A 72,089-nucleotide genomic window follows, 5' to 3' on the forward strand; every position below is an offset into this window, starting at 1 on the left:
GCCTCCTGCAGACATTTGAGAACATCATTGCAGATACAACAATGGATGACGATACACTGGATTGTGCCAAAGGCTTTGTGAGGAAACTGGAGGGTTTTGAGTTTGTGTTCATGTTGTACACATATGAACAAATCTTCTCTGAGACTGATGTGGTCTTTGATATTGTCCAGCAGAGGGCGATGGATGTTCTTTACTGCAAGAACAGAATTGAATCTCTTCTTGCATTTGTCAAAGAGAAGCGGTCAGAGGGGGCTTTCCAAGCCATTTATGCCAAAACAGCAGATCTCACATCAGACCCACGAGATGAGCCCATGAGAAAGCGCCGTCTGACCCAATTGCAGGATCCCCAAGTGCGATACAGAAATCTGTACATGGCCATCCTTGATAAAATCTTGGAGCAGATTCCTCTATGTTTTTCAAATTTGGAAAGCATGCTCTTCTTAGAATTAGTCAATCCCGGGGAATTTGATGACATGAGACAGGTATTTCCAGAGGAGGCCTCCCAAAGTGTCCTGAAAAGTTATGGCCATCACTTTGATTCAGGAAGACTGAGGTCAGAACTTCAAGTCCTGTATTCAAATCAGGACTTGCAGGGTAACAGGGGAAAGCTGTGTGATTACTTGGTGTTCCTTAAAGACATGGAGTTGGACAGTGCAATGCCTCAGCTTTACAAACTGTTCTCATTAGTGGCAACACTTGGAGCTACATCTGCAGGTGTAGAAAGGAGCTTCTCCTGTTTAAAGCGACTCAAGTCCTACACCCGAAACACATTGGGCCAAGGCCGTTTAAGCAGCCTAGCTCTGCTGGCCATTGAGAGGACACTGGTCAAGTCACTTGAAAAGACTCCTAGTTGGTAGCACGTCCTGATTTTGCCAAGTCCGATGTGTTCCTAGGTCAACATATTTTGTTGACCCTGGAACAACATTTTACTCCAAAAATATATTCTTAACCATATCCCTACACCTAAACCTAACCTTATCCATGAGTAATCCCTAAAATCAGAGGAAATGATAGATGAATGACACTGATGTACAAGCACCAAACACTGATTTTAAGCATAAACTTCACAAAATCTATAAACTGGTTCTTCAAATATGATTGGTTAATCACAATGTTGGTCCAGGGTCAACAACGATGTTGTCCCAGGAACATGTCTCACTTGGTAAAATCAGGTTAGGCTAGTTGGTACGACAGGGTCACAGACCATTTTCTTGAAAAGGAACGTAGGGCAGAATTTACTTTTAAATAAATAGAAAATTTTATGATGTAGGCCGAAAATGAGCTTCCCCTCTCTGACAGACCAGTAGCCGCCACTGGTGTGTGTGTGTGTGTGTGTGTGTGTATATATATATATATATATATATATATATATATATATATATATGCTAAATCATGAACACAATGACGGGGTGAAATGGGCTGTGATACATGGGGAACCAGGTAAAATCTTGCCTAGGGCAGCAAATTGGTCAGGGCCGGCCATGAGTTTACTAAAATGTACAAATATAAAGTACTATGTTTTGTTTTGTTTTTCTCACAGACAGCAGCACTACAAAACTATGGTATTTTACAACATGATGCATTGTTGTAGATTAAACTACCCAACAGTGTATTAGTAGGCAACTTTAAATTTAATAACATTGAACATATTTAGAAATTAAGCAAATTATTTTTCAGAACAATACTGTACGTACCTTTACTTTTACTCTCAATACCTTAAGTATATTAGAGTATGCAAGATAATACTTCTACTTAAAGGATAGTTCAGCGAAAATTACAATTCTGTGATCCTTTGCTCACCCTTAATTTTTTCCAGGTTTGTAATTTTCCTTTTTGGGTAAACTATCCCTTCTAGCTAAGGTTTTAAACATGACTAGTAGATTTTAGCCAATATGGTATTGGTAGTTATTAAAAATAGTTTACTTAAGTATCTCAATATTTCTTCATGGAGCTAAACAATTTCTCTTTTCCTTCTTTCCCTAAATCAGACTAGACCCCTGTGCACGATAGAGCTAAATGTGGCAGTGCTGCTGGATCTTCTGAGAAGTGAACGCCAAACGTGATGGGTTCCACAATCCAGACCCTGGTGTTTCTCTTCTATCTGCTGCCAGTGGTACATCATAAAGATGGTCTCCAGAGTGTTTGACATGTGCCTCATTCCACTGTCACTGCATTGTCCTCCAAGTCCCTGCTTCACCAAGAGAATCACCTCCTGAAGACCCCAGAACACATGGAAGCAGCGCTGGGCTCAGACTGATGTTGTTTTTCTGATTTTAAACCTAAACTATGCTGTAATTGGTTGTAAAAAGTACTTTCAATTATAGAGCAATTTGTTTTAATGTGTAAAAAAAAAAAATTTACAGGATGAAAAAATAAAAGAATGTTTTGAGAAAAAATTTATAAGCTGCATTAAACAAATTAACAACGTACATAAGTACTTATTTTATTTACACATGAATATAAAATAATATACAAAATGTGCTTATTTACAAACAAATTACACACAAAAATGATGAATAATGTATGCAACTTGCACCACAAAAATAAACTACAGAAATTAGGTTGTTTCATTGACAATATATTTAAAAAAGATACTGAAAAACTGTAATGTACCCATTCTTCCCCCACTGTTTTCTCTTGACTAATGAAGAATATATTTGTTAAGCATTCTCTCAAGAAGAGAAAGCTTGTGCCCCCCCCCCCCCCCCCCTCTCTCTCTCTCTATCGAGTCCTCCCTGAGCATAAATATATATGAGATAAATATGACATACAAAATACTGAAGTGCTAATGTTTGGTTAAAACATTTGTAGACATCTCTTGCATGACAGCACTTCAAAAACACAACATAGGGAAAGACAATTGCCTTATGCTATATATAATCTTGACTTGACTATCTTATTGTTTTTGGGCTTTATGTAAAAAAAAAAAAAAAACTGGCTTTTAACACTTTGGCTAGATATTTTGGTAAATGAAAACAATACTTATATTTCAATGTGAAGTCCCCCACAGAACTCTCACTTGCCTTGTTATTTGAATATAAACACCGTCGTTGTATGCAAGCAAGTGATTCTGGGATATGGTAGGGTGCGAAGTGTCCATCAGATGTACACTTCGTTTTCATGGGAACTGAAGGGCGCATTTGAAGTTGCTTTTGAAATTCGTCAGCCTTCGTTGCGCCGCGTTGACGCATTCGCACTTCAAATGCGCCCTTCCAAGTGCGCATTCTGACTTTGGGACAGCTTACGTCGTGACGCTGTGACGCAATCACACTCCACATCCGCACTTCGGAGTCCACGCACTTCACTTTGGGACACCCTTCGTCGCGCTGCTGTGACGCATTCGTACTTCAAATGCGCACTTCGGAGACCATGCACTTAACTTTGGGACACAGCTCATGTGCATCTAATCACTGTCACCCAGTGTCCAAAACACTGCTAAAAATATATCAAAAAAAAAAAAAAAGATTATGCAAACATAAATGGCTCCTACATATATGTTAAATTAAATTAAAAATTAAATTTAGCAGACGCTTTTATCCAAAGTGACTTACAGTGCATTAAGGCTATCAGTTTTTACATATCATGTGTTCCTGGGGAATCGAACCCCTAGACCAAAAGTTTGGACACACCTTCTCATTCAAAGAGTTTTCTTTATTTTGATGACTATGAAAATTGAAGATTCACACCGAAGGCATCAAAACGTACTCGGTTACTAACGTAACCTCGGTTCCCTGAAATACGGGAACGAGTACCATTGGATCGTGCAGTGCTATTAAAACAAACCAATGGCTTGGCAGCGGTGCTGCACGAACCTATGGCAGCGAAGCCCGCCAAAGCCCGCCAATATGGGCGGGGAATCTGGCTATATATTGGCCGCTTCGCCACAGGAATTCAGGTTACTTCGACTGAAGCGACGACTGAGTTGTGCAGCCTTTTTAGCATGGCAAGGAACGCAGTACTCGTTCCCGTATTTCAGGGAACCGAGGTTACGTTAGTAACCGAGTACGTTCCCTTTCAATACTTCACTCGTACTGCGTCGAAGACGCATATGGGAACCCAGTTAAATCACGCCATGCTAAGAAGGGAGGACGACCAACGCAATCAAACTGGATTTGTTAAACCAAGATATGACAATAGCAACTAGGGGCAGAATAAGCTCAATGAGGTTACGTCTGGCCTAGCCTGATCATCCCGTGTTCGTATCGCCTCAGTAGCCAAGGGACAGAGTGCATACGAGTAGAGTTTGAGCCTTGGGCAAGAATGGCCAAGAGCATGCAAATGAGGAACAAGAAGGTGACCTTCACACAGAAAGTACCCTAGCATGAAGCGCCGGGACATCTAGATTGTAAAATCTAGCAAATGTGGACGGCGAGCTCCAGCCAGCCGCCTCACAAATTTCTGCGATAGTCACACCACTAGACCATGCCCAAGACGAAGACACTGCTCTCGTCGAATGGGCTCTTACTCCAATTGGGCTTTGCAGGCCCAAAGAAGAGTAGGCTAGCTGGATTGCATCAACAATCCACCTTGAAAGTCTTTACTTAGAGACCGGTAACCCTCTGGTGCGGTTTCCAAAGCATTTGAAGAGCTGTTCTGATCTTCTTATTGACGCAGAACGCTCTATGTAGACTTTTAGGGCCCTCACTGGGCAAAGTAGATTCAGCCCTGGATCCTCCTCTGTGTTTTGTAACGCAGAGAGGGTGACCACTTGTGCTCTAAAGGGTGTGGAGAGCACCTTTGGCACATAGCCATGCCTCGTTTTCAGGACGACCCTTGAGTCGTTAGGCCCGAATTCTAGGCAATTAGGGCTTATCGAAAGTGCTTGCAAATCACCCACACGCTTAACAGATGCTAGTGCCAATAGCAGAGCGGACTTTAGCGACAGGGCTTTAAGGCCTATGGACTGTAGCGGTTCAAAGGGGGCCCCCTACAGGGCTCTCAGCACCGTGGGCAGGTCCCAAGAAGGGACGGTGGGAGGGCAAGGCGGATGAAGCCGTCTGGCACCTCTCATAAATCGGACGACTAAGTCGTTTCTGCCCACCGACTGGCCTGCTATAAGGGCGTGTGACGCCGCTATAGTTGCTACATAGACCTTAAGCGTGGAGGGGGATCGTCCCTTCTCCAAGAGCTCTTGCAAAAATGACAGTATCACTGATACGTCACAAGAGGTCGGGCTTTCACCATGGTCTAAACACCATGTGGAGAACACAGACCATTTGGAGGCATAGAGGCGTCGTGTAGACGGAGCTCTAGCCTGTGAAATTGTGTCTAGCACACGCTCAGGGAGTCCCGCGGGCTCCCGTCGAGCGACCAAAGGTGCAGAGACCACTTCTCTGGGTGTGGATGCCAAATCGTCCCGTCCGCCTGAGAAAGGAGGTCCCGTCTCAGGGGAACGGGCCATGGAGCTGCAGTCAGCATCTGCGACAGGTCGGCTATCCAGTGCTGATTTTCCCAGAATGGGGCTACAAGCAGAACCCTGCATCTCTGGTCCCTGACCCGCCTGATTACTTGGGGAATCAGAGGGACCGGAGGAAAAGCATAAAGAAGACGGTTGGGCCAGTCCTGGGACAACGCGTCCTTGATTTTGGAAAAATATATTGGGCAATGAGAGTTGTCTTTTGAGGCAAAGAGGTCTATTTCCGCTCTGCCAAAGACCTCCCATATCTTCTGAACCGTCTGCGGGTGGAGTCTCCACTCTTCTGAGGAGACTCCGCTTCTTGACAGCATATCCGCGCCCTTGTTCAGCTTGCCCGGAAGATGCACTGCTCTCAGGGACCCCAAATTGCTTTGGGTCCATTCCAGCAGTCGCGACGTTAGTCTGAAGAGACGTGTCGATGACAGCCCACCTTGGTGATTTATATAAGAGACCACCGTCATGCTGTCCGATCTGACCAGCACGTGGTGGCTCTTTAGGTCTGACAGGAAGCTCTGGCAGGCTCGTTGAACTGCAATCATCTCGAGGCAGTTGATGTGAAGCCTGCTCTCCTCTTTCGACCATTGGCCGAAAGCGGGTTTCCCTTCGCACAGCGTGCCCCAACCCTTGTTGGACGCGTCTGTGGAGATCACTTTCCTTCTGCAAACCATACCAAGTGGAGCACCCCGTTCCATCCATTGCATGTTCCTCCAAGGGGTCAGGGCCGAAATACAGTCCTGACTCACCTTGATATTCAAGCATCCGTGACGCCATGCATGAGGTGGAACACGTGGTTTCAGCCAATATTGGAGGGGGCGCATACGAAGCAGCCCGAGCTCCAGCACCGGCGATGCCACCCCCATAAGACCCAGCAGCTTCTGGAATGTCTTTAGGGGTCGAGAAGCACCTATTTTGAAAGAGGCCGCAAGTCGCTGTAGAGCCGCAGCGCGCTCCTTCACCATTGTTGCCCTCATCGTCACTGAGTCTAACACTCAGACGATATCCGTCGGCTGGGGGACTGGGGGGGGACCCTGAGCCCCAGGCATTCCAGATGGCTGAGGAGCACAGTTCTGTAACCCAATGCCTCCCCCTCTGACTGAGCTAAAACTAGCCAGTCGTCAAGGTAATTGAGAATGCGGATGCCCTTCTGCCTGAGAGGGGAGAGAGCCGCATCCATGCACTTTGTGAACGTGCAAGGCGCCAGAGACAGCCCAAAGGGGAGGACCTTGTATTGGTAAGCCACGCCCTCGAAGGCAAATCTCAAGAACGGCCTGTGACGGGGGGCTATCTGGATGTGAAAGTAAGCGTCTTTCAGATCCAGCGAAAAGAACCAATCCCCTGAGCGTATTTGCGAGAGGATTTGTTTCAATGTGATCATTCTGAAGCGCCGTCTCATGAGGGCACGGTTCAGATGTCTTAAATCGAGGATGGGGCGCAGCCCGCCATCCTTCTTGGGAACTAGGAAGTAACGGCTGTAAAACCCTGAGTCGCGGTGTGCTGGGGGAACGATTTCTATAGCTCCCTTCACCAGCAGATTTTTCACTTCGGCACGAAGAACGTGAGCGCTCTCGTTGTGCACCGAAGTGGTGACCACCCCGCGAAAGCGTGGTGGCCGTCGTGCGAATTGAAGGGAATAGCCGTGTTTTATTACTCCCATGACCCAATCTGATACCCCGGGAATGGCTTGCCATTGTGAGGCCCGGATGGACAGAGGTTGTATTAACTCGAGTGATTGACCGCCGTGGGGGGACATAGCACTCGTGAGTGTTGTGTGAGGAAAACTGCTCTTTTTGTGAAGGAGTGTGTTTTTTAATTTTTGCACTATAACAGCGCTTTGCTGTCTGGGCGCTAACAAGGGCCCATTGTTTGCAGCAGGAACAACTTCGTCGACATCTGGAGATGGACGGTAGAACACACGGGGCAGTTTGGGGGGTGGTCCGGCTGTGGCGAGACTTAGCCCCCTCCTCTTTCTTTCCTGTCGATCAGGATGACGGCGGCGGCGCAGGGTCCAGCACTATCTTGGGCCGGGGTCCCATGTGCTTAAGATACTGATACCGTCTGATGGCCGAGCGAGAACGGTGTCGAGGCTCGGGTTTCACCGGCTGGGCTGCGGTGGTAGCAGCTGGCGCTTGCTTAGGAGGCTGACGAATCGGCACCTGTCTGGGGCGACTGGCAGCAGATGAAGCGCGCTTCGGCAGGAAGTGTCGCATTGCCTGGGACGACTTCCGCTTTCTGTGAAACGTTCGGCGAATCCCTCTATCGCTGGGCCAAAGAGGCCGCTGGGGGAGATCGGTGCTTCTAGGAACTGGGCTCTGTCAGCATCCTTGATCTCCATAAGGTTGAGCCATAAGTGGCGCTCCAGGACGACCAGGTTAGCCATCGAGCGCCCAATGGCCTGGGCGGTGCTCTTGGTAGCACGCAGCGCCAAGTCTGTTGCACTTCTCAGCTCCCTGAGCGTGGCGACATCTGGGCCAGACTCGTCGGTGGCGGCGAGAAGTTTGGCCTGGAAGACTTGCAGCACCGCCATAGAGTGGAGCGCCGCGGCTGCTTGCCCTGTCGATGAGTATGCACGCCCGGCGAGCGCCGACGTCGTACGGCAGGGTTTGGACGGATGGTTGGCCTTGGCTTTCCATCCAATAGCTGCTGGCGGGCAGAGATGCACGGCCACAGACTCGTCCAGCGGCGGCAGCCGTTCGTATCCTCTTTCATCAGCACCGTCAATTGAGGTGAGGGCAGATGAAGATGAAGTACGCAGGCGCGCTGAGTAGGGGCGCGCCACATCCCGAGTTTCGAGCGGTTTGGTTCAGATGACATCGAGGGGGCGGGGTCCGGCGAGCCCGACAGCTCCTCAGCATCTGAAGCGGCTAGAGACATGCTGTCCTCTAGCAGTCCAGTGCGAGGCGTGTCAATGGCGAGCAGTTCAGCGGAGATCAGCGAAGCGATGTGACGTCGTCGCTGAAGGAGAAATAATCTGAATTCCTGTGGCGAAGCGGCCAATATATAGCCAGATTCCCCGCCAATATTGGCGGGCTTTGGCGGGCTTCGCTGCCATAGGTTCGTGCAGCACCGCTGCCAAGCCATTGGTTTGTTTTAATAGCACTGCACGATCCAATGGCTGTGCAGTTTCACTGCGTGATTGAATAAGGCTAAGTCTTCGACGCAGTACGAGTGAAGTATTGAAAGGGAACTAGGAATTAACACATGTGGAATTATATATGGAATTATATACATAACAAAAAAGTGTGAAACAACTGAAAATATGTCATATTCTAGGTTCTTCAAAGTAGCCACCTTTTGCTTTGATTACTGCTTTGCACACTCTTGGCATTCTCTTGATGAGCTTCAAGAGGTAGTCACCTGAAATGGTCTTCCAACAGTCTTGAAGGAGTTCCCCGAGAGATGCTTAGCACTTGTTGGCCCTTTTGCCTTCTGTCTGCGGTCCAGCTCACCCCTAAACCATCCCGATTGGGTTCAGGTCCGGTGACTGTGGAGGCCAGGTCATCTGGCGCAGCACCCCATCACTCTCCTTCTTGGTCAAATAGCCCTTGGTGCCTTCAGTGTGACTCTACAATTTTCATAGTCATGAAAATAAAGAAAACTCGGTAACACTTTAGAATAAGGTTCCATTAGTTAATGTTAGTTAATGTATTAATTAACATGAACAAACAATGAATAATACATTTATTACTGTATTTATTCATCTTCGTTAATGTTAGTTAATGAAAATACAGTTATTCATTGTTAGTTCATGGTAATTCACAGTGCATTAACTAATGTTAACAAGCACAACTTTTGATTTAAATAATGCATTAGTAAATGTTGAAATTAACATGAACTAAGACTTATAAATGCTGTAGAAGGATTGTTCTTGCTTAGTTCATGTTAACGAAAGTAGTTAACTAACATTAACTAATGGAACCTTATTCTAAAGTGTTACCGAAAACTCTTTGAATGAGAAGGTGTGTCCGAACTTTTGGACTGTACTGTATATATATATATATATATATATATATATATATATATATATATATATATATATATATATATATATATATACTGGATGACTCACGTATCTTACAAAACCGGTTTGAAGTGGATAACATTTCATTTTAATCTAGTATAGCATAGACAACTGAGAACTTGTTCTTTCTCTCGACATGTCTTTCACAGGAAAGTATTCTCTATTGTTGCTGCTTGTGCACCTACATGATTCATGAGCCATCTGTTGTGTTTAATATTCCTCACAACTCAGACAGGATGTGCCTGTCTGGCATGCTGTGCCACATGGTGTGTCCACTGTTTGGGCATTGCAAGGTCCTCCCTAATTAATTTAAACTACTTACACATTATTGCTACCTGGTGACTGGGGTGTTCACACATAAAAGTTGAAACATTTATGCTTTGGAGGAAAATCCAGCTACACCATAACAAAATATTGGTTTAAGAAAGTGCATTAAACAGTAAATGTCATGTTGTATGTGGGAGTGGAAGCTTTCAAACGTTATTTGTATTAAGTTATGATTTTAAAGGACTACTGTTCTGTAGTTCCTGCAAAAATTAAAATTCTGTCTTCACCCTCTTTTTTCCAAATTTTTTTATTTGACATCTTTCCCTGTTGGTTTATAGTCATACCATGTAATGAAAGTGAAAGGGGATTATGTAATAAAAGCAAGCTGTAATGGAAACAAAAACACCATAAATATTTCATAAAAAAGGAATCAAAACTTAAATCTGCTTCTCAAAGAAAGCTATGAAGTAATTAATTAATTAAGTTATTAGTTATTCAGTCAGCCCTAGCCTCCATTAATTCATATAAAACCGAACAGGATATTCTTTAAAAAAAAAAATAAAAAAAAAAAATATATATATATATATATATATATATATATATATATATATATATATATATATATATATATATATATAGTTGCATATAGTGTATATAGAAGTATATGTTGTGGATTCAGGTATGAGAACTACTGTGCAAAATAAATAATCAAGGCTCTAAATGTAGATAAGGCAATGGTGCAAACATGCCAATAAAGTTTCCATGGGAAAGAATGTCAATGTTTTTTTTGTTTTTTTTTTACTAATTATTGAAGATTTCTTATTAAAAAATATTTTGTACGTATTTTGTTGGCATAGCACACTCAAAAGTGGCGCGACAGCAAATTCCCTCTACAGTGTCAGTATCCGAATGGAAATCTTAACCTCTTAAATTTATAGATTATCTACTAGAAGAACAAAAAATATAGGCCAGAACACACTTCTATCTCCAGAATATTTCATAATGACTGTTTTGTTTGCAAATATATCATTGAAATGAAATCAATAATATGGATACAAATATGGGGGTGGGTTATTGAGCAGCTGCTACCTGAGGGTTTGGATTAGAGAAGTGAGGTAAGAACATCTGTATGCCCACAGCAGATTCCTTGTGGTCATAGACTTCAGCATCTGGTGGGCATGTAAACAGCCTTAAAATTGATGGGCCCACCTGTGCTTAGTCATCATATGATTCCAAAGAATATTATATATATATATATATATATATATATATATATATATATATACACACACACACACACACCCACAGACAGATAGATGGATAGAGAGAGAGAGAGAGAGAGAGAGAGAGAGAGACTTGACTTTTAACCCACCTTTATTACAAAATATTCAATGTTTAGCTAAACCTTACATAGATTAAAAAGTAATTTAAAACACAGACATACAACAATAAATAGCACAGAAACAAGGCAAGACAATAGCACAATTGAATATAAATTTGCAAAGCACCATCAAAATCAGATTCACATATGCACTGGTTAACTCCCCAAATGTGATTGAAAGTCTCCAGGTCTTTAACCAAGGAATAGTATGCATATTCCACCTTTAATCTAGTTTTAATAAACCCTTTTAAAATTAACATTACATCAGTTGACCCAGCATTATTGTGATGAGTGGGGCGGGGCCGAGAGACGTGGGAACGAGGAGGGAGGCCAGGTGTAGTGATTGGAGATGAGCTTCACCTGCGACCCACCCCGGTCTCGAGTCCCACGTATGAGATGGAAGGATATAAAACTGGAGCGACGACCGTGAAGGACGAGAGAGGAACAGGCCTGGGCCATTATTTTATGTGTTTGCGTTTTACTTTGCGCGCACCAGTTCTCTGTGAGGGGCTGGTGCGCTGTTTTGTGTTTATTTTTGTCATTAAAGTTTCATTTTGATTGTGCGACGGTTCCCGACTCCTTCTTCCGGATGATTAGGAAGTTTTTATCATTACAATTATTTATTTTGCTTTTACACAAAATCCATATTCCCATTTTTGCTTGCCCAAACAAAAAATTAAGCAAAACATGGATCTGCTTTCTATTTCTGCTATACTTTGGACCATATATAAATAATATGGGTGAAAATACTTCTCCCAAAACTGTACACCATTCTTCTAATTGAGAAAATAAAGGCACAAGCCTCCCACATTGAAGAAATAAATGAAAAACAGTTTCAGTCATCCCACAAAAAGGACATCCCTGCTGGACCTGAGGATCGAGGTGTGCTTTGTATCTGTTTGTAGCTATAAACCCATGCAACACTCTCCACTGAAAGTCTCCGGACCTTTTTTCAATGGGAGACTCGTACAAGGCCCTCCAGCAACCCTTCGGGGAAGAGCCTGATCCGAATAGCTCTTGCCATTTTGACTCTTTAACTCCTCCTAAAGAGTGAGAGTGTGAAACTTTTACACAGGTAACGTACAGTGCTTTCTTCTCAGTTTTACTGAAACAGTTCAGTTTAGGTGCCTTGAAGGTCAACAAAGACCCCTTCTTTTCTTCAAATATACCCACATCCGGAATTATTCTTAGTTCAGGAAAAGTTAAATCCATATTTTCATTTGTTGTTTCCACACTGCATTTAAAATCTGTTGATAGGCTCTCGAGAATTTCATTTATCAGTTTTTGTGTCCAACGAATTGATCTTATTCCAATCTTGGAAGCTAGCATTTCAGGAGTCATCCATCCATCTGAGGTTATTAAATGTCCAATCTTTACAACTCCTGCAGCCTTTAAAAGATTTCTCATCGATGGTGATTTTAGGATCGCTGAGTCCACCATAGAATTGTGCATTAGGGGTTCCTCCCTTGACCAGTGAACACCCTCATCTGTGATGTCTCTTGTGATATTAAAAGTCCTCCAGGCTTTGAACACTGAGTGATAAAAGGAAGTTAATCCAGTCAAATCATCATTTTGAATGTCCAGAAGAAACAAATGTTTATCCAGCCCCATCCATCCATCTGAGGTTATTAAATGTCCAATCTTTACAACTCCTGCAGCCTTTAAAAGATTCCTCATCGATGGTGATTTTAGGATCGCTGAGTCCACCATAGAATTGTGCATTAGGGGTTCCTCCTTTGACCAGTGAACACCCTCATCTGTGATGTCTCTTTTGATATTAAAAGTCCTCCAGGCTTTGAACACTGAGTGATAAAAGGAAGTTAATCCAGTCAAATCATCATTTTGAATGTCCAGAAGAAACAAATGTTTATCCAGCCCCATCCCTCCTGCTCTTCTAAGGAGAGCAGAGTAGAGCCCTGCACGGGCCTCAAATCTAGGCCCGAGCCCGGCCCTGGCCCAAGACGCTCAGGCCCTAGCCCGACCCGTGTCCGACAGCTCATCAGAATTATCAGCCCGAGTCCGACACAAGCCTGTGTTTTTATTTATTTATTTATTTTATTACACAGCGGAAGCCTGCCGTATTTGCAACAATTAAAAAAGGTGTCAGTTTTGCGTTATGTTTCTTTTCATTTCTTTATCAAGTTAATTTAGAAAAATGTTTGGAGCATTTTTTTTAAATGACGTTTAATGTTAAACAGCCAAGCCGACAGCGAGTAGCCTAAAACATATTTAATCAATTAAGCCTCTCAAATTAACGCTAATACTTTACTTGGCTACAATAAAATCCATATATAAAACACTTCAAGCATATCACACAGACAGTTAGTTTAATAAATGTTTATTTATTAAACCACAGTGAGTAAAAAAAAAAAAAAAATTTAAATACTGAGGCAGGCTCGCAACAGCACTCGCAAACGAAATGAGAAATAGCCTACAATCTAAACAAAAATATTAATTAAAAACAAACTTCCAGGTTATCTTACCTCATAAATGCACCACAGAACATGTCCATTCTTTTTTCCATTAGTTTCCAACAGTTAAATGAAAACAAAGTCCAGTCAAATGAAAAGTTAGAACAGTCTCTTACAGAGCATCGTGGAGAAAAAGAATAGCCTCCAGAGTGGAAGGTTTTAACCCAGTCCTCCTCTCTTCTATCACTCTTCCCGCTGCGCTGAAGACACGTTCGCTGCTGCGGCTGACGGGACATTAAACACAGAGCGAGCCAGTATTGACAGTTGCGGTAGCAGGGTCTTGTGCTGTTTAAATTTACATTACTTTAGAGGCCTATAATAGCTACTACTACAATAAGTGGATATAAGTGAAGTGTAATCGTGGGTCGCGCTGACGGAAAAGCGTGCGTACGTGCGCGTGCGCGTGCGTGTGCGTGAGACTGTTATGTCAGTATGTCAGTTTAATTATAATGGGTTGAATTATCAGATTATGAAAGTTATGAGGTTATGAAATGTCTTTCTATGTCTGTTTTTCTATCGTCGACATCAACTTCTCCTTTTTTTATGCAATGTCTAAAAATATAAATAGAAGGATAACCCAAAAAAAGGCTGGAGGCCCGGCCTGCATGTGAGCTATAACGTGAAAATTGGCCCGAAGCCCGGCCCTAGGGGCATAAATAAGTCGGGGCCCGTCGGGCTAGGGCTGAAATGCAGGGCTCTAGGGCAGAGGCTACTCCAGACCAGCTTACATCCAATCCGTAGAGAAATATTTTTACTGTCTGTAGTCTGAAAGTCTTAATTCTGCTTTTTATATCCACTAGTCCTTGTCCACCTTCTTGTCTGGGCAGAAACAAAGTTGATGCTCTTATCCAGTGGTTACCGGACCAAAAGAAGTCTGTTAAGCGTTTTTGGATTTTTACAACCAAATCTTCAGGAGGTTCCAGAATTTTCATTTTGTGCCATAGCGTTGAGGCTACAAGGTTGTTGCAGACCAGGGCTCTTCCTCTATAAGATAACTGGGGTAGCAGCCAATGCCAGCAAGACAACCGAGCACACACTTTCTCCACCAGGCCCTCCCAATTCTGTCTCTTATAATCCTCCCTTCCTAAAAACACCCCCAAATATTTTAACCCAGATTTTCCCCATTTTAAATTACCTGGGAGAGCTAGAGTGTTATGGTCTAAACCACACCACATTGCATCACTTTTTGCACAGTTTACTTTTGCAGACGAAGCTTTACCATAACTTAATAAAATGTCTTTTAAAACCTGAACATCGTTAACATTCCTTAAAACAACAGTAATGTCATCAGAATAAGCAGAAACTTTTACAAAATCATTAAAAATAGCACCTTGTACCTTCAAACCCATTAAACTCTCTCTTGAACTCTCTCTCTCTCTTGAACTCTCTCTCTCTTGTACTACAACCACTTTCTGGTCAGCTAAGCTGTAAAGCTGACCAGAAAGTGGGCATCCTTGTCTGATACCCCTCTGTACCTTAACAGGGACACTTAGGCCTCCTGCTATCTTTACCATACATGTAGCATTATTGTACAACAATTTTAGCATTTTTCTAAAATTCTCTCCAAACCCAAAAGCTTCCAATACTTTAAAAAGATATTGATGATCAACACGATCAAACGCTTTCTCCTGATCTAGTGACAGTATTCCTACATCTGTATTATTACAGATTGCATAATCAATAACATCACATACTAGATGCAAATTGTCAGCAATACATCTGTCTTTTATACAGTAAGATTGATCTTGGTGTATAATTTTGAACAATATTTTGTTCAATCTGTTGGTAAGGCACTTTGATAAAAGTTTGTATTCAGTGCAGAGAATTGCCAAAGGTCTCCAGTTCTTTAACAGGGTTTTTTTGGAAGCAGTGTTAATACAGCCCGTTGGCAGCTCTTTGGTAGAAAACAGTACAATTACATTCCTTGAGCACCTCAAATAAATCAGATCCAAGTGTTGTCCAGAAGTGCTTGTAAAATTCACCAGGAAGTCCATCTATGCCTGGGGTACGACCCAACGAAAGACCCGTTACGGCATCACTTAATTCCGCAAAAGTTAATCCAGATTCCAGTGCTTGCTTATCTTCTTCATTTAAACAAAGGAAGATCTTGTAGGAACCCATTTTGTGTCGGAATGTCTATGTCCTCAGGTGAGTATAAATGTGAATAGAAATTAACTGCTAGTCTACGCATTTCCACAGGTTCAGATGTACATTGTCCATTGTCATTCTTCAGGTTATACATTTGGTTAACTTGCACACTCTTGTGTTCTAGATTGAAAAAAAGAGGTGGGACTGTCCATATCCTTTATTGATAAGAATCTGTTTCTCACAAGAGTTCCTTTAACCTTTTCATTTAATATAGAGCTCAATTTTAATTTCTTCTCAGACCACTCATGTACATTGGAAGAAAGATCTCCTATCATATTTTTTCAATGGCAAGGATTTCTCTTTCAAGCCATTCCAGAGACCGTTTCAAACTAAAATTAGAGTGAGATGTATACTGCTGACAAAATTCCCTTATGTGAGCTTTACCAACTTCCCATCATAGAATAACACTATCAAATCTTATTTTCTCTTTTTTCCAGGTGTCCCAAAAATGTTTAAAGGAATCACAAAAACTCCTGTCTTGTAACAATTTGACATTAAAATGGCAGTAAACACTTCTGATTTTCTTAGAATTCAAGTTACAGTCAATAGTGATTACTTTTTGATCAGTGAAGGATGTGGGGACAATAGCTGTATTATTAATTCTACTTTTCATACTATTTGATAAATACAGTCGATCCAGTCGTGCTGCTGAAATCCTCCCATCACTAACCTTTACCCATGTATATTGTTTAACAGAGGGATTATTTTCTCTCCATATATCAGCAAGATTAGAGGTTTTACTAACATTTTCAAGTACTGATGATGACTGAAAATGGGGTTCTTCTCCATTTCTATCAAGCAAGGCATTAAGTATGCAGTTCCAGTCCCCAGCTAAGATGGTAAAACCATTACCTTGCTGTTGTCCTAAAAACACTTTCAATTTGTTAAAAAAAATAATTCTCTCAGCTCCTATATTAGGTGCATATACACTCACAAACGTAAAGACAAGACCATTTAAATCAACCTTAACTGCTAAACATCTTCCTGGTTCAATTTCCCTTTTTCCCAAAACTTTGGCTTTTATAGAGGGAGAAAAGAGAACAGCAGTTCCTGCACTCAGGTTAGTACCATGTGTGAGCACACATTCATTCCTCCACCACAATCGCCAGTCAACCTCATTGTTTACATCACTATGAGTTTCTTGTAAGAAAATAACATCTAATTTCTTTAACTTGATGAATTCTATCACTGTACCAGCTTTACTCTTATCCCTCATCCCATTAACATTTAGGGATCCCACACGTAAGGTTTCCATAAGAGGGAAAAAGCCTAGAAAAAGAACAATCAGAAAGAGATGTGTATTAGCCATAGTAATTAGTTATATTTTCCTCTTTTTGGTAGGTCTGTGCAAAAAATCGAATGCGATTTTCATGCACATCTCATCAGTAAAGACAATCCTGTAATTAGAAGTATTATCTCCAGCACGTATGTTCAGATCAGGGTTGCCAGGTTTTCACAACAAATCCTGCCCAGTTGCTTCTCAAAACTAGTCCAAAACTAATCGCGATTCCCAGGTTCCCAGATAATTTTTTTTTTTTAAACTATACAGGTTTTCTTTGGCATGGTTGTCTTGTAAAAAAATTAGCATTTTAGGGGCTAAATATCAAGTTATTGGTATTGGGGTTGCTTCAAACCGCGGACATGAAAAACTACCGCAGACTTGGCAACACTGGTTCAGGTGGAGCGGCAGTTACTACACAAGAGCCGTAGTCTACCGACAACTAACACAAAATCGCTTTCAAAATCGACAAAGAATCGCCACCGATTTTAAAATCGATTTTGTGTAGATTGTCAGTGAATTACGGCTCTGTTTAGTAAATGCCAACCAGTGTTGCCAAGTCATGTCCAGTGTTGTTTTTCATGTCCGCGGGTCGAAGCGACAATACCAATAACGTGATATTTAGACCCTAAAATGCGAATTTTATCAAGGCAACCATGCCATAAAACTTACATTTTAATCCCGGAAAGCTATTTTTTTTATAGGGGAACCTCCCGGAAACGCGATTGGGCTAGTTTTGGACTAGTTTTAAGAAGCAACTGGGCAGGCTTTGTTGTGAAAGCCTGGAAACCATAATCTGAATGCACGTGCTGGAGATATACTTCTAATTACAGGAGCGTCTTTACTGATGAGATGTGCATGAAAATCGCGTTTGATTTTTTGCACAGCCCTACTTTTTGGTTTCCCTTTCCCTGTATTAGACTTTTTTCGAATATCAGTTATATGTTTTTTTTAACCTAAAACGTTTCTGTTGTGATAGCTCATCATTATTGCAACTTTTCCTTGCCCACATTACAGAAGAGATAAACTTATCCAGATCTGGGAAAAATTCACTTACTTCCGTGCTTCTACCTTTTGTCTCATTCAAGAAAGTATTAATTTGTGCCACAGTGTACAATCCTTCTGTCTCTACTTTTGACATTTCTGACCCTTCAGACCAATGCCCATCATCTTTCACACTATCATCGGTGTACTGAGATAACCCATCCATATCATCCACCGAGCACTGCTCAGCTATTTGTATACCAGTCTGAGATACACACTCATTTTCTTTTGCTTTCTCAACATCATCATTTTCAGTTATAACAATCGCAGAACTGCATCCAGCCTGCTCACTACTCTCCACATCCACACCAGCATCGCTTTCACTCACCTCAGTGTGCCCGTAGACCTCCCCTAACGTTCTTTTGTTTGGTTTCTTAGGTAGTTGTTTATCCTGTGCTGCTGCCGTATTATCCTCAGTATCACTGGTATCATTGTGATGAGCTGATCCATTTTCAGTCGCATTAACAGGCAGCTGCTGCTCAACATGATAGTGCAATTGTGATGAAACGATGGGTTTGCTGGAACCACAAGCAGTTCTGTCTTGGCAAGGTTGAGTAGAAGGTAATGGTCCTTCATCCAGTAAGAAATGTCTGTTAGACAAGCTGAGATGCGAGCAGCTACTGTCAGATCATTAGGATGGAATGAGAGGAAGAGTTGAGTGTCATCAGCATTGCAGTGGTATGAAAAGCCATGTTTCTGAATGACAGAACCTAATGATGCCATGTAGACAGAGAAGAAAAGTTGTCCAAGAACTGAGCCCTGAGGCACCCCAGTAGTTAGATGTTGTGACCTGGACACCTCACCTCTCCAAGGTACTTTGAAGGACCTTTCTGATAGGTAAGACTCAAACCACTGGAGTGCGGTTCCTGAGATGCCCTTTGCCAGTAGGGTTGATAGGAGGATCTGGAGCAGCGGACAGATCAAGCAAGATAAGTATTGAAGATTTGGATTCCGTTCTTGCCCGTCTTAGGGCTTCAGCAACTACCCTGTTTTATTTTTTATTGTTTATATACATTTTTCAGAGTAAACAAAGAAATAAATAATTCCTAAAAAGGAGTACACAAAAGGTTCATTTAATTTACTGATGGGAAGTTGTGATTGAAGGGTGATTGTAGTTCCCAATTGAGTTTTCTGAGTTTTCATTTGAAGTCCTTGAAATCTATCAAGGGAAAAAAATAAGTAATTGACACAACAGTTTGCACTAAAATTAGGTTTTCTTTTCTTTGGGTGAGAAATAACCCATTGTATATTTTTATTATTTATTTTTTCCCTCATTCCTGTAATTGGTAGATTTCAATTGCTAAGTCAGTTCAGTTCATTTGCTTTAGACAAATAACATTGATTTAATCATCTTACTGTATCTGAGTGATACATTGTTCTTGTTGAGATCCTTATTCTCCGTAGGCGAACCAGAACTTCTGAACACTGGTTATATTCAGAACCCACTGTGTCTAAAGCAGTGGTTTTCAAACTTGTTCCTGGGGACCCACAGCTCAGCACATTTTGCACGTCTCCCTGATTTACACACCTGATTTGGATCATCAGCTCATTAGCAAAGAGCTCCATGAACTCAAATGAGTGTGTCAGATAAGGGAGACATGAAAAATGTGCAGAGCAGTGGGTCCCGAGGAACAGGACTGAAAACCACTGGTCTAAAGTACTTGGTGCAGCGAATAACAATGAAACTCACAGCATCTCAAAAACATGGCAATAGCGGCAAAAGTGATAATAAAAGTTATGCCTTCTTTCTTTGTGTGAACATTTGGGCAGTGTTATGCAAATCTCCCCACACAGTGACATAAACATGTGGTGGCATGTTACAACGAGGTGTTTTAGGAAGGCGTGGTCAAGTCTTAAAGGGGTGATAAAACACGATTTCACTTTTCAAACTTTAGTTAGTGTGTAATTTTCCTGTTTGAGCATAAACAACATCTGCAAAGTTACAACGTTCAAAGTTTTAAGCAAAGGGAGATATTTGCTTTTAAAGAAATCCATTTCTAAGGACTACAGCAAACGGCCGGTAGGGACTACACGACATTCCTCCAGGGTTGCTGACGTCACTAAGCCCAATATTTACATAAACCCCTCCTCCGAGAATAATAGATTAGGTGGGGGGCGAGGCCATTTTATATTGCTGTGGAGATTGAGAAGAGTTGTTGTATGCTGGAGTATTTTTGCCGCGATGCCGACGAAACGCTGTTATTTTCATCCGGATTGCAGGTCCACTTTGTTCAGCCTTCCTAGGGACGGGGAAGTTAGGGATCAATGGTTAAAATTTATTTTTAACTCGGTCCCTCAAAATTATTACCCAAATCTCGCTCTCTGTGCTGCACATTTTACGGAGGAAAGCTTCCACAATCTTCGCGAGTTCAATGCAGGATTCGCCCAACGGCTTGTCCTGAAAGATGGAGCAGTTCCAACTTTAAAAACAGAAGCTGTTTACGGGCCACAAGCTGTAAGTATGACTTATTTTTCGTCGATGTGTTTTACTGTATTGGTTTGTATTGCTATTGGCTGTATTGCTAATTGTGCGTTGTATCAAGGAAGTGAACAAATAACAACGCTGTTTGGCTCTGCAAACCAGTTAGTTAAATGCTTATTCATACTTAATGCGACAAACACCTTAACGTTACGAACTTTTTTTCTTAATCTCAACAACGAACTTGGAATTAGTGTATATTATTCTTTGATTAGAGCGTTTATGTATTGTTTATCTACATGTTTGTTTATCTGCAGGCATGCTAAACATGGTTCTGTGTTTGATTTGGCTACTATAGTAAAGCCAATGTTTTTGGTTAATAGTTATAGCGACAGATATTTGGTTATAAGCGTTCTAAAAATACAAAAGTAACGATTCCATTCAGTACCGATTACTATAGATCTTCACTCTTTAATCAAAAAAATCCCTTTGAGGACTAATACAATTTGTCAGAACAATTATATGAAAATCTTGCTTATGAAGCTTATTTTTTGTGGTCCAATGATTATTATCCAGTAATTTTTTCTTACTATTTTTACATGTCAAATGTATGTTTTAAGCTGTAATTTGATCATTGATTACATATTGTCATTATTTCTTACAGACAACAGCTCAGCAGGGTGCGAGTTCCCAAGAGCTCCCCACTACATCTACACTTCATGAAGTTGGATGTCAGTCAGACCCTATAGAGACTGAAACTGTAGCCACAGAGATAAAGCCGAAGATGCGATCAGTGGGCACACAACTTTCAATGGGTACATTGAGCAGTTTCCACTTAAGGAGCAAAGGTATGAAATACAGACATTAAATGTGTTTGTGTTACTTTATCATATGCAGTTCTAGTACATATTGTCTTTTTTTTATTATAATTGTTATACCGGCTACTGAAACGTATGTGTATTAGAAAGTGGCTTATGTTTCTCACTGTAAAAAAAATTGTAATAGCATGACCGATGGTTATGAGTAATTGTATTTTTACTTTTTTTTTTTTGTACTTGTAGGCATTCAGGCAACATATTATGGTCATGATGTGGGCACCCAAACAACTGACATGTTTCCTGATGTGCAGCTGTCTTCAACACCAGTAAGGGGCTCAGTCTTCAGGCCCAGTAAGAGACCTCGTCTGGTGTTAGATGAGGAAGAAGAATCAGAATTAAATGTCGAACCCACTGATTCCACATATAACCCAGATTCTGTTGTCACTGAAGAATCAGAATTGGCGTAAGATATAAATACATATTTACGCACTTTTTTACTAATACATTTGTGTTTAAAAATATATATAAAACATGAAAGCAACTTCCTAATATTTATTCTTTTTATATTGCCTTAGGATAGATCCACAGCCCGACCACAGCGATAACAAATACATTGTTTTTGAAAGCTGTCTTCGAGAGCTGTTTGTGTCCTGTCCAATTTGTAAGACAAAGTGTGTTGTCCAGAGCAGACGAAGGGGGACTTTTGTTGCATTCACCCAGCTTTGTGAAAAGTGTAACTACTACAGACAGTGGCAGAGCCAGCCCATTGTTGGGAGTACCCCACTTGGAAACCTGCTATTGTCTGCTGCAACTTATTTTACCGGTGGATCTTTTAAACAACTAGAGAAGGTATTACAATTTACAATAAAATTCACAAAAAAATACTGTGTTGTTTCAGTATGTATGTACTGTATGATTTCTATGTTAATAGATTTTCAAAGCCATGAAGCTCCAGATGATGCATTTCGTAACTTTTAGGATTCATGCCAGGAATTTCATTGAGCCTACCATAATACACCAGGGGAACCAAGATCAACTGAATCTTATAAGACCGCTGCAAGAGGGAGGAAATGTTGCTGTGGCTGGAGATATGCGTGCTGACACGCCAGGTACGTTTAGAGTATATTTGAAAAAATCACACCGTTTATTTTATAGTCTTAGTTCTCCTAAAATATTATGATACTGATGTTCTCAGTAATGTTCTATATCTGATTATGATGTTTACAATAGGACACTCAGCAAAATTTGGCAGCTACACCATTATGCACATGGAAACTAACAAAATTCTGGATCTTCAACTAGTTCAGGTTAGTAATTAAGCATTTAAAAAAAAGTTAAATTTTCTTTTATCTGTTATTGTTTATACTCTACTCTGTTTATACATTTGAAATGTTGTGTACCCAACAACAGAGCAATGAGGTTGGTGGAAGTTATCATATGGAAAAGGAGGGATTGAAGCGTTGTCTCGATAAGCTGGAGTCTAATGGTTTAGCTGTTGACTACATCGTCACCGATCGCCATCCGCAGATTCAGAAGTACCTGAGGGACCGCAATATCACTCAGTTCTATGACGTGTGGCACTTTGAGAAAGGTAATTATTTATCTTTGTATTATTAATTGATACTTATTCAGTTAATTGTTAAACCTAACTTGTACATTTATATTTTTGGGGTAATTAGATTTTCTTGAAATAATGATTGTACAACCAAGCTTTTACTTTGTACAGGTTTATCTAAGAAACTTGACAAACTTTCAAAAATGAAGGACTGCGAGGTGCTGAAAAAATGGTTGCACAGCATCAAAAACCATGTTTACTGGAGTGCGATTTCCTCTGAGTCTGGGCCAGAAAAGGTGGCGAAGTGGAATTCACTGCAGAACCACATACAAAATGTACATGTTCATGAGAACCACCTCTTCCCCAAGTGTGAACACCCAGACAAAGTTTCCAGGGATCCAAAAAAATGGTTCCAACCAGGTATGACTGTATAGAGAGACAAATGACAATAGAATGACAGTAAAATAGTAAAATTTTGAGATTTTCTTCATATTTGATCTGTTTGGCTACAGGATCAATAGCGCTCCATAAAGTGGAAAAGCTATTATACAACAAGAGAGTTCTCAAGGATATAGAAAAGCTCAGCCACAACTTTCAGACGTCATCACTGGAGGCTTTCCACAGTCTGATTTTGTGTTTTGCCCCAAAGAACGTGATTTTCCCTTTCATAGGAATGTTGTGCAGGTAATAATCTTTGACATGTTCAGAAATATTTATAAACATTGTTTCTAACAATTTTTATGGAAATGTTTTTTGTATTCATTTTTTTATTAATATTAATAATATTTCCCTATAATAAATAATGTTCTTTCCTAATAAGGAAGAAACAGGTAAAATAGGTTAGGAGCCTTGCCTGTGGCCCTATGTTATCTATGTTATGAGTAGCAGAGATATAAAGAGATCGAGAGCCTCCCATCTTGGCGAGCACTCTCACATTCTCTTGACTGACTGTGCGACTGTGAGCCTTTCTTGCAAGAAAGAAACCATTATAATCATTGATTGAACATTTGTCTCTTATTCTGAATTGTTTGTTTATTTGTCACAACACAGTTTACTAATCTTCTCATATGTTATGGATTGTCCACTGATTACAGGCTGTATCTTGCAGCAATGCACTATAATGAAAATGCTAACCGTGAGCAGGCAACAACAACTGAAGGACAGGCTGTGTATAAGTTCGTTTTTCCAAAGTCCAAAAAAGGGGAATGCACAGCAAAGCCAGTGAAAATTGAACCAACATACAGTAAGTTGTAAAATGTTTTATTAACAATAATATAACAAAAGCTATAATGAAATAAATATAAGCTTACAAAAAATATTTATAAATATTACACAAATGTTAATTATAAAACAAAGGTAGATTATTTATCAGTAATTATATAAACCCATAGAGGGACTCAGTATTCTGTTCTTTACAGACTATGTCGATGACCTTATGAGCCTTATGTTACATAAAGTCTTTGTGGACCCCAAGCCATATGCGGAAGAGCTGCATGCAATCCCCATTCCACCTCCTCTGTCATCACAGTATGAAAAACCTTCCAAAGAAGAGGTGATTGCCTAGCAGGTGTCACGATTCAGTCGAGGGGTGGCCGGAACCCAACATACTGTCCCGCTGGATCAGGAAACTGTAGGCGGATCCGGTTAACAACACATGAGGGGATGACAACCCTCACACTACGTCCTAGGTAGCCCCAGCACCAGCTGACAAAGCTGCGATAGGCCAGATAACGGAAGCGCCTATGGCAGGAACAGAAAACCTCAATATTGTGTATAAAACCAGTGGTATATTGGAAACATGTATATGTGATGTGAAAATATGTTTGATAAAAATTGATATTTTGATTCAATTTTTGTCTTTGAATAACATGTCTTGTGTAAATATATATTTGTTTTTTATTTATATTATTTTACACAACATAATTTCATTAAATTTAATAAATACTTACTCCTCTTCATTTCTGCGTCTCACTGGTCCATAGTCGGCTCTAAATATTATTGATATTTTGCAAAGTATACGGATTTAAGCAGTTTGGTTCAAAACCTGGATGCTCAACCATATATTTAGGAGGGTCTGGGACCTCCATCATTCGTTTTACAACCTAAACAGTAATGTAAGACAATGAGAACATACTGTACAATTAACCTATGTTCATCTTTTAAATATGAAAAAAGGATTATACAGAACTATTAACACGTTATGCATAATTTTGGTACTAGCTTATTACACTACCTTCTGTATTTCTTTGCAGCAGATGTTTTCCTCTTCAGTTGGCATTTTTGCACAGTTATTACATGTACACTAATAATATATATATATTTTTTAAATAAAAAAGGTTCTTGAATACTTTTGTTAATAGACAAACACTTATTATTGTTATAAATTCAACATCAACTATTATAATTAGTACAATTAAATAACAGCGTATCTAAAAAAGTATTAGATCACAACAATAAAAAACATAACATTCTGAAACGTCATTTAACAGCCGTTCTTGAACAGGAAATGCTCGATCATCTTCATCAAAATTTTCTGGGTCCGATTCGGGCTCAAATTGGTATGGTTTTATTGACGCCATTGTTTCTAATACCCCCAAAGCACAGACTACTGGTAAAGGTAAGGGGCATGACGTTACCGAAAAACACACCCAGTGTGTTGTGATTCGCTAGTCGGTTAGCGAATCACAACACACTGGGGCAGCTAACCAATCTGAGCCCATTGCTATTTTTGTGGGACTGGCTTCATAGAACCCGGAAACCATCAGACCGTTTTACAAGGAGGGACAGAGCAGTGTAGAGTAAAGGTAAAATATATGAAAAATAATGCATTTTTTTAAAAAACGAAGCATGAACATATGTTACAGTGCACCCCACAAACACAATCAAGCCTTCGAAAAACCGTGTTTTACCACCCCTTTAACTTTTATAAAGAATATCTCTTTGGATTTTAGACTTTAGTCTTTGTAACTTTACAGATATTCTTAATGCAACACTCCAAAAAAGAAAGAAAATTTGAAATGGCATCGCATGACCCCTTTAATATTCCTCATTAAAGGAGGGGGAGGGGGGAGGGGGGCACAATGAATGCTATAATACATTGTGTATGTGTGGTGGCTCCTGCCCGTTTCTATGAAGAATCACTTGAAGTTTTGGGGATTTGATGCCAGAAAAAATATACTTTTTTGTTCTCAGAGACATAAATCTGTCTAGAGATAATCTGCAGAAGATCTACCAAGTCTGTGGCTGAACAGTCATTTATGAAAGTGAAAGTCATGACATTTGCCAAGTATGGTAACCCATACTCGGAATTGGTGCTCTGCATGTAACCCCTCCAAGTGCACACACACACACACAGCAGTGAAAACACCATGAACAAACACCCAGAGCAGTGGACTGCTATATCCAGCACCCGGGGAACAATTGGGGTTTCCTTGCCTTGCTCAAGGGCACTTGAGTAGACATGAGTATTGAGGGTGGAAGAGCACTGTTCATTATATCTGATGGTCAACATATGTCATTATATTGGTTTTCTAACTTATTCATTCTCCTCTACTGTTTGTCTGACAGGAGAATGTGAGCTATTTGTGGATTTTTTTTTTTTTTTTAGCTTTCATTAGGTTGCACTTTATCCTGTGTCACTGATATTCCTCCTGAGTTATCTGCTTATCTGTTTCCTTCTCTTTCCGTACTTACTTTGGGAACTCTTGTACAGTGGTTAAGGTGATACCATATTGTACTTCCCTCCACTTATACTGCTGTTGGAGTAGCTTTCACGACTTTGTAGATCACTCTCTCCTGGGCTCATTCCAGTTTCTCCGGAATACCCTCGGATATTTTTGGGGAAGTCATGGCCTAAGGCCGGTGACACACTGGATGCGTGGCGCAAGCGTCTCAGCCGCGTGGCGTGTCGGTTTTTAATTCGGCTCCCATGTTAACAGGTTAGAGCATACAGACCGCCTGCTCGAGACGCGCGGTAAACGCTTGCTTGCTAGAAATAGAACCGACGCCTATTTTTACCGTGACACGCGCGCGTGTTGGAAGCTTTTCCAGGCTAAAAATAATAGGAAAATGTGTTTAAATGTCATTTTGTACACAAATACATATGAATTCCTGATATTTTGATATTTGAAAGTCTATAGGTTGACATAAATTCAGATATAAATGTAATAAAAAAATAATAATAATAATTATCGATTTTCAAATATTGCACCTGTCAAACATAATCTATTTCGCCTTCAATACTGTTGACGGTGTCCTTTATCAGTAGGCGCGTAGGTGTAGGTGTGTAGAAAAAAGTATATATTGTTGTAATGAAGACATGAGCCTGGTCTGTCAACGGTCTTCCTCTACAGCAGCAGCGCGCCAGCGCCGCGTCAGCCACGCTTCTGGTGTGTAAAGACACAGAATCCGCCACGCTTCTGGGACGCTTCAGACACGCGGCGCTCACGCCACGTATCCAGTGTGTCACCGGCCTAATGGTTAGAGACTCGGTCTTGGGCCAGCAGGAATTGTAGGTGGGAGGAATGAATGTACAGTGCTCTCTCCCACCTTCTAAATGAGGTTCCCCTTCGAACTGCGTCGGATGACACCCCCTCAGACTAAGCCAATCTTGATTGGTGTTGCGTCATGACGTAATGTGTGACTGCATATGCAGAAGCTATAAAATGGACGCCGGCACACAACCGAGACAGCTTTCTGTTCTTCAGCAAGCACTCTCTGTCTCTTGTTTGTCTTTGGGGCCGAGAGACGTGGGAACGGGGCGAGGCCGGTGAAGTGATTGGAGATGAGCGACACCTGCTCGACCCACCGGCCTCGAGTCCCACGGAAGAGATGGAAGGATAAAAAACAGGAGCGATGACAGTGAAGGACGAGAAAGGACCAGGCCAGGGTTTTATTATCTGTTTTGTCTTTATTTTGTCATTAAAGTTTCTATTTGATTGTTCGCAGGTTCCTGCCTCCTTCTTCCTGCAGGGGCCGGGGATTTTGGGGATGACTTGCCACCCCGTGTCCTCACATATGAGGAGCTGGTGGAGGTTGTCTCTCATGCAGTGGCCCGTCTTAATATCAGTTGGCCACATGAAAGGCAGGAAACGCTTAGTAAAAGCAAGTTGGACGAGCTTTTCCTGCAGCACAGAGAGCAACCTCGTAATCTGGGTTTACCGTTCTTTCATCAAACCACATTCATCTCGCGTGTCCATCCCCCCTGTGTTAAACTATAGTAATATCTTGGGGGGGCGAGAGAATGGTTATGGAATGATGCCTCGGGTGGAACAGCCGCTTGCCACCTATTTAGCCCCAGAGTCGGCATCATCCCTAAAAACCCCGGTGCTGCCCACTAAACCGTGTCGTGACACATCTGCGTTAGTGGGCGGGGCTTATACGGCTGTGGGTTGGGCTGGCGCTAGTCTGCATGCAATGGCAGTACTGCAAGCGTACCAGGCCGACCTTCTTAAAGATATTGATGAGGGCAAGGGTCCAACTCCGGAAATTATTGCGAAGTTGAGGAAGGCTGCAGATCTGTCTCTCCAAGTCACCAAGGAAACGGCCTGTGCTATCAGCCGTTCCATGGTGGCAATGGTGGTCTCGTAGAGACACTTATGGTTAATAATGTCGTCGTTGACAGGTTTCAGGAGGCAAAGAAACAGTCTGCAGCCTTCAAACAATACCTCCCTTGCCGCTCGAGGCCTAAGAAGCCTGCCCCAAGCAGGCAGCCGCAGCCATCTGCCAGCTCCTCCGCCTACAGACAGGTGCAAAAAGAGAGCGTCGCTTCTAGAGCCTAGACAGTCTTCAGCCTTCAAACAATACCTCCCTTGTCGCTCGAGGCCTAAGAAGCCTGCCCCAAGCGGGCAGCCGCAGCCATCTGCCAGCTCCTCCGCCTACAGACAGGTGCAAAAAGAGAGACTCGCTTCTAGAGCCTAGGCCCTCTGTGGGCAGCCCCACCCGTGGGGGAGTGATCGAGGACACCTCCGCGGAGCCCGTAGGAAATTGATGTCGACTTCCCAAAATTAAGTGCACTTCAGGACGCATCGGTCTCCAGCGAATGCGACCTGTACTGCACGCCCCACAGGCTTGCAGCCAGGCAACATTCTCATCCGAGTGGAGTGGGATTCGGTCATGATGCGGGCACAATTGTCTCCTGCACGGATCGAATCCATACTGGCCATGGTGACCAGGATAAAGCCAGGCCAGGCCATCACTGATGGGGAAACCCATTTCGCATGATCAGGGTTACGCGCAGATGCCTTCGATCCCTATCTATGTAGAGGAGAGTTTGGTTTCTGTCCCAAGGTCCCGTGCTGAGAGCATCATGTCGCCGGAAAGCCGTATCGACAGACGCCTCCCTCACGGGCTGGGCCGTGGTCAAGGTCTCACCCTCTATTCAGACTAGCGCATCAGATCCTCTTGTGGTCCCGGGGGAAATTGTTGTCTCTCAGAGCAACATACATCCCAGGGAATCAGAATCAGGGAGCAGACATCCTGTCCAGGCAGGGGCTGAGGCCCGGGGAAATGGAGACTCCATCCCGAGATGTCAGAGGTTTCGGCCCAGTGGAAGTGGATCTATTCGCATTTCGAAAGACGACTCACTGTCCACTGTGGTTCTCCCTCACAAATCCAGGCCCATTATGGTTGGATGCCATGGTACAGATGTGGCAGAGGCTGCGTCTGTATGCTTTTCCCCCGATCGCTCTGCTCCCGGGAGTTCTAGAGAGGGTTCGTCACAATGGTATCAGTCTATTATAGGTAGCCCCACTGTGGCCGGCCCGAGTATGGTTCGCAGACATAATATTACTCCTGGATGGCCCTCCATGGGAGCTTCCCATCAGGAGGGACCTGCTGACACAGGCAGAGGGTTCAATCCTTCACTCTCGGCACGAACTATGGAAACTGTGGGTCTGGCCCCTGAGGGGGCACAGTACCGAGAGGCCGGCCTGTCAGCAGGAGTAGTGGAAACCATACTTAGCTCTAGAGCTCCCTCCACAAGGAATTGTATGGCCTAAAATGGAATGTTTTCACCATTTGGTGCAGAGAGTGTGAGGTGGACCCAGTGAACTGCCCAGTGGCTTCAGTGCTGGAGATCCAAGATTGCTTCTCGGCTGGTCTTAACATGTCCACTCTCAAAGTGTACGTGGCTGCCATTTCGGCTTTCCACGCTCCCCTAATGATGGGCCTCTGGGGAGACAGCCGTTGGTCGTATGTATCCTTCGTGGGGCTTGGAGGATGAGACCAGCGGCTCGTACCAGGGTTCCCACTTGGGACCTGGTGGTGGTTCTCGAAGGGTTGGTTGAGGCCACCTTCAAACTGCTGGAGTCGGCTGAGGCCAAGAACCTTTCCCTTAAGGTGGCTTTCTTGTTGGCCATTACTTTTCTGAGGAGGGTAGGAGATCTCCAGGTGCTCTCTATATCTAACGGGTGCCTGGAGTTTGCTCCAGGCAACATCAAAGCCATCCTACTTCATAGGCCAGGTTATTTGCCCAAGGTGCCGTCTAATGTGTCAAACCTTTATTAGATTTTACAGCCTGGACATTCCATTGACACACTGGCACCCTTGTGCTCTCGTCCTAAGTGTGCCTGTGCACAGCTTCACACTAGGACAGGCAGGGCTCCTTGTGGCATAGTGGGTACTCGTTCCCCCAAAGTGCCATTCGACACAGTTCGATGTTCCTTCGAACGGGAACGTCTCGGGTTACGACTGTAACCCATGTTCCCCGAGAAAGGGACAAGAACTGTGTCCTTCGCCACCCCTCCCCCTGCCTGGGAAAAAAGAAAAGAAAATTGGGGGTGGTTTTAAAAAACAACTCTTTTGTTTCTTTGTTTCTTTTTCTCTTTGTCTGCCTCCTTTAGTATTTTTCTTGCCTGATTTATACTTTCAATAAATCTTCTCTTTCCTTTTAAATCAAGGCTAGCACTTATTTTTATTTTTTCCATTTTTGCTTCTCTATTTTCTCTTTTTTACTAATGCTTTTAGTTTTATATAAGTGGTAGAGCATTGCGTTAGCATCACAAGGTTGTGGGTTTGATTCCCAGGGAACGCATGTAAGGTAAAAAAAAGTATTTGTCACTGTGTCTGGTTTGTGTCCGGTTAACCACTAGATGTTCTCCTTCCCCAAGGTGTCTGTCACTTCCTGAACCACATTCCCCACGATCTCTGTCTAATCATTGCACTCAGCTGTCACTGGTCATCAATCATTGCCCACAGCCAATTCCCCATTAGCATTGCCATTTCCCTGTGTATTTATAACCTGTCTGATTCAGTATGTGTCACAGAGTCCTTGTAGTATTCACGCAAATTTTTAGTCTTGTTCTTGCTGGTTTGTTTTGTGTCTCTTCGTGTTTGATTGTTACTTTGGTTTGACCCCTGCCTGGACTGGATAACGATTTTGGATTACCCCAATAAAAGACATACCTGCACTTGGATCTCTCGCTGTGTTTTCCTGTGTCCCGATCGTCACAGAATTAGCCTGAATGCACTGTAAGTCCCTTTAGATAAAAGCGTTTGCTAAATGCTAAAAAATGTGTGTGTGTTTGTGTGTATAGATAACCATAATGGAGGAGTCTTGGTGAGCAACCAAGTTTCTTCAGTTTAGTTTTTTTTTTTTTTTTTTTTTTTAACATAATATATTTGGTCTGGTCTCAGTGATGAAACTTTCAGATATGTGACTGAGCTGGAGTTGAAGACAGACCAGAGGAATGATGAATGGGAGGATGACTATCTAAAAGAAAAACAAACATTAGTTGAAAAGTCCACTGCCTGATATGAGATTTGACCCTTCTGCCTCCTGTCAACCTGATGTGCATTTGGATGCCTTCAAAATGACCTGAACGAATCTTGTATTAACACCAGTGTGATGATGGTCAGTCCAAATTCAATTCAGTGCAGTTTAGGGCTTTTTTGATACCTTATATGTGAGGGACTTGTGGCACAATGAAGAGAGAATGATGTATACATTGCATTTGTAAACTCATTTAATCTTTTCCATGCTTAGTTTAGTGGTGATCTCAAGTGCACTGTTGCCTCATGCACTGACAAGAGTTGGTGATGACAAAATGGCATTAAGTTAAATTATTTATTAGTGGAACAATACTCCAGTAACATGCATTGTATTTGTGTGTGTTTTTGGAAGGGGGCGGATGTAAGGGCAGCATATTAGGGTCAACATATTGCCCATTTAGAGCTCTGGCTGCTTTACATGGCCAGCATTCCCAACAACCCCTTCTGTCTCTGTTCCTCAGATGCAGCCTGCAGAAACGAGGTGCTCCTGCACTCCAGAATCGCAGCCTGTAGCTCTCAGTGAGACCATGGCTAAAACTAAAGGTGATAGGTAACCTCCAGTCATCCCATCCCCCATTTATTATTCATCTATGGCTCGCTCAGAGTGCTGACACACAGAAAAGCCTTCAGCACATTATAACTGGTCTACTACAGGTTTCCAATCTACAGTACACCACCCCCACCAGAAGAAGCCAAGTTCTTACCTGTCAACTTTTGTTTGTCATCACAGGTATTGATCAGAGTGCTGTCTGTGCCATGTGACAAATAACAGGACTAATCCTGTGTGATGGCTGGTTAACGTTCTTTCTGTGTTGCTGTCCAACAAGGCTAGAGATTTGATTTAGACAGCGGCACTGATGGGGAGAACAAATCAAATCCTCTTGCCTGGTATGATAGACATCCCTGAACACAGAACAGTTCTTGATAGACATCCCTGAACACAGAATGGTTTTTGATGGTGCAAAGGGAACTTGGACAGGGCCTGGATTGCATTATATGAGCTACAAACTTGTAATACTGACATTACAATAAAGATCACCTTTGCCCTGTGATAAAACAAATGGGAGTTTTCTTTCAGGATAACAATGACCTCATCCATTGGACATGTAGGGTCACTGAATGGTGTTGATGAGTATGAAAATCGAATGAATCGTATCTTAGCCCAATTGAACATCTACACTTAAAAATAAAGGTTCTTTATTGGTGTCTGTGGTTCCATAAAGAAAGTTTAACCTCCATAGAATTTTACCATTGAACAAGAAGGTTCTTTACAGTGGAAAAAGGTTCTTTAGATTATTACAATTATTCTTTAAAGAACCATTTACTGATTGATTCTTTGGGGAACTAAAAAAAAATTGGTATTGGATTAACCTTTCAACATGGTTGAATACACAACGGTACATTCAATTAAAACATAGATCAACACTACATTTAAAGCCCTGCATTTCACCCCGAGCCCGACGGGCCCAGACTTATTTATACCCCTAGGGCCGGGCTTCGGGCCAATTTTCACGTTATAGCTCACATGCAGGCCCGGGCCTCAGGCCTTTTTTGGGTTATCCTTCTGTTTATATTTTTAGACATAAAAAAAAATGAGAAATTTACGTTGACGATAGAAAAACAAACATAGAAAGACAGTTCATAACCTCATAACTTTCATAATCTGATAATTCAACCCGTTATAATTACACTGACATACTGACATGACAGACTCACGCACACACGGTTTTCCATCAGCGCGACCCACGATTATACTTCACTTATATCCACTTACTATTATAGGCCTCTAAATTAATGTATTAATCATAGCCTAGTTGGCCAACTAATAATTATAAAATGATAATTCATGCAGCGGTGAGCATTTCTGTGTCTGTACCTGTTGCTGCGGGCCATGCAGCAACGAAAAGAGCACTGCCTGAGTTTGAGGACGAGTGTGAAAACATTGTAGAGCCGGACGAGGATGACGACGAAGTACAGCAATACATGTGCCTCAATCACAACATGGAAGGTGATGGACGAGTTATGCTGCTATGGTTTACTCACTGTAATTTAATAAATAAACATTTATTAAACCAACTGTCTGTGTGATATGCTTGAAGTGATTTATAGCTATGGATTATATTGTAGCGCATAGAAGAACAATAGAAGAATCCAAATAAAATATTTAAAGGTTTTTGTTAAATAATAAGCATATTTTTTAACTGAACTTGCAAGAGAAACCCTTATACTTTTATGTAACCACTGAAACCAGTTGATCTTTTATTTTGGTGATAAACTATAGATTATATCTATAATTTTACTTATGTGTCTCATAAAATAATTTTGTACATTTGTGTATTGAAAATGTGTTGAACAGTTCAAGAATGGATGCTGCAACTAGGGGCCCCCAGACCACATCAACAGGATTTCTACCGAGGGGGACCCTAAAATGTTAGAACCAACAGCCTTGTGCATATAGCGTGGTTGCGCTTCGGGTGATTCTTGAAAGAGTCCCCCCCCCCCCCCCCCCCCCTTTCTGATGCTGTCCCCTCCACTCTCTCCCACTTGTGTGCTTTCTGTACTGTCCTCTATAAATGAAAACAAAAACACCAAAAAAAAAGAAGAAGAAATGGTTTACTGAAAAGTTATTAAAAAGCAGTATTTAATTTTATAGCATTTCTTTAAACCAGTGGTTCTCAGAACTTTTATACCAAATAGCACTTCGGAAAATATTTGGCTCTCTAAGTACCACCATAATGACCAACATAAAATTTCAGCAGCACAGTAGGCCTAACTATTCAGCTGCAGTTCAAAAATGAGGCAGTTTTTTCCCAATAAGAATATTTATTGTTGTCAGCCACTTTAACATTGTAAATACATAGTTTTAACATCAACACTGCACTGTGCAAGTTACAAGTAAATACAAGTAAATGAAAAACGTAAATAATTATTAAATTAATGATTAAATTAATGTGTTGTAACAAAGGTTACATAACTGTACTGAACTTAATTAATTAAAGATTAAATTAAAATGTATTCACATTTTTTTATATTTAATTTAGTGATTCATCTGCGGAGTAGCACTAGTGTTTCTCGTACCACATGGCGTTCACATCAGGAAAATGTGGAAAAATCTCTAAAAGACAGACATTAACATACAATTTACCAGAAACACAGATGAGCATCTAAATTTAGCATCTGTGATAAAATGATACAAAAATACACAGGTATTTATTTTCTACATGTTACATGTCCTTTACCCATTTGTAAACTCTGGTAATGTATACTTTACTATTTTTGAAAAGTAATAAAGATAGCAATTTTTTTTTTTTTACCTCATTTGCCAGTATGTATGCAGTCCCTCGCAGATCACACATGACCCTTCTTGTCATCCAGACCTCCGTTTATCTTTGGAACACAGTTTAAGATATTTTAGATTTAGTCCAAGAGCTCTCAGTCCCTCCTTTGAAGCTGTGTGTACGGTATACTGTCCATGTCCAGAAAGGTAAGAAATAATCAAAGCAGTCCATGTGACATCAGAGGGTCATATAGAATTTTTTGAAGCATCGAAAATACATTTTGATCCAAAAATAGCAAAAACAATGACTTTATTCAGCATTGTCTTCTCTTCCGTGTCTATTATGAGAGAGAGTTCAAAACAAAGCAGTCTGGTTCTAATCATTCAGTTTACCAAATCGAACTGTCTCTAATACGCATTAATCAACAAATGACTTAAACTGTTAACTTTTTTAATGTGGCTGACACTCCCTCTGAGTTCAAACAAACCAAAATCTTGGAGTAATTCATGTACTCAAACAGTACACTGACTGAACTGCTGTGAAGAGAGAACTGAAGATGAACACCGAGCCGAGCCAGATAACGAACAACAGTTACAAGTGTTTTTGTTAACCTTTTTCAACCATTTAGCATTAAACAGTGGATCAATATTGTTTCAACATTAAAGCAACAACTGGACATATTTCAACGTTGAAGATTGGTCATGTGCCATCTGTTTCCATTTCAAGTGAACTTCAAACTGCATCCTCTAGGGGTCGCTATGGGGAATGCCTCATTGTGACCCGTTTCTGAAGCATACACTGATAAACACTAACAACATGTTAGCAGGCGGCAGCCTAAGACTTCACTACCGGTGCGACTATAGTCTAAATAGGCACCGGGGGAACATGTCATCCTTCTTCATCTTCAATGACTGTTTTGTTTGAAGTATAAAGCATTTAGAAGTTCATGTTTCTCGATAGAGCCCTTGCTCTGATAACTGCAGTTCACACGGCTCGCGTGATTGAACTTAATCTAGCTGTTGGGTGGTGCATGTTAAGCTCCCGCTGCACATTGTGTAGTGGAGAGAACATGGAAAGGATCTAATTGGGAAATTTCTACCTATCAGTAATTTCCTTTTGTTTATATAGTAAATATATATAGTGTGGGTCTGTCTGCAGTTTTTTGACAGAAGGTTTACATTATGTCCTTCTCAGATAATCACATTATTCTGCACTCTGGCATGAAAAGATTTAAAATAAAAAATAAAATCCATTCTCATCCCGCATCCACAGATTCCAGCAAACCAGTTATGCCAACATCGAGGGGCTGTGTGAGAATATGGTTATGATGTAAGCCTTTTAGGATACATCTCGCCTTTCAAACTTTTTGATACCTCTGTAAAAACAGTGGTCGAAAAGTTCAGGGAGGCGAAGGCATGCTCAGCGGCCTTCAAATCATTCATTCCACAAAGGTCCAAGTCTGAGCCTGCACAAACTCAGGAGTCTTGGCCCGTCTTGATCTGAGGATCAGAAATGGGCACAAGAGGCTAGTGTCTCACTTCAAGGGGAAGGATGAATCATTGGTCAAAGGGAGGTAGGCAAGATAAGAGATGTGATCCAGATAAGGCATCGGTGCTTGCGTCCGGATTAGAGTGATACTTGCGTATCTATTCATTTCCTTTGGGAGGTTAAACATCTAACTTATCCTGTAACAACCATCTCTCCACCTGACCGAGGTTAGGTAGGAACTTCCTGCACGTGATAGTTGAGTTCTCTGTTTTTCCAGAGCACCTGGGACCAGCAGCATCAGGTGAACTAGCCCCTTCCTCCGCCTCTCTGATGCGTGGAGCTTTTGGCTAGCCTGCAGTATGCTTACCCATCTGATTCTGAACACCATGCTGTAGGTCGAGCCCCCTCTCTCGTTATGAGCTGGGTTTATGTTCCCTCAGTTAGGTAACCTACTGCCAGCCATTCCAGCATTGGGACATGCTGTAGGCTGAGCCCCCTCTCTCGTTGAGAACTGGGTGTGTTGCTCCCTCAGCTAAGTAAATTACTGCTAGTTTTCCAGCATTGGAAAATGCGGTAGGTCAAGCTCCCCTCTCATTTGTGATGCACCATTCCATCTATGAGCTGCTCTTTAAGAGTCCCATGAACTGTATCCTAAAATGGTAAGCATGCACGTTAAGTCTTTGTGCACTTTCTTAAATGCACACTTTGGTAAATTTGCACGCTAGTACTCTGCGTTCTTTTCAAAAATCTTATATGGTGAGGGCTTCGCAAGGTTGCTTCATGCCCTTTCTTGAGCTGGTAAGCCCCATTCATCTTGGGCGCCACTCCACCTTTGTATACTCAGGTTACCTGTTTCATAAGTTCACACTTACATATAATTAGCCGAGATATGATAATGCATATTTGGCGTGCTGTCCGGGGAAGGGCTCCTAGCGCGGGAATGGCCTGAACCTAGAGTACCGCCCTCCCCGTATCTGAACCTATAGTACCCCCCTCCCCGTATAAGTATAGAATAAACTTAAAGTGAGGAAAAGAGGCGAAGAAGGGATGCTGATAAACCATCAATGGATAGAGGTAAGTCAACTGTATTAATGCGATGGTGTTGATTAACTTGAGTGCACTCCACTGGTGTTAATTGGGCTAAGTATCTGACATGCTCCTCCCAAACCTTGTTAATAACACATAATTTAAACAGGGTGTTACTACTAGAGATTTGTTGAGACAGCTCTTTCGGCAAGCTTATGCAAGAGCAAGCGGTAGCCCCTGTGTGACAGGCCAAGACTTAGTATGAAGCTAGGCTCTTGGTCGTATCTATTTAAAGGTATCTATTCTTGATTCTAAGCCTTGAGCTCTACCCCGGGCCCAGGAGTCTGGCCCTAACAGGTAAGTTTGGGTATGTAGCCAAGGCCTTTGGCCGTAAGGGATAATGTCACTGACAGTCGTGTAACATCCCAGGGGCAACTCCCATGGAAATAGTAGATTTGGTAATTAGTGCTCGCCATGGTACTGGCCTGCACTCCCCTCAGCATGGTGGCATGGGTATACCATTCCCCATAGCAACCCCTAGAGGACGCAGTTTGAAGTTCCATTGAAAGGGAATGTCCCAGGTTACACACGTAATCATAGATCCCTGAGTAGGAAACAAGATACTGCATCCACTAGCTTTCTGCCATGCTTTGGATGCAAGCTTCAGATAAAGAAATGGATGATGTGTTCAATGGGCGCCTATTTATACTATAGTCACACCATTAGTGATTTCAACGGCTGTCTCCTGGACAATGTGTTGTTGGTGTTTTTCGATGTATGCTTCAAAAACGGGTCACAACAAGGCATTCCCCATAGTGACCCGTATGGTCTAAAACCATGGTAACATAAGTAACCTGAGACTTTTTCAATCATTCAGCATTAAACCTTGTTTCATAAAAAAAAAAAAAAAAAAAAAACACTTGCTCAAAAGTGACTTTTTTATTTTATTCCAACTCCCCACCCCTATTTTTTCCAAAAACAAATAAACAAATAAAACCTTTAAAACCTCTTAAACACAAATGAACCAATGACTCCACATCAGAAGCCCTAAAGTAATATAAACTCGATGGACAGCACAGTAATAAAGTTTAGCGAATAAACAATGAAGACATTTTATTTGTGCTGACATTTAGTAGAGGGTACAAGCTTTATAAATTAATATTGGAGGCATGTTGCTTTTGCCTTCTGACAAATAACTATGGACCAATGTATAACATTACAAACTGCCAAGGTAGATGAATTTCAACAATGGCTAATGGAAAATTGTGGCAATTTGATTCCAGCAGCAACCATTCATTTAAAATTGACCAATTAACATTATCAGCAATGCAGTCATTTTTCTACTGAGGAGAAGACAAGATTCTGGCCAACGTTCCCTGAAGGTACATTCCTCCAGTTAAATAATTAGCCAGTATTTCTTTGTCAGTGTTGCTCATGCGGGACTAAACTCATTTCATGGCAGAGGAAAGAAATCTCAGTCTCAAATGTCACGGACACAGCATGGATGAACTTTTAACATTTCAGAACACTAAACTATAATTACAAATAAATCTGGAACAAATACCGTTCCAACACCTCTACACCCCAACCTCCAACACATATTTAGTGTAGTCAAAGGAGAAGCAAATATTTTAAGTGTAAAATGAACTCATTATCATTTTGCACTTTTAATATGTCAGGTCAAGAGAGAGATTGGAAAATGGCTTTACAATTAATGATGGAGAAACAGCTGCTACAATAGAATGAAAAACAATGAAACATAACTATATTAATAAAAAGTGAAACTTTCAGTGAAATAAAATATATTTTATTACAGTATGGAAAATAAAACTGAGTAAGTCAGTTAAGGCTGTTATGAACAATATTTTTGCACTTCAACCCTGTAACATTCAACTCTCTCAAAATTTGAATGCATTGGGATTTCAAAGCATGTTTTGAAAAAGAAATGGGTTATTATTCTTTAAATTAAAATGTGAATTTATTACAGAGCACAACAATTTTGGTTGATATAATACTGGAATTTACACAATAATCTATTCAGTTTATTCCAGCATATTAACTCCTGCTAATGTGATGGTTTTTGAGAAATTGTAAAAAAGCAAGTAATAGCCATTTAACATAAAATTATTTAAAAGCAATAATAATTTTCTGAAATTTTAAGGCATATATGGCACTGTTTCCTAAGAGTTACCGAACTACATTAAAGCCGTAGTGTTGAAGATAAATACTGAGCTTACTGAAAATCCATTCATTTCCTAGACCTGCTTTGAGACTACTGGATTTTTGTGCAGCAAGCTTTCGATAGTATCAAATTCCTCAGAGCCCTGAAAATAAGGCTAACATGGTGCTCAGAATAAGCAGTGAAAGTGACACTACATTTGTGCTGTGCTACAATCGTGGCACTCGAAAAACCATGCTGTGACCTCTTGCCGCTGATCCAGGCTGCAAAAATCACCTGCACAAGGGCGCTGCACTTCCATACACCTCCTCTAGATGTCAATGTGGCGCTATCAGTGCTGAGACTCAACGCAGCCCCTTGTCAGTCAGGCCGGATCCGCACAGATATCGCACAGCACACTTGAACGCCTCATTTCATTTCAATCCTCCTCGGGTTCTGGATTCCTGCTCATCATCTTATCTCCAACTGGGTAAAAGTTTACTTCTGACGTTCTCTGGACATCCTGAACAAAGTGAGTCATATGGCATCTTCAGATATTCGATTTCAATTTAAAAATGCTGAAAAACTTGAAATGACCTCTAGATGGAAAAATATATTCTCACCATTACTGAAAATCACAAAGTATTTGATTTCAATTGAAACTTGCTTCTTGAATTTAGACCATTTACATCTGACAGATTTGAAAAACAGTATTGTTTGTGCAATACATCAGAATTCTAACATTTGAAATGCTGCTGTTGTGGCAATCATTGTAAATGTCAACACTGCACTTCAGCCACTGAAAATGCCACATTAGAAAGCTAAAGTGACACTTCAGGAAGAAAAAAAAAATCATAATTGAAGGTCACATTTATAATTATGTAGAGAATAAAATAAGTTATATTTTGCATCAATTAAATGAAGCATATATTTGTTGGACCATTAAGATGAACAAAATATGCAACAAATAGGCCTACTAATTATATATATGTCTCAAACAGTGACACGCATGCACACACACACACAGACATAATGTGTGTGTGTGTGTGTGTGTGTGTGTGTGTGTGTGTGTGTGTGTGTGTGTGTGTAGGTATGTGTGCATGTCACTGTTTGTTTGTTTGTTTTATTTAAATGCACTGCCTGTAGTGAGATCAAATTTAATACGGAAAGGTTAAATATCCTATCCAGTTAATATCCATCTCTTATAAAGTTCCATTTCAGTTGTTGTTCCCAGTGGTGTTTGGCAGCTCTGAAGGCTGATAAGAAACCAGAGACCCATCTCCCCTTCCCTCCCTCTTATCTCACCAGCACACTCCACGTTCCCAAAGATTCTTCCAGACTATTTTTAAGAAGGTGGGTATTGACATTTTATATTAATCAATATATTATTTTTGTAATAAAAATACTTCCATAAATATAAAGGTTGAAATGAGGATATGTTTAAATACTGATGGCTGGATTAAAAATCACACCAAAAAATAAAATAAAAAATGCAACCACAAATGCTCATCTTGCATTAGCACTGCTGCTATTGGCGGCTTCAGATGCTCCGACACATAATGTCCCAGAAGTGAGGAATGTGAAGACCAGTCAATGGTATTAATGACTTCGTCATCCAGAGACTGCCAACATGCTCTGGCCAAATGAGGCCGGGCATGTGCCCACTGCACCAGTATGAGAGTCTCTGAGAATTTCATCCTGGTACCTAATTTTGGAGCAATGGTCCTATTGCGAATGAAGCTCAAGAAGCAGAGATCCAGAAGTAAAAAAAATAAGACTGTATTGAACAAAGCAACAAAACCAAGATGACAGCGGCCACATCTGAATCTGTTCTGTCCAGGCATCCACTTATATTCCTTATTCTTATCAGCTCTTGAGCAATGGTATCATAGTTAACTCCCCTCCTTTGATCTTTCTAATTGTGAAATCCTGCCAGTTAGCCCACATTTAAAGGGGTCATCAGATGCCCACATAATATAAATTGATATTATTCTTCTGTAGATTAAGCTCCATCACAAATGATTCACACAAACATAGACTCATTTAGGCAGATCAGGGATCGGTGCATTCCTAGCAATTGTAATGTTAATCCTCTGCGTCTTCAGTGGCTCAGATGTCGGGAGTAAATGACGACTGTTATGTTAATTATTATATCCAACAACAAAACATCTCAGTCGCTTCATCAGAGATGTTTGTGTCTTCCCCTGCACCGGAGTCGACACAATGGCGGACTGATGACAGCTCAATCAGGGCAGGTCTAAGGAAAGACGGCCTTGTCAATCAACTATTGTGGGAGCGGCCTGTGCAAAACTGTGTGACCTTTGCAGTGGGCGGATTTAGGGGTTAGTGGTCTCACTGGGTTCTGTGGATGCCGTCAATGGAGATTCTGACAGCATCCTATATTCTATCACACTAAGGTGTTTTTGCCTGCCAGACATTGCAGACTGTTTCACCCACTGATGATGACATGGTGTTAGCTGCTAACCTACACAAATCTATCAGCGAGCGAGCCCGTAACAGCCTGCTACTTTATCCCTGAGACTTCTGGTGTTTGCATAGCTGTAGACTAAAATTGTATTGCCCTAAACCATTCTATAATACCATTAAAATGGACTCTATGATTTAAGTATTAAATATGACCTCAGGGACCTGAGACTTCAAAAGCATTATTAATTTAGACTACAGATGTGAATTCAATTCTCAATGTCAAGGCCAGGTGCTGTCACAATGTTTAGGTACTGTTGGGAAAATGCTGCATCATTTTTACCCACATTGTTTAATTTTGATTCAGCTGATTAATTTTACACCATTATATGATATTGCCCTAGTTGATATTTATTTGAATTGTGAACTTTGGTTATGAACAACACTACTGTTCAACTACTGTTTTTTTGTATTTATTTATTACAAATTAGCCTAATAAATAAAAATTCAGCAGCAATGCATTAATTTGATATATATATATATATATATATATATATATATATATATAATTTAAAAAAAAAGAAGTTTTTTTTCAGAAAAATCCTTTCAATTTCTGTAGACCAATATAATTGGAAGCAGTAGCCTTCAACTTTTTTCAACAACGTTTTGACTGGAATCCATCCTTAAAGGAAAAGTAAAAAAATATATTAATAATAATAGTAATAATAATTAAAAAATATCTAATAACAAAAATAATGTCATCCAAGTTGTTCATGTCTTTCTGTTTTCAGTCACAAAAAAAAATTAAGGTTTTTGAGGAAAACATTCCAGGATTTTTCTCCATGTAATGGACTTCAATGGGAACCAACGAGTTGGAGGTCAAAGGCTTTTTTGCATGATCCCAGCTGATGAATAAGGGTCTTATCTAGCAAAATGATCAGTAATTTTTGGAAAATAAAGAAGATTTACAGAGCACCTACAGCTCACAGATGCTGTCCTAGAGGAGCTCAGATGAGTGAAGGCCTCAATAAACATAACACTCTGTAGTGAGAGGAGGCCTGAAGACACTTGCAGTAGATGACCGAGTTCTAGAAGCAGAGACCTCTGCATGATGACTCTCTAAAACAAGAGGAGACCTAAACTATGAGGCTCACCAGTGGCGTAGCCAGAATGTAATTTTTGGGTGGGCCTGGGCAAAATTGGGTGAGTCCAGTGGCATAGAGCAAATCCACAGCCCGCCAAACGCGAACTCAAGAATGGGTGGGTTTGGGGGTTGGTTATACGTTGCAATATTGTAAATATTTGTTTAAAACCAGGAAGGCAAGCCAATGGATATCACCTAACCAACGTGCATAGTTGATGCAAGAGTTATGCAGTGAAACTCTTAATCTCATTCGGATAACTAGAAAGTGAAAGTAAAAACTGATGTCACTTTCACCATCTGATGCTGCATTAATGGCACATTTTCTCAGAGATGACGAGAGACGAATCTGCCTCATATGCTGATAATGGTGTATATATAGCTAAATGTTTTAATTTACTCACTCTGGCCTGAACATATGCTTGTGGAAATAAAAAAGAAAAAAAGAAAGAGAGAAGAAATTTAGGCTATTTCATGTTAATCTGTCAATATGCGGTGCTATTAAATTATTGTGGTACAAATTAATTGTAGCCTAATATTAATTTAACTTAATAGAAATAATAGGCCTAATAGGCTAATACAAAGAATATAACAGGCCTATGTTAATTACAATTGCCAAATTACATATAGCTAAGTATATACAGATGTGGCGGAGCGACTGTGACAGGGGGGAACCAAAAATGAGGAAGATTAGTCCCGCCCGGACCATATATCGCAAACACCGCCACTTCCAGGAACGCTGGCAAACCCAAATCGGCTTGTTATTGGGAACGGGTGTCTTGTTGAGCGTGGCAATCACTGATTGGGCAATTCGGTGAAGAGGGGACACATAAATAGGGCATCAGAAACACAGGAAGTGGTTGGTGATTCCCAGTAGTTATTGTGGGTGCAACGGAGCAGAGGAGAGAGTTGGAGAGAGAGTTAGTTGTGTACTGTGGAGCTTGGGCAAAGAGAGATACACACACAGGGCTGACTATACGAATATCTTTATTGGAGCATTGTGTTCAGATGCATTGTGTGATGCGAAGTTAACACACATTGAAGATCTGCTAGGATTGCAGGAAGGAGATCATGCTGCCAGTTGTGTCGGATGTCGGTTATCTGGAAGAGAAGTGGAAAGATCCAGTGTTAATGAAAGTGTGAGTACACTGAAATATTCATCGAGTCAACAGTTATTTTGCAAGTGTGGAATATCCATATACCTCTTGAGAGTTGTGACCAGTGTGAGCAGCCCCACCGTAACAGGATTGGTGGGTGAGCCGGAACCAGCGAAAAAGGAGTCTGGTGCCTTGTTGTGGCTGTGGCGTTTCCTCTGGCCGTCTGTTGCATCGGTGCCCCCAACGTCCAGGAACTAATCCCCGGTCCTATGTGGTTTTGACCCTAATTCACTGTGAGTGTGTGGAGTGCAGTGGGTGAGTCCTTTTCTTTGCTGTGTGTACACTTGAAGTCAGCAGTGTCGTGCTGTGTCATGTTGTCAGTAATCACCCTCTAGGCTGGGAGAGAAAACCCTGTGGAGAAGAACGTGCACCGGTGTTGTGAGACGACCGTCTTTTATATACATGCTCGCTCGTGGCTTTGGACCCCTACTCCGCCGAGTGTTGACGTGTCAACAATAGCAAGTAAGGAACAGTGTGCATATTGTGGGGGACGACGACTGAGAGAAGTGTTGGCTGCTATATGAACATCCAGCTGTGTAGCCCTTGTGTATGAATACCTGTTTGTGGAGTGCTTTCAGAGGTTCGCCCCTGTCTAGATCTCTGGTCCGTTGTCTGGAAGAGAGGACAGGGAAGCGTTCAAGTCATTCCTGAGGTACATACCCGGTGGCACAAACCTACCTGAAGTCACCCAGCGTGGTGGCACCAGCTGAGGCTTTCTCCATATATTCACTGAAGCTAAGTAAATTTGTGAAGGAACTCTGTCTGTCTGTTACCAGTCCTACAGGTCTGAGCTTGAGGCTCTGAGTCGTCGTGGGAGTGTTTCCACGGTTGGAGGTGACCGTGTTGAGTGTTGGTCTGGGAAGTCTGCCCCGGTGAAGAAGACCACAGTTGTCGTGACATATACACCCTCTCTAGACCCCCGAGCTGAAAGGGGCTAAAGCCTGACGTCCACCTCTTCGAGGGTCTGTGAGTTGTATCCATTCAGTATTGTCATTGTATACCCACCTGCATGCCCAGAGCAAAGCTCCAGTTGCCCCTGTATACCCCTCTGTATGCCCACCGCTAAGAGCCAGCATATTGCCCTTGTATACTTACTTGTATGCCCAGAGTCAAGCTCTAGTTGCTCTTGTATACTCACCTGTACGTCCAAAGTAAAGACCCAGTTGTCCTTCTGCACACTTACCTGTACGCCCAGAGTGAAATACCAGTGCATCGCCCTTGCATACTCACCTGCAAACTCCATCCGTAGGGTTTACCTGGACGAAAATCGAAGTTAAGGATTGTGTATCTTTCTTGCATACTTACCTATACACCGAAGGCCAAGACCCCAATATATTCACCCGCATACTTACCTGTGGACCTTTTAGGCGTTTCCAACCACCCAGAATCTCGTGGTGAACGGCGTCAGGTACGCACCCCACCCAATTCATCAGAATTACTTACCTTCTTTACTCTGCGTGCAGGGACTGGAAGGGCCCCACCGACGGTTCTCCTGCAGGAGAAACACAAAGGCACTACTGAGAAAAACCCTGTTGAGTCACGTGAGGGAAAGGACACAAATTACCTACAGGCTTACCTGAGAGTCCCCGTGACGGAGTCAGAAGCGACTCGGACCTATACTCTCTGGCCCCGAGAGTGGATTTTAGATTCCCTTTTCCCTTCCCTTCACACCTTTTAAATAATTTAAATAAAGTTTGTTTTAATTATACTCACTCTCTCTCGTGTGTCTGGTCATTGGGGTGTTCTTGGGACCTCCTCGAGGTGGAAACTAGGGAGGGGCGAGACTCACGCCATCTGTGGTCAGCTCTGACCTGTGACACAATTATTTTATTCAGAAATGTCATGTTTGTGATTTATTTATTTACTTTTTCATTATTTAAACTAATAGGCCTAAAGATTTGGAAACAGGTGCAGTTAATCGACGCCATCAGTCACAAAAATTATAAAGCCTATATAAAAAACTAAATAATAAAATAGGCTAATCTTTGTGAGGACGCACGCCTGGCTAAAGCTGGTCTTTTAATTCTTTAGACACCGTACACCAAACGACTTTGAACACAGACTGAAAACAGTGGCTGAGCTAAAATTACATTCATAATCGGCCTGACAGTAGTGTTTCCAGGCTTCACAGAATAAACCGTTTTCCGCATGGAACTGAAAGTCTTACAGTTATTTAGGGACTGATGGATGAGTTTTCTTCTTCATGAATGCAAGTTATTAAAAGGCTTTTTTTACACAATTATGCATTGCTGCTGTCATGGTCAAAGTTTTGTTTATTTGTGGGTATTGTGTGTATACCTTGATTTAGTTAAAGGGGGGGTGAAATGCTATTTCATCCATACTGGGTTTTTTACACTGTTAAAGAGTTGGATTCCCATGCTAAACATGGACAAAGTTTTAAAAATTAAGTTGTACGTTTGAAGGAGTATTTTTGGAACAAAAATACTCCTTCCGGTTTGTCACAAGTTTCGGAAAAAAAATTTCGAGTATGGCTCTGTGTGACTTTAGATGGAGCGGAATTTCCTTATATGGGTCCTAAGGGCAGAGGTGGGTAGAATACCCAAAAACTGTACTCAAGTAAAAGTACTTCTAGAAATATTTACTCAAGTAAAAGTACTAGTCTTGAATATTTACTTGAGTAAGAGTAAAAGAGTATCGGATAAAAAATCTACTCAAGTAGTTAGTTACTAGTTACTTTGGGTCATATATACTGAGCCTATTTTTATTTAGATATATGGATAAAATGTATTTTATGTGTGTGTGTGTGTGTGTATAAATGTATATATTTCATCAGCCTTTACTCCAATTTATGTAATTTATTATAAAACCCTGTACTTAAGTAACAGATATAGGTGTCATGCCATCAAATATTTTTAATAAGACTGACTTCATATTAAATGTGAATTTAACATTGAAAGTTAATGTTATATAAATATTGCTACTAATCTTTCATTTTTCAGAAAGAGTGCAAATAACATTTACATTATTAAACTAGATTTCTACTAGACTTCAATCACTCTCAAAAACTCCCATTAAAATCACTGAAACTGTTAACACTGTAAAATCAATATCTTTAATTATAGATTTGTACACACATCTGCACTTTGTTGTTTCTGACGAGAGAATTCGCCAGAAAGAGGTATTCAGTCAGTATGCGAGTGAAGCATTCAAAAGCTCAACAGAACCGTGTGTGATTGGTTATAATGCGCAGCCCTGTAAAAACGCATCTATCTTTGGCTCAGCGCCAGCAAGCGATCACAGATCTGAATTTAACAGCTGATGATATGACTTGCTGAACGTACTCGCACCGGTGTGATTGTATTAAAAATTTATAAATACTTAATCGGCTATTTTTTGTCTTTTGGAAGCTGCATTCAACTTGACTCCACTCTGTTATAAGCCACACACGTACAACAAACTAATGTCACAGTGGTATCGTGTACAGTTATCGAATGTAGCCCAAGTTATTACCTGATAAACAGTAGACAGCACACGCGTTCATCTAATAAGGATCTCCATCGCAAGCAAATAATAGCCTTTGCAGATTTGCTTTCAATTCAGTGCAGTTCCATAGCCCTGTTTTCAACGCTGCTGATGTTAAACGTTACAACTCTGAGTGAACCGCTTCAGACGCTCAGCGCGTGCGGCAGGAAACTGAACGACTCATTCAAACTGATTCATGAACCAATTCACTCGTTTGCCAATTGGTTTGATCAAGCCTTTGAACAGAATTGACTCAAAAGAATGAATCATTCGCGAATGGGCATCGCTCATTGTCCAGAGAAAAGTAGACGGCGCGTTTGGAATAAACTGAAGCATTTATAACATTTATTGCATTAAGATAAAGTAACGAAGTAAAAGTACAGATTTTTCCCAAAAAATTTACTCAAGTAAGAGTATAAAGTTACCCATCTTTAAATATACTCCGAAAAGTATTAGTTACCCAAAAAAATTACTCAAGTTAATGTAACAAAGTAAATGTAACTCGTTACTACCCACCTCTGCCTAAGGGCACTTCTGCCGGAAGAGCGCGCGCTCCCGTATAGCAGAGCACTGAGAGTGAGAGCACAGACATTCACTGATCAGAGCGAGAGCGTCGCGAAATGTCACAAAAGAAGTGTGTTTTTGGTTGCCAGGGCAAGACAACCCTGCACAGATTACCAAAAAAAAAACGGCATTAAGGGACCAGTTGATGGAGTTTATTTTTACAGAGCATCGACGGAGTTGTGCAAGTGTTTTTGTTTGTTCCCTGCATTTCGAAGATGCTTGTTTTACAAACAAGGCCCAGTTTGACGCCGGATTTGCACATCGTTTATTTCTTAAGGATAATGCAGTCCCAACGAAAAAGGGTCACGATCGTGTGTTGGAATCGCATGCGGTGAGTAAAACTGCTTCAAATATCTCTGTGTTGTAAACTTGGCTATCGGCGCGTAAGCACATCATGTAAACAACATGCGATGTTGTCATCAAACTGCACTTTCCACATGTACAGCTTAAAAAAAAAGACGACATATAGTGGAACTTAGTCATTTTCCAAAACCGCTAAGCAGATATAAACAGTTTCAGTACATATCACATAGAGACGTCATTGCTGATGCTGCTCTTGTTAAATTTCAGCCTCTGGATCTGATTCTGGATCATAAATATACGCTGAATCTGACTGTTAGCCATGGTTTGTTTTGTTTTTTTTCTCACGGTAATGTCACACCTTCCAAACGCTCTCAACACAAAAGCTTACTCGAGCTCGTGATTCTTTAGCTCCGCCCACACGTCACGCCTCCAGGCGCTCGTGTTTTTCCGGGAAAAATCAGTACAGACTATCTTTCTCTTATAAATATTATAAAACTAAAGACTTTTTGGAGTTATGAAGGATGCAGTACTACTCTATAGGTACTCAAGATTAACAGGATATTGAGTGAAAACAAGCATTTCACCCCCCCTTTAATCTTTTTCTCCTGAAGTTGAGCTCTGCCCCCAAACACTTGCATCTTGTTGAGTAAGGACGCTTTGGACTGAATATAAGACAGAAGTTGCGCTTGTGTTGGTGGCTCTCCCTGATCCAACACATGTCTGCCACAGTCATTTCCATGCCCACTGAACTTGACTTGCACTTGTTGATAAGCTGCTGCGGTCCAGCCATCAACGATGGAGAGCATCCAGTGAGCTTCGTGCATATCTTGTTGCCCAGCCAGCGGCTGATAAGCGGTGCTTTCTTTCTCTCTCTGTGTTTCTTCTTTTGTTTTCTTTAAAGTTTCTGTTGATCTGTGTTTTGTTTGTTTATTGGATGCATAATGATTTATTTTGCTTTAGTTTAGTTGATTTAACTCCAGGGTTTCTCCTACCATTATATAAGGGAGGCCCTCCTAGCCGCTCGCCTTGATGGGTCAAGTAAATTTGATTTTCTTTATAGTGCCAGATTACAATTTGTTATTTTATTAAACAAACTAAATAGCCCTAAAGTAATATGTTATTTATCTTATTCCCACGATGGTCTTTTCTGTCTGTTTGAACGTTTACAATTATCCCAATAAATGCGCACGCACGCACGCACACTCACACACAAACAAACACTTGCATCACATACAGATGAGCACTAGCGGACAGAGAGCGCGCGGTGGGAAATATGTTGCATCAAACAGATGAACATATGGCAACACTCAATCTACTGCAAGTAGCAGCTGTAGTAGCTCTCCTTCTCCAAGTTATGTATGTGGTGCAAAAGCAGCACGGACTCATTGTGCTTTCACACAGGATGCGTTTGCAGTCCGCTACTGATCCGCGGCTGTTTAGTCCACAAACACAACATTTGTTCATTATTCTGATTTCAAATCATGTAAAAAAAATTATCATTTTTCAGCATTGTGACAGTATCACAGTACAGTTATAATCTTTCATAGACATAGTATAAAATCAATAAATATAAAAAAATGCATTATTCATGCATTTGACTTCTAGGTTTGTATAATAAGCAGCTCAAGCAAGGGGCAAAACATTTAAACACAACAATTAGCCTACTTTTCTTGTTAGGATATTGCAAATATTTAAAATTAAAACTCGCCACTGACAGAAACAGTCGACTATTGTGCCTTTTGCATTTAAATCCTTATTACAAGCAATCCAACGATTCTTATTGAACGTCAATTGTTTGAACGAAAAAAAAAAAAAAAAAAAAACCTGTCTCAGGTTACGTATGTAACCATAGTTCCCTGAGTAAGGAACGAGACACTGCGTCCTCTAGAGGGAGCTTTGGGGAACACCTCGTTGTGACCCGTGTCTGAAGCATGCATTGAAAAAACACCAACATATTGGCCTGCGACAGCCTTCGACGTCACTTCCGGCACGACTATAAATCAGCACCGGGAGAGCACATCATTATCTTCTTCGTCTGAAGCTTGCGTCCGAAGCATGGCAGGGAGCTAGAGGACGCAGTGTCTTGTTCCCTACTCAGGGAACTATGGCTGCATATGTAACCTGAGACAGTTCCCTTTAGAGGGAACTTCAAACTGCGTCCTCTAGGGGAAATTTGTATACCGCTTTGGGGAACAGTATACCCACGCCGCCATGCTGAGGGGAGTGCAGGTCAGAATCATGGCGAGCACTAAGTACCAACTCTACCATTTCCATGGGAGTTGCCCCTGGGACGTTTAGACGGCTGTCTGTGACAGTACCCCTTATGGCCAAAAGGCCTAAGCTACATACCCAACTTAATTGTTAGGGCCTCTGCCCAGGTTGGAGCTGAAGGCTAAGAATCAGGAAAGATTCCTTTAAAGGGATACGGCTAAGAACCTAGCATTTGTACCAAGTCTTGCCCTGTCACACAGGGGCTACCGCTAGCTTACGCATTAGCTTGCTGAAAAAGCTGTCTCAACAGTTCTCTAATAGCAACACCCGGTTTAGATAGATATCTGAGGATACATAGGTGGAGTGGTGCCCAAGATGAACGGGGCTTTTACCAACTCAAGAAAGGGCACGAAGCAATCGCGCGAAGCCCTCACCATATAGGATTTTAGAAAGAATGCAGAATACTAGCGTGCAAACTTACCACAGTGTAGATTTCAGAAAGTGTGCAAAGACTTCACGTGCACACTTACCATAGTAGGATTTTCAAATACTGTTCTAAGGAGGGGCTCTCGTGGCACTCCAATAGAGCAGCTCATAGATGGAATGGTCATCAACTTGATCTATGGAAAAAATACTGGAGTGCTCTGGGGAAAAAATAGAGAACTCATACATCTCATACGAGAGGAGAACTCCGGGCTCAGAGTAGCAAGCTCATAGGTGACCCTTTTTTTGGAAAAAGGGGAGCGCTGCTAAATTACCACAAGAATCACCCAAATAGCCCCTCATGTTGAGGGAAGCGATGCTTGAGGTGTATAAACAAATACACACTGGCTGAATGGAGCCCAAGGAACCAAGTTCTAATCATCTCAAGAAAGGGAACAAAGCTGAGCGCGTAACCCTTATCGTACAACAAGATTTCAGAAAGTTTGCAGAGTCTTGCGTGCAAACTTACCACTTGTGGATTTTTAGAAAGTGCGCAAAGTGTTCACATGCACACTGACCACCATGTAGTTTTGAGAAAGTACACAAAGCTTAGCGTGTGTACTTAAAGGTTCCTAAGCATCGCAGAGGTGCTGAATCTCACGGGAGAGGCAAGCTCTATTTCACAAACCTCGGGCGAGGGGAGCATCACCTGAGGCAGCATATACAAGAAGACTTCTGTAACTGCCACCTCCACTTCCTTCGACAGCGACAGCACCCCTAAACGGCCAGGAGACCCCTCGGGGTGACCTCGCCGGACATCCATGAAATTCCCTGCAGTGCTGTGCCAGGCCTGATGATCAAGGAGGCTCCCTCAGAAACCTGTGATCTCAGCAGCTTAAAACCGGAACATGAAGCCGGATGGCTGGTGCTGGCGAGTGTTTAGTAAACACTGTAACTGAGCACTGCAAAGGAAACTCACAGAGTTTATTAGTAGACACAACCACCAGCAATTAAATGCACATAAGTATATACAGAGAAGGTTACATCTACTCACCCACCCTCCTGCGCCGGAGCCCCGCTCAAGGGGCGCCTCCTTTTTAGTCTGGACCATCAGTCAGGTGGTTGCTATGAACATAGAACCATAAAAACATTATAGGTCCAGCATAGGAGACTGTTATACGAGAGGTTTCCACCTGACCTCGATCAGGTGAAGAGCTGGTGGTTACAAGGGAATTGGGAAGGGGAGGATAAAAGCAGAAGTTAAAAATCCCCAAAGGGAATCAGTAGATACCTCGGTATCACTCCGAGTCGGACGAGAACACTGCCTCGTCTAGATCATACTTCTTAGGTTCTGCTTACCTCCTCGTGACCCACTATTCCTCTAACCCCTGCCCACAGGTGGGGGAGGAGCGCGAGTTGCGACACTAGCCTTCTGTGTCCATCTTTGATCCTCAGATCGAGACAGGCCATGACCCCTATGTTGTTCGTGCTCAGACCGGGACCTTCGTGGAATGCAGGATCTGAAAGCAGCAGAGCGCTCCTTCGTCTCCCTGAACTTCTCAAATAGCCGTCTCAACGGAAATACCGAAAAGTTCAGAAGGCGAAACCTGAACATTGAGCAGAAAGCATTTTCTTTCCCCCCGATCTCTGCCATGTTCATCCACAGATGTCTCTCCGCTTCCATCATGGCCGCCATAGTCCTGCCCATGGTGGAGGCGGCCTGCTTCGTAGCACAGAAAGAGATCCGTGGTGCAGCACAGCAAAGCTACCTGATCAGAAAAAGGCCCCTGCCTCTATCCAGGGCTCTTAGCAGATCAGTCTGATATGCTTGAAGCACCAGCATTGTGCTTTTATAAAGCCACAGCCTGACCTGCTACTGCGTATGCCTTGTCATTTAAGCGAGATGATTTTCTGAAGGGGCTTAGATGGCAAGGAGGGAGATTAAGAGAGGATGTTTGCCCTGCAGAAAGAAAAAAATGTCACATATATTTTTTTTTTAATAAAAATGAATTATAAATTATTTATAAAAAATGTTGCCCTTTCTACAGGGGGCATTCCCTCCTTGCTGCTTTCGCGCATCACCTCGATGTCATCAGATTACTTTCATGCCAAAACCGATGGATGCGAGAAGAAAACGGCATCTTTCATTTCTTTTTAATCTCTGTATGGAGATCATGCACAAATGAAAGGCTCACCTGAGCTGGAGGGCTATAGTCAAAAGGTAATTTTCGCTCAATAACCTCCAGCAGCTCTACATACGCAGGGCAGGATAATTGAGAAGGCTCAGCCTCAGCTTCTTCACCATCCTCAAATATTTCCAGCACTAACCTCAGTATCAGAAAGTGTTAAAGATATAACATCATCCTCCCGAGGCTCTCGTCCGCTGCCCTTTTTTTTTTTACGAGCGCTAAACCATTTCTTTAAACCATTCAGACAGATCCACCTGTATTCTCACAAGCTCATTTTCTTCCACGCCTCAGCGCAGACAGATCCTGAACCGCGAGAAGCAGAAGGCTGCCCTTTTTTTTGTTCAGAAGAGAGACGAACGAGAGTGGTGCTTTTTCCATTGAAAAAACGCTCACAATGCACGCAGATTGCCTCCTCAAAGACATCGCGTGCGTGCTCTTCACCCAAACAAATGACGCAAAGATCATGTGTGTTATCAGGTGTAAATAACGCCGACACGGATGCACACATCATCTAAACGCTTGCTAGTTGTCGCCATGATAAACAGAGAAAGATCGCCCTTACCGGTTCTTTCAGATGCACGCTTCAAACAAAACAGTCAGTGAAGATGAAAAAGATAATTACGTGCTATCTCGGTGCTGATTTATAGTTGCGCTGGTAGTGACGTCGGAGGCTGTCGCTGGCCAACAAGTTGGTGTTTATTCAATGTATGATTCAGACACGGGTCACGACGAGGTGTTCCCCAAAGCGCCCACTAGAGGACGCAGTTCGAAGTTCCCTCGAAAGGGAACTCACTGATATTAAATACTGACATTTTATTAACATAACGAAAAAATTTCCACCCTGCATAGGCTGAAAATCGGCAAAATGTGGAACCAAACAAAAAAGAACCATGAACATTTATAGGCCTAAATAAATAACACAAAGTTTAAATAAGATAAAACCATATAAATAAGAAACGAATATAAAATAAAAACTCCAGAATGACCTTAGCCTACATAAATGACTATCCAGTACTATAAATTGGCATTTATTTACAGTGCGTGCAGTTTTTTCTTTTCTTTTTTTTTCTTTTTGGGCTGCAGCTCAATGTCGGCTTCCTCCTCATGTTCTCTCTCTTCTCTCACGGGGTGCGTTGAATGTGCCTCATACCGAGTATGGCCATTTCTTCATCTGTTATTTTTTTTTTATCTCTTCAACATTCGGGTCATAGTGACCCCGGTAGCACGGGTTCAGGAACATTATAGCGCAGTGGTTTTCAACCTTTTTTTTTTCACCGGGTCGCACTATGGTCCAAGTGCAAGTCTCACAGGCCGCATGCATATCATTGGGCCTACTCCCCATATATAAAACACCTGATGCTGTCGGGAGCTCAGAAGACCAATTTTGTGATATTTTTGGCTCGAAAGGAGTAACAGCACAATGAAGTTGCGATTATGCAGTCTGAAAGCACAAGGGAGCATGACTTGACGTGCGACATTGCATAAAATGTGTGGAAAGCACTTTCGAATTTAATAATTTCTTCAATAAAAGGATGATTGCTGCGTAGTATAGGTATTTCCATTTGCATGAACTTTTTCAAGTGAGTTGCGTGAAAAACTGAATATCCAGCACTCTCCTTCACTGATACTGCAACCATTATTGTTTGTATGTGTTCATTCGCTGGCATTTTCCACATTTCTTTTTTTCTCCCTTAAAAACAAATTTGTCCATTCTGATGCTCCATTTGCTGACTATTTGAATTGAATTCTGCCAAAGTGCATGCTTGAATGTGTTCGTTAAATGCGGAACGTTATGTGATCTGCTCATTGAATACATTGAATACATTGAATACATTTTTTTATTAATTTAAAAAATAAAATTAATTGTAATACTGAAAGTTTTTTTATTATTATTATTGTGTTCATCATGGTAGGCCGCATTTGAATTTGTGACATGCTGCGGGTTGAGAACCACTGGTCTAGCGCATAAGCTGCTGGCTTGCTTCTGGCAAAGCTTCATTTTTCTTGTCTTAAATAGATACGATGCCGGCTTTCAGGTTGGCTGTCAGTTGTCCGTCCTCATCCGATGGGGCCAATAATTCCTCTTTAATGAGATGCAGCACAGGGAGAAGAGATGAAGAGGTGATGCTGATCTGTGATGTCTGACTGTCTCTTGGCATTGTAGCTGTGTTCAGTTTTTAATTATAGTGTATGCTTTCTTTTAAACTAAATTATCATAATTATAATTTTTACTTAATTCAAATAAATATTTGAAGAAAAACGAAGAAAATCTAAATGACGTTGTCACGGTGGGAAAGTGATGTAACCGGTGTCGCGGCTTAAAACGGGTTACGCCGTCAATACAGTCTATCATGGCAAGCCTAGCGTGGAGCACAACAAAAATAGACTCAGTACGTAAACGATCGCTGCACTGCTGCAGACACACTGCTCCTGGAATGCACTGACAGACTGCAACCGCGTGCAGTGTGAACACTGGAATCCGTTAATATGGGTGCGTAAAAAAATACGCAACGCATACGCACTGCAGACAGAGTATGTGAAACAGTGTTAAGTGCTGCGCATCCTGCCACTGACGATCATCAAAAGTCCAGTGATTACTGAATGACAGGTTTTGACCCAGCTAAACTGTGAAAGGGACTTCTCAACCATGAACAGGGTGATACAAACTTTTCACAATATGATTTGCTTCTTTTAGCTATATGTTAAGCTATCACATTTAACAGTTAATGAATTTGCAGGTAGACAAACATCCACAATAGGCTGCACGGAGAAAATCTTTGCAGCATGCATGTGGATCTCAATAAATGGGCCAGATGTTTCTGACTTTCCATATCAAGAAGCTCTGGAAATGTTCTTCCAGAAGACCAGAAAGATACACTGCAGTGACAAAAGCTGCACACTTTGTGATTAATTTACACGTTTAGTTTAATGTACAGTTCAAATAATTGTTCTGTTACACTGCCTCCATAAAAAGAAAGATATAAACGCAATGACACCATAAGTGTTTGTGTCTGTCAATTTTCCCCAACCAACAACCCCACCCCCCACCCCACAAAAAGCTGTAAACCTAGGGGAAACACTGAACTGTTCATGCTATCAGCTGTTTGTTAATTAATGTGACTTGTAAATGGTTACATTGATCTCATGGCTTGCATGTACTTTTTATGTTGCTTAACCCCTCCCTTATCAAGTCTTTTAAAAGTGGGGTTCATTACACCGTTTTTTTTTTTTTTTTTTTTAAATAAAATAAAAAATAAATAAAATTCTCTAACACAGCCTGGATAACAATTGGCTAACACTGCTGTCAATCAGACTAATCAAAAATTATGCAAACATAATTTTTTATTTTATTTTAGTCATTTGATATGTATAATAGTTGTCTAATTGTGTTAAAATTGATTAAACAAATATTTAACAAATATTATATTTGTATTATAAACTGGGGGGCCTGTCATCAGAGAGCCACATCAGACTGGTCGTGGGGGAGGTGTTGCAACAATAAATAGTGCATAAATAGTCTCTGCACTGGCTCCCTATTAAGTTCTGTATCAGTTAAAATTATTATTACTTACCTGTAAGGACCTAAATAGTTTAGCTCCTATGTAACCAACTAGACCTTTTTTACTTTTGGTTGCTCCTAGCAGTGTTAATTTTGGCAGGCATTTTTGATTTTGTCATTTGAGTCTTTCATAGTTTTAGGCCAGTTTTAGTCTAAGTTTAGTTGACAAAACGTCATTGCATTTTTGTCAACTTTTAGTCATTACTTTTAATCAATAGTTTTAGCCAAACTGTAGTTACAAAAAATATTTTGGTAGCTATTTTTATACGTAGTTATTAATAGTTTTATATGTGTTATTAATATAACTCATCCTAATGTCATTCCAAACCAGTAAGACCTCCATTTATCTTCGGAACACAGTTTAAGATATTTTAGATTTAGTCCGAGAGCTCTCAGTCCCTCCATTGAAACTGTGTGTACGGTATACTGTCCATGTCCAGAAAGGTAGGAAAAACATAATCAAAGTAGTCCATATGACATCAGAGGGTCAGTTAGAATAATTTGAAGCATCAAAAATACATTTTGGTCCAAAAATAACAAAAATTTATTCAGCATCGTCTTCTCTTCTGTATCTGTTGTGAGAGAGTTCAAAACAAAACAGTTTGTCATTTCCGGTTCGCGAACGAATCATTCGATGTAACCGAATCTTTTTGAACCAGATCACCAAATCGAACTGAATCATTTTAAACGGTTCGCTTCTCCAATACGCATTAATCCACAAATGACTTAAGCTGTTAACTTTTTTAATGTGGCTGACACTCCCTCTGAGTTAAAACAAACCAATATCCCGGAGTAATTAATTTAATAAAACAGGATTTGAGATTGATTACCTCAGGATTTGAGATTTCCTCAGAAATTTCCTCAGAAAAAATAATGAAGCGCTTTATTCAGCAGAGATCATAAACATGAGTAAGTATCTTTTTTTTTTTATATACTTGTATAAGGTTGCACATAATGTGTAAACATTTTACTAATTAGACTTTTTCCAAAGTATAATTACTGACTAAATGTATAATCAAGTGAAACATTATGAAGTGTCAATAACAATATACAATATACCATTCAAAAGCTTTATGTAAATAATGTAAATGTAACAAATAAATCTAACTGTAACCAATGTAACAAACAATGCTGTTCTTTCAATTTATCAAAAAACAAAAAAAGAACCCTGAAGAAAAGTATTCTCAGCTCTTTTCCACATTAATAATAATAATAATAACAATAAATGTTTTTTTTTTTTGTAGAAAATCAGTGTGTGACTGGAGCAATGATGCTAAAAATTTAGCTTTAAAAAGTCAGCTTTGATTGATTGTTCCAAATAAACTGAACTCGCAAGTGACTATTAAATTATTTTGTGGGATAATAAATATATTCTAAATAAACTACAAACATAAAAATATATAAATTTTTGTCTCATGTTTTTCTTGTAACTCTTCCCTCTCAGTCACAAGCCTGACTGAACGGCTCATTAGGCAGCTCATTATGCGGGTCTTTTTCTTCTCAGGTGTAAATCACAACATAATGCAGATAGTTCACACCCTCTTGCATAAACCCTTTCTACACAAAAAGTGTCTTAGAAAATGTAAATCAATATATTGTTTTCTAAACAATAAAACAAGATGATTTTCACATAATTTAGAAAGAAAAATTCTAGGCTACAAGCTCCAGTTCTCAAAAGTCCTGGGAACCAATGTTCTGTATGTTTTATGGCCTTATTCAAGTGATTTACAATTTTTAGTTTTTCTCACTAACCACATATAAACACATTTTTTTCTCAAAAACACAATCATGTACATACATGCTGCTCATGTATTATTATAGCCCAGTTTGTGCTGATTACAGTGATATTAGACTTCAGCTACTTAGATGTTTATAAGCAACTGAAAAAAGCACAAATGTCAGGGCATGAAAAAAAAAACTTATTCAGGCATCAGAGGGTTAAGCACCTCCTGAAAAAGAGCAATCTTGATAACACCATTTTGAGCAATTTTAGAGCAATATCTAATCTTCCTTTTATAGGCAAAATTATAGAAAATGTTGTTTTTAATCAGCTGAATACCTGGACAATTTTCAATCCGACGGCATCACAACACAGAGACAGCACTCATTAAGATTAATAACTGATATTCGCTTAAATTCTGACTCTGGCAAAATATCAGTGCTGGGATTACTAGATCTCAGTGCTGCATTGACACTGTCTATCATAAAATGCATTGCATAACATGCGATCATAATATACTATTAGAAAGACTGGAAAACTGGGTTGGGCTTTCTGGGATGGTAGTCAAATGGATCAGGTCATACTTAGAAGGGAGATGTTATTATGTGAGTACAGGAGAGCATAAGTGTACGTCCATGACATTTGGAGTACCACACTGCTCCGGGTGTGTGCTCACAGTGTGTGTGTGTGTGTGTGTGCACTGCTCTGTGTGTGTGCATTTCGGATGGGTTAAATGCAGAGCACAAATTCTGAGTATGGGTCACCATACTCTTCACTTCACTTCACTTCACTTCATACTTTGACTCAAGTCAAGTCAGGAATCTTGGTGTGATTCTGGAGACAGACCTTAGTTTCAGTAGTCATGTCAAAGCAGTAACTAAATCAACATACTATCATTGCAAAACATTGCAAGAATTAGGTGTTTTGTTCCCAGTCAAGACTTGGAGAAACTTGTTCATGCCTTTATCACCAGCAGGGTATTGTAATGGTCTCCTCACCAACCTTCACAAAGAAGACCATTAGACATCTGCAGCTCATCCAGAACACTGATGCCACAATTCTGACTAGAACCAGAAAATCTGAGCATATCACACCAGTCCTTAGGTCCTTACACTGGCTTCCAGTTACATTTAGGATTGATTTTAAAGTACTTTTACTTGTTTATAAATCAATCAATGACCTAGGACTGAAATATATTGCAGATATGTTCACTGAATATAAACAGACCACTCAGATCACTAGGTTCGAGTCAGTTAGAAATACCAAGGGTTCACACAAAACAAAGGGAGTCTGGCTTTAGTTACTTTGCAGCTCGCAGTTTGAATCAGCTTCCAGAAATGATCAGATGTGCTAAAACATTAGCCACTTTTAAATCTAGACTAAAAACTCATCTGTTTAGCTTTGCATTTATTGAATGAGCACTGTGCGATGTCAGAACTGATTGCACTATTTGTATTCAGTGTATTTTGTCAAATCATTTTATACTTTTAAATGGTTTAAATTCATTTCAAATAAATACTTTTTAAAATCATTTTATACATTTTAAATTGCTTGTTTTATTTTTGTTATTATTTTTCTTCATGATTATTTTACTTTTATGTAAAGCACTTTGAATTACCATTGTGTACAAATGTGCTATTTAAACAAACTTGCCTTGCCTTATTGGATCTTAGTGCAGGGTTCGACACTATTGACCACAACATTGTTTTGCATAGACTAGAACACTTTGTTGGCATAAATGGAAGTGCATTAGCATGGTTTAAATCTTACGTCTATGACCACCATCAATTCGTAGCAGTAAATGAAGAGGTATCATATCGATCACAAGTGCAGTATGCAGTACCTCAAGGCTCAGTACTAGGGCCATTACTCTTAACACTTTACATGTTACCCTTGGGATATATCATCAGGAAGCATGGTGTTAACTTTCACTGTTATGCTCATGATACTCAGCTCTATATTTCTTTGTGGCCCAGCGAAACATACAAATAAATGGAATGCAGTCGATATAAAAAACTGGATGATGAGTCATTTCTTACTGCATGTAATAACCTAGAATGCTGTCTAAGACTTGATGGCTGCTCTGTCAATTCTTCGTCATCAGTTAGGAACCTAGCTGTGCTATTTGATAGCAATCTTTCCTTAGAAAGCCACATTTCTAGAATTTGTAAAAATTAATTTTTCCATCTCAAAATGTCAAAAGCACAAATGTTAATCCATGCGTTTATGACCTCAAGGTTAGATTATTGTAATTCTTTATTGGGTGGTTGTTCTGCACGCTTAGTAAACAAACTCCATCTAGTCCAAAATGCAGAAGCTAGAGTTCTCACTAGAACCAGGAAGTATGACCATATTAGTCAGGTCCTGTCAACACTGCACTTGCTCCTCATCAAACATCATATAGATTTTAAAATCTTGCTTATTACTTATAAAGCCCAGAATGGTTTAGCACCTCGGTATTTGAACAAGCTTTTGTTACATGATAATGCCTAGAATATCAAAATCAACTGCGGACGGCAGATCCTTTTCCTATTTAGCGCCTAAATTCTGGAATAACAGTACCTGACATTGTTTTGGAGGCAGACACACTCTTGCAGTTTAAATCTAGATTAAAAACCCATCTCTTTTACCTGGCTTACACATAACACACTAATATGCTTCTAATATCCAAATCTAATATCCAAAAAGGATTTTTAAACTGCATTAATTAGATGAACCGGGAACCGTGATAATACCTGATGCACTTGCTACATCATTAGAAGAATGGCATCTACGCTAATATTAGTCTGTTTCTCTCTTATTCCTATTCTTAAGTCACCGTAGCCACCAGATCCAGTCTGTATCCAGATCAAAGGGTCACTGCAGTCACCCGGATCCAGTACGTATCCAGACAAGATGGTGGATCAGCACCTAGAAAGGACCTCTACATCCCTGAAAGACAGCAGAGACCAGGACAACTAGAGCCCCAGATACAGATCCCCCGTAAAGACCTTGTCTCAGAGGACTACCAGGACAAGACCACAGGAAACAGATGATTCTTCTGCACAATCTGACTTTGCTGTAGCCTGGAATTAAACTCCTGGTTTCTTCTGGTAAGGGGAGAACTGGCCCCCCAACTGAGCCTGGTTTCTCCCAAGGCTTTTTTCTCCATTCTGTCACCAATGGAGTTTCAGTTCCTTGCAGCCGTCGCCTCTGGCTTGCTTAGTTGGGTCACTTCATCTACAGCAATATCACTGACTTGATTGCAAATAAATGCACAGACACTATTTAAACTGAATTGAGATGACATCACTGAATTCAATGATGAACTGCCTTTAACTGTCATTTTGCATTATTGACACTGTTTTTCTAATGAATGTTGTTTAGTTGCTTTGATGCAATGTATTTTGTTTAAAGCGCTATATAAATAAAGGTGACTTGACTTGACTTGACACGTAGGGAATCAAGTCATATGGACACCCAGCCAAGTACAGGGGCTGACCAGGAGTCCGGGCATGCTAACACCACTGCTGGGCCTGGCGGCAGACTGCTCCACCAAGTCTGACCGCCGAGGGTGCTGGAGGATGCTCGACCAGGGTACGCCAATCGGGAAAATCTACTGGGAGAAGAAAGGCACTCGCATCCCCGTGTTAGGGGGAATGGCACAGCAAGCATGACACCCAGCCAGCCCTTCCCACCAATTTCCTGTTACCGAAACAAACTGGAAGAAACTGGCTCTACATGAAGGTTTTAATACCTTGCGAAGGTGTTAGGTGTCGCCCAGCCCGCAGTTCGGCCGGCCTGAACACAAGACACTTTTCACTTACCGCAAAAGCTTGGAGGTCCCCGACCCTCTTGATGGAAGTGAGCGCAACCAGGAACGCTTGTCTTGAGAGACAGGAACTTAAGCTCGACTGAATCCAGCGGCTCAAGGGGACCCCTCTGAAGTCCAACCAGAACAATAGAGAGGTCCCAGGAGGGAATCAGGGGTGTCCTATGAGGATTTAACCTTCTGGCACCCCTCAGGAACCTAACAATCAGGTCACGCCTCCCCAGGGACCGGCCGTCCACTGCATCATGATGGGCTTCAATGGCAGCCACATACACTTTCAAGGTGGAGGGTGACGGCCTATGCTCCAAACTTTCGTGCAGGAAAGAAAGCACCGACCGAGCATATCCGGGGTTCTTCTCGGTGAGAAGAACACCAATTCATAAACAGACTCCACTTCAGGGCATAGGCCTGCCTCATAGAGGCAGCTCTAGCCTCAGTTACAGTGTCTACCACCACCGGTGGCAGATCACTTAGGTCTGCCACGTGCCGTCCAGAAGCCACACGTGGAGGTTCCAGAGGTCTGGATGCAGGTGCCAAATGTTGCCCAGCCCCCGAAAGAGAAGGTCCCTCCTCAGTGGGTTGCGCCAAGGAGGGGCTGTCACGAGGAGCATGAGTTCTGAAAACCAGGTCCGGGTGGGCCAGTAAAGCGCAACCAACAGGACCTGTTCCTCATCCTCCCTGACCTTGCACAGTGTCTGTGCGAACAGGCTCACTGGGGGAAACACATACTTGCATAGAGCCCGGGATGTGGATAGCGCGCAGCGACTTGAGCCACATCTGACTCCAGAGGAGGAGATGGCGGGCGAGTTGAGGCATGTGACGTGATCGTAGACCACCCTGTCGGTTGATGTATAAAACATCTGTAGTGTTGTCCGTGGACTAAACTGCTGTAAAGCTACATGCACTGCCAGCTACTCCAGACAGTTGATGTGCCAAAGCAGTCGAGGTCCTGTCCAGGACCCTGAAGCTGCCTGCCTGTTAAATGTCATGCCCCAGCCCGTGCTGGAGGCATCTGTCGTGACAACAACATGACTGTTCACTTGTTCTAAGGGCACGCCGGCCCATAGAAAGGCAAGGTCCGACCAGGGGCTGAATAGGCGGCGACACATCGGTGTGATGGTGACACAATGTGTGCCGAGGCGCCATGCCCATTTTGGGACTCGGGAGTGCAACCAGTGCTGAAGTGGCGTCATATGAAGTAACCCAAGCGGCAGCGACAACACCCGAGGGGGCAGCCCTGCCGAATCTGTTCGAGCCAGAGAAACTGGGATGGGTGGCGAAAGAGGGGTCTGCTGCACTCCCCTTGAGGGAGTGAGAGACGCGATCGCAGTGCTGCCATGTTCATACGGCCACGATAAACGCATGAATCATCCACGAGTGCAGCCTCAGTGTGTTGGACATCAAGACACTGCAGACAACGTTTGAATTATTTTCAAGGTTTGAGAAAAAATTGCCTTTAGTATGGCTATAAATGTAACACAAAATAAAATTCAAGCTTAAATCAGACCCTAAATCACACAATCAGTAACTGAGATCATCATTGCCATTGTATGTTGTTGTTCCAGCTTTGACATTGCAGAAATAGAACAATTTCTAAAATCCAATCTGCTGTTGCTTGTTGAGCACCACAATCAAAGCTGGTTAGAAATATATAAATATATATATATATATATATATATATATATATATATATATATATATATATATATATATATATATATATATATATATATATAATAATAATAATAATAAAAATAATAATAATATCTTGTCCTAGATTTTACAGTAAATGGCCCCGTCCATTTGCCCCTCAGTGCAATTAAGTAATTCTGTACCCTTAGCAGAAAAACAGCCCCAGGGCATAATGTTTCCACCTCTGTGCTTGACTGTAAGATGGTGTTCTTGGGGTCATAGTCAGCATTTCTCTCCCTCTAAACATGGCGAGTCAAGTTAATGCCAAAGAGCTCCATTTCAGTCTCATCTGACCACAGCATTTTCTCCCAGGCCTTCTCTGAATCATTAAGATGTTCACTGGCAAACTTTAACGGGCCTGTACATGTGCCTTCTTGAGTAGGCGGACCATGCAGGCACTGCAAGGATTTCAGTTCATTGCGTCATATTGTGTTACCAGTGTTTTGCTTGGTGACTGTGGTCTCAACTGCCTTAAAATCATTAACAAGCTCCTCCAGTGAATTTCTGGGCTGAACTTCCACCTTTCTCATAATCATCCTTATCCCATGATTTGAGTTCTTGCAGGGAGCTCCAGACCAAGGCCGATTGATAGTTATTTGGTATTTCTTACATTTCCGAATAGTCACACCAACAGTTGACTCCTTCTCATCAAGCTTCTTGCTGATGGTCTTGTGCAGATCTACAGTCTTGTCTCTGACATCTTTTGATAGCCCTTTGGTCTTGCCCATGGTGATGGAGAGGATGGAATGGAAGATACAGACTGTGTGGACCGGTGTCTTATACACATAACAAAGATTGTTAATTACTCTATCCATTGAAAATAAATAAATTAATAAACATACCATAAAAAACAAATACAGACCCTTCATTTCTTTGTAAGTGGGCAAACTTACAAATCAGCCAGGGGATCAAATAAATATTTTCCTCCTGTACAGCAAAAAAAAAAAAAAAAAAGGTTTTTGCTGCCTGTCTAAACGAAGCCCTATAGACTGAAATAGTTACAGCAAAAGACAAATCATTGTTGAATTTGACCTTTTGACTGACATATTCTGTAAGACCCAGTGTGCAGAATCTGTACAAGTGAGCTGACACTGCATCTTTAAAAATAAATAAAAACTCAACAAATAAATTAAACGGAGAGAAAGGATGAGAGTGCTTGAGAGATCTGCCTTCAGAACATGTCTCTGAGCATGAGTGTGTCCTCCAGCTTCCTATGCTATCATTAATAACAGTCCCCTGCAAAGCCATTTATTGCACATCCCATTCATCATTGTCCTTTCAAAAAATAATACTGTGACCTCCAGAGATTTCTGCCCCACTGGGAGATTTAGATGTCTGTGTGGTTTGCCCTTTGGTTATTCCTGAATTTCCTCATGCAGGTTCCTGTGGGGGGAAACAGGCTGTGAGTTCTACTACAGTGATAATGCAAGACACTTAATACTGTATTAGTGACATGCTATTCTACTAGTCCCACATGACTCTAAAGAAATTAGGTTTTGTATAATAATTACATTTCTCTGTTTGAGCATCCCAATTAGCTCAACATAGCAATATTGGAGTGTTCTTACTGTTTATATATATATATTAGTACATTAAAAAAAAATTTTTTCTTTAGATAGATATATGATGTGTTAATATATTTTGTCATTAAAGCATGCCTGACATCAAACATACATTTTGAATGCTCTCTGATGTCAGTTAATAGTCCTATATTTTATTCTCTGTTTATTTATTTATTTTATTTATTATTTATTATAATGATCCCATTTACATCTATAAACAAGTTAGATCAAACTTAGAGTAAAAGTAATCTAATAGTAGTCAGAATACATTACTTAAAAAATTAAAAAAAAATCTAATTGGGGTTTTCATCATGTAATTTGTAATCAGTAACATACTACAGTCTACCCAGCACTGATTGTAGATAATTGGCCAGTCGTGGCTTGGAGAGGTTGGATCTACAAATAAAGGTCAAAACAAAGCAAATATGTACAGTAGGTGGCCAACCAGAGTGTGCTTTCTATCACCGCAAGCGCCGCCGCTACCGTGTCTGCAAAGTGGATTTTCAGCTTTTGACCGCTGAGTGGTGCTTCAACCACAAGTTATCAAACAAAGGCATCAAAGCACTTTTTTCGCAAATAGCCATCAGCTTTGCCTCACCGATGTGTTACACTTGACGGCTGCAGTCGGTGGAAAATTAAAGAAAAAACTGTAGTTAAAATATTTAATATTCACAGATGAAAATTTAGTAGCCTACTTATGAGGTTATGTTCATTTCTTAAAATGAATTAAACAATAAAACACGCACATACGTTGTTTTTCATTATCTGTCCTTTATTTTGACAGATAACTACTTGGGGAAAAGATATCTGTCTGTACACTGATTAAGAAAGTGTTGTGTGTTTTATAAATTATTTCCATTATTTTAGGAAAACGTGAGACATTGAATAATTTTACTCTTATTTTTTAGGCCAAACTAAAACAAGAAACAAAAAAAATTAAACCTGGCCACGGTTTAGCTAAATCACTGAAACTGAAAAGAATGGACAAATTAATAAAACTTCACATTTAAACTCAAGTTCTCTCATCAATTAATTGATTAAGATTCTCAGATTCATTAATTGAAAACTTAAGTGTTTTTAAAGGGAGCCTTCTTTACTTGTTTCATACAATTTAAGTAGAACTAAAAAAAAAAAAAAATAGCAGCCGCATTTAAATGCAAGAATGTATTCTGTTCCTAAAAATATCAGAGTGCAAGATTTGCGCAGTGCACCTGATGCTGAGTTCGATGAGCATTTATTAGTATTTGCCTAATTTTTTTTTCTTCATTACATATATATATATATTTATATATATATATATATATATATATATATATATATATATATATATATATATATATATATATATATACATATATATATATATACATATATGAATATATAATGTAAACATATTATATATTACAAACCAAATTACATTGTATGTACTACTCTGTAGGTACAAGAACCCCCACAAGCTAGACAGAACTACCCCCAAACTCCAACCCTCTCCATCTGGACTGAATTCAGTCGCTACTGGTTGCAACATGGAAATGCTCTTTCTCAAATAAAATAAAAAATGGTGTAACATAAACCAGCAACTGCAGAATACACACATTTGTATTAATCATTTGATATATATTATTATATATAAAATAAAATAAAAAACACCACAACCCACAACCAAGTTTGAACCTGTGTTGCGAAAATCACTGACTAACTATTGTAGATAAATGAAACTTCCCTTTTACAGATTACATTCATCTCACTTTGCAATAATAAAAATAACTGTCATCAAGCAAATAATTATTGTGTGTTTATTATAGTTTTTAAATGCTGATCTTATATATATATATATATATATATATATATATATATATATATATATATATATATATATATATATATATATATATATATATAGCCCAATTGGGGTATTATTGAAAGCGATGACATGCTTGGCCAGCTGTTTCCTGAGCCATCTCTGGTAGCTTTCAGGAGATGTCCTACTATTCGAGATAAACTGGTCCAGAGCCATCTGAAACCAGAAGGCCAATATATGTGGTTGGGATCTAAACCCAAAGGGTCTTATAAATGTCAACACTGCAATCATTGTACAAATGTTTTGCAGTCTAAATCTTTGTTGATACTATTTCCCAGAAACAGTTTACCATTAACCACTTTATAAGTTGTAAAACAATATTTATTATATATAGACTGGAATGTCCTGAGTGTAAAGTGTTTTATATAGGAAGGACAAAGAGGCGCTTACAGGACAGATTGGCTGGACATAAATATGCGATTCGCACGGGCAACATGAACTATCCTATGGCGAGACATTACGGAGAACACCACAATAGTGATCCATCTACCGTACAGATCTGTGGAATTAATCATATCCCACTGTCACTAAGGAAAGGAAATAGGCAAAAACTACTAAACCAGAGAGAAAGTTTCTGGATTGATAAACTGCAGGCGACTAGATATCCAGGCCTGAATGAAGAACTTGATCTCAGTGTTTTTCTCTAAAACTACAATTCTAGAAATATTATTTTATTTTTTATTTATATTTTCTGTACTTTGGTGATGCATGTATTGTATGTAACCTTGGTGTGTAGCCACAAAAATCCTGTTCTATTAAGTACTAAGGAGAACATCTAGTGGTCTTTCTATTATCCTACAACTTTGAACCTACCTCTGCCAAATGGAGTTTTTTGATTGGTTGTGTGAAGACTTATAAGAAGGACTCTTGTTTAGGAAACTGTTGACTCCCTGACGAAGGCTTGTATGCCGAAACGTGTCAGAGTTTTTAAAGGTTTATGATGACCAAGCCATAAAATAAAGGCTTTTTATTTTTTCTTAAAGAAAGTGCCTTGGAGTTTCCTATTTGTTCTATAAAACATAAGGTAAGGTTGGGCTTACCTCTCTCATTCGGGACAAATCCAACCAAGACAGCAGATGACTCCAAGCCGGATCAGTTTTCAAACCAGCTAATTTAAAAACCTCACCAAGGTATGTCAAACCATGCTACCAAACTGTTCTACTAATAAATTTTGTTCTTATTATGCTATGTACTCAATAACATAAATTTCCTAAAATCATTTTCTAAAAAAACTATTTATATACTTTTTAACCTCAAACGCATTGTGCATTCAGGTTCATAACAGTTAGGGTATGATGAAAAACTCTTGTTGTGCATTGCAGAGCTACACAAGACAAGCATTTGAGGTTAAAAAACATATTATTATTATTATTTTTCAAATGACCAATCGTTTTGCTAGATAAGACCCTTTTTTCTTTGTCTGGGATCATGTAGAACACTTTAAAACTGCAATTTGGACTTTCCACTCCATGAACCCCACTGAAGTCCACTATATAGAGAGAAACCCTGGTATGTTTTCTTCAAAAACCTTAATTTATTTTCGACTGAAGAAAGAATGACAATAAATAAAGGTGAGTAAATTAAGGCTGCATTCATTTATTTGATCAAATATTAAGTTATAGTGAAACAACATTACAATGTTAAATAACAATTTTCTGTTTGAATATATTTAAAAATGTATTTTATTCCTGTAAATTCTCAGCATTGTTACTGCAGTCTTCAGAGCATGATCCTTCAGAAGTTTTTCCAACATGCTGATTTAGTGCTGGATTTATTTTGGTACTCAGTTATCAATAACGGTTCTTGTTAAAATAAAATAAAATAAAAACATTTTTATGATTCTTTGATGAACAGAAAGTTCAAAAGAACATCATTTATTTGAAATATATTTTTTGCAACATTATAAATATTTTACTTATATCAATGTAATGCCTATATGCTGAATAAAAACAGTCATTTCTATTTAATAACACACACATCAAACATTTGAAAGGTTGTATAGCATGGTTTTTTAATATATTAAAAAGCATAACTGTTTTTCAATATTGATAATAATCAGAAATGTTTCTTGAGAAGTAAATCAGCATATTGGGATGATTTCTGAAGATCATGTGACACTTAAGACTGGAGTAACAGTGTGACTGCATCATATAATAATTATTAATTATTAATAATATTAATAATATTCATCATCTGACTGACTTGAAAATTTAGCTTTGATCACAATAATAAATTATATTTTACAATATATTCACAAAGAAAATTAATATTTTAACTGATAATATCTTTTTTATTGTAATTAAAATATAATATATTTACATGTAATAAATGTATAACTTTTTATTCATCAATAAATCCTAAAACAGTATCACATACCCCCCCCCCCCCCCCCCCCCAAAAAAAAGCAGCAGAACTGTTTCCAACACCAAGCTTTGATCACAGCAATAAATAATATTTTGAAGTATGTAAAAACAGAAAACAATTATTTAAATATTTTTTAATAATTTTAATAATAATAACAATTTTGCAATTGTTCACAATATACAGTTGATCAAATAAATGCTAGCAGGCAGAATGCTCTCAGGTGCATCCTGAATGATAGAAACAAAGGGGCCCTGAAGAGAGAGACATCACTTCAAGATGGCGTCGCAGAGTCCGGTCGCCGTTCAGGTCACTCCGCTTAGATTATGTTTTTATTTACTTTTTTACCTACTTTTGCTTTCTCTTTTTACACACATTACCTCTGCACTGATCATATATGAAAAGGAAACACTTTTGGACATTGGACACCGCTTCACTGACCTGTTTCAGGACACTTTATCCTCCAACCCATCGTGGCCATCTGAGATTCTCCAGAACGCCGAGATGAACAATGGCCACCTGAATAACCACCCGAGGCGACAAAACAAGAAACACAGCGGGAAACGTGCTGGGATTCACAACAGACCGAGGAAAAGAGCACACAGCCCTCCTTTACCGAGCATTTTGCTCACAGATGTCCAGTCTCTGGAGAATAAGATGGACGATCTTAGAGCCAGGATGAACTTCCAACGGGACATTAGGGACTGTAACATCCTTTGTTTGTCTGAAACGTGGCTCACGCCCTTGGTCCCGGACGCTGCTGTAACGCCGTCTGAAAACTTCTCTGTTTTACGGATGGACAAGACAGCCGAGGCCGGCAAATCTAAAGGGGGAGGAGTTTGTTTCATGATTAACAAGAAATGATGTGACCCCAGGAATATCTCCACTCTGTCGCGCTCCTGCTCGCCTCATCTGGAACATTTATCCATTATTTGCCGCCCATTCTATCTGCCTCGGGAGTTTTCATCGATCATCATAACTGCTGTTTACATCCCTCCACAAGCAGACAGTGGCTTTGTCTGAGCTTCACGATGCGCTCAGTGGCAACATCAACAAACATCCTGATGCTGCCATTATCATTGCTGGGGACTTTAACAAAGCCAAACTCAGGCAAGTCATGCCTAATTTTTATCAACATGTATCCTGTCCAACCAGAGGACCGAATACACTGGATCATTGCTACACTCAGTTTAAGAAACCTACAAAGCTCGCTCACTACCGGCTTTCGGCAAATCGGACCATGCCGCCATTTTCCTCACACCGTATGGCGGAATATAAACAACGGCTCGTTCAAGATCCCCCGGTGCAGAGGGTGGTGACGCGATGGTCCGCCCAATCAGAAGCAACGTTACAGGCTGCTCTTGATGACGTAGACTGGCACATGTTTCGCGCGAGTTCATCTGACGTCAGCAAGTTCACGGATTTAGCGTTAAGCTTTGTAAACATGCTAGCCGAACAAGCTACGGATACAATAACTATAAGGACATTCTCAAATCAGAAACCGTGGGTGGACAGATCAATCCATGCAGCAGTAAACAAACGCACTGCTGTTTACAGCGCCGGTCTTCTGTCGGGAAACATGAGCGAGTACAAAGCATCGTGCTATGCTCTCCGGCGCGCAGTAAGAGCCGCCAAACACAGACACAGGGAACGCATAGAGTCACATTTCCAGCTAAATGACTCCCGACGCATGTGGCAAGGACTAAGGACCATCTGTGACTTTGGAAATAAATCCTCTGCAGAGGTGAGAGCAGATCCGTCGCTGGCTGACGAGCTAAACACTTTCTACGGCCGCTTTGAAAGCAATCGAAGCAGTGCGAGTCTGCCGATCAGCGTGTCAGGAAGCAGCAGTCAGAGCAGCGATCATCATGCGATCACCGTGTCGGAGGACAAGGTTCGGAGGGCACTAAAGCGAGTGATATAAGGAAAGTAGCCGGACCTGATGGGATTTCTGGCTGTGTTCTGCGGTCCTGTGCTGATCAGCTCGCTGGTTTGTTTACATCCATTTTTAATGAGTCTCTTGCTACATCAGTGGTTCCCACCTCATTCAAAAAATCGGTCATCATCCCTGTGCCTAAGAACAATAATCCCTC

The 72,089-nt window shown here is 40.7% G+C and overlaps 2 protein-coding genes across 2 annotated transcripts; both read left to right on the top strand.

Annotated features, from left to right (window-relative positions):
- The first annotated feature begins 19,929 nt into the window (after nt 1–19,929).
- On the top strand, nt 19,930–22,473 carry LOC128030229 (uncharacterized). Its single transcript, XM_052617696.1, has 6 exons — nt 19,930–20,479; nt 21,108–21,291; nt 21,505–21,724; nt 21,837–22,110; nt 22,193–22,370; nt 22,457–22,473. The coding sequence occupies exons 1-6, from the start codon at nt 20,207–20,209 to the stop codon at nt 22,471–22,473; spliced, it is 1,146 nt and encodes a 381-aa protein (XP_052473656.1). The 5' UTR covers nt 19,930–20,206.
- A 22-nt stretch (nt 22,474–22,495) lies between these two features.
- On the top strand, nt 22,496–24,749 carry LOC128030877 (uncharacterized). The gene is made up of 6 exons (XM_052618950.1): nt 22,496–22,568; nt 22,672–22,852; nt 22,988–23,236; nt 23,329–23,500; nt 23,911–24,059; nt 24,235–24,749. Exons 1-6 carry the CDS (start codon nt 22,524–22,526, stop codon nt 24,378–24,380), a joined length of 942 nt encoding a protein of 313 aa, XP_052474910.1. The 5' UTR covers nt 22,496–22,523; the 3' UTR covers nt 24,381–24,749.
- The last annotated feature ends 47,340 nt before the right edge of the window (nt 24,750–72,089 follow it).

Source organism: Carassius gibelio, chromosome A16 (genome assembly GCF_023724105.1).
Source record: "Carassius gibelio isolate Cgi1373 ecotype wild population from Czech Republic chromosome A16, carGib1.2-hapl.c, whole genome shotgun sequence".
In the NCBI taxonomy this organism is placed as follows: Eukaryota; Metazoa; Chordata; class Actinopteri; order Cypriniformes; family Cyprinidae; genus Carassius; species Carassius gibelio.

Excerpts from the sequence above, each read along its gene's own strand:
- LOC128030877 (XM_052618950.1), top strand. The coding sequence starts at position 22,524 with ATGCACATGGAAACTAACAAAATTCTGGATCTTCAACTAGTTCAG. Across the intron at positions 22,569-22,671 it reads TGGATCTTCAACTAGTTCAG|AGCAATGAGGTTGGTGGAAG; the intron begins GTTAGTAATTAA and ends ACCCAACAACAG. Across the intron at positions 23,237-23,328 it reads AAAAAAATGGTTCCAACCAG|GATCAATAGCGCTCCATAAA; the intron begins GTATGACTGTAT and ends GTTTGGCTACAG.
- LOC128030229 (XM_052617696.1), top strand. The coding sequence starts at position 20,207 with ATGCCGACGAAACGCTGTTATTTTCATCCGGATTGCAGGTCCACTTTG. Across the intron at positions 20,480-21,107 it reads CTGTTTACGGGCCACAAGCT|ACAACAGCTCAGCAGGGTGC; the intron begins GTAAGTATGACT and ends TATTTCTTACAG. Across the intron at positions 22,111-22,192 it reads CTTTTAAACAACTAGAGAAG|ATTTTCAAAGCCATGAAGCT; the intron begins GTATTACAATTT and ends CTATGTTAATAG.